The sequence below is a fragment of the Talpa europaea genome (genome assembly GCF_964194135.1).
Source record: "Talpa europaea genome assembly, chromosome: 7".
NCBI lineage: Eukaryota > Metazoa > Chordata > Mammalia > Eulipotyphla > Talpidae > Talpa > Talpa europaea.
Window position 1 is genome coordinate 89,624,926 of NC_140074.1, and position 72,089 is coordinate 89,697,014.

General features: G+C 50.2%; 1 protein-coding gene across 1 annotated transcript; it reads right to left on the reverse strand.

Annotated features, from left to right (window-relative positions):
* Positions 1-24,671: 24,671 nt before the first annotated feature.
* Positions 24,672-56,090, reverse strand: WSCD1 (WSC domain containing 1; the record flags this gene model as incomplete). The annotated part of the gene is made up of 8 exons (XM_084238629.1): positions 24,672-25,024; positions 27,271-27,471; positions 29,989-30,153; positions 30,930-31,089; positions 44,856-44,977; positions 48,761-48,945; positions 49,371-49,485; positions 55,664-56,090. 8 exons carry the CDS (start codon positions 56,088-56,090, stop codon positions 24,672-24,674), a joined length of 1,728 nt encoding a protein of 575 aa, XP_084094755.1.
* Positions 56,091-72,089: the final 15,999 nt, after the last annotated feature.

A 72,089-nucleotide genomic window follows, 5' to 3' on the forward strand; every position in this document is an offset into this window, starting at 1 on the left:
TGAGATCCATCATTGAATGAAATCATAAATGCAAAAGCACCAACCACTGTAGATAGTCAGTAAATCTCAGATGACTCTAGGAGGTACAGGACTTAGCATGTGGTGGGGACGTGGTAATTATCTGAGGAAGAAACTGCATGAATGACGCAGCCACAGCTTGTCCTAGTGAAGTGACAGGACTCCTTGTGGTTTTATTCAGTGCTTTGGGTCCTAATTATTCGGTTGTTTATGGTCTCTTGCTTCAGATTGCCTGTCTGAGCTTAGATGCTGCCGTGGTTCTTTGTTTCTGCCTTGACCCTGCCTCTTCCCTTCAACCTACCCATGTCTGCCCTAGCCCACTGCCCCACCCACCCCTTGAGTGATTCCAGGACCCCAAAGTGGACACAGGCTCCTCAGAGCCCAAAGCCACCTAGCCTACATTTGGGGAGATCTACCTTTCAATAGCATCCTGGAGAGCACTCCTCAATTCTAACAATCTAGTCCTCCCTGATTCTGGGCACGTGTGGGGTTATGCTTCCTGGGTTGCTTTGGTTGGATGAAGCTGTATGACTAGTTCCAACCAACCAATGAGTTTGAATGGAGGTAGTATGTTTCAGTTTGGGGCTAGAACAATTAAATGCTGATATAAGAACCTCAAGAGGTATCTTTCATACACGTAATGCTCTAGAAAGTGACTACTCCTCCATTTAAGTCTCACAGAAAGAGGATTTGGAGTACTGTGGGTAGGTGAGCTTGATGGGCAGGATGCACGGGGGAGGCCTGCACTTGGGTGACCCTAAACCATTGAGACTGGCAGGCTGTTAGTAGCTGCAGCAGTGCCTGACCTGTCCAGAATGACATCGCATGGAAAGGAGAGAAGACTCAGAAGTGTCCAGGACTTAGTGTAACATCAACCATGTTAGGGATTGGGAATGAGGCTTGATTCTTGGAGAACACCCCAAGTCTGCTGGCCTCCAGACCCTGGGAGGTATGTGAAGGGTTCACTTCCCATGGAGTTAGCCTCATGGAATCTCAGGTGGGTGGGTAGAGAGGGAATGTTACAAAACTTGCACTAAGGATGGATTCCAAGCCCCAAATATTGTGAACTTGACTTTGACTGTTCAGGTTTCAAAAGTAATTGCTCCAAAGGCAAAGGGGTAACTTGTATTCAGTCATGAAACAGAACATTAGTGGAGACCCTGGAGAGATCCTAGCGAGAGTATTTTAGTCTTCCTCCAAAGTTAATGCCTCCATTTTGATAAATGTACCCGAATTATGTAAGGTGTTATTCATATTAGGAAACCTGGGTGAAGGGAATTCTCAGTACTATCTTTGCACTTCTGTAAATCTAAAATTATATCAAAACAAAAAGTTTTAAAAATAATCTCTCACTACTTAATTGGTATGGGGTTTTCTTTTGGGTGATGAAGATATTTTAGAAATAATTAGAAATGTGGTTGTACAACATTGTGAAATATACTAAATGACAATGAATTGTACTCTTTAATTTTCTGTTATATAAATTTTACCTCAATTTTAAAATATAAGTCACAGAGAGAGCAACAATAATAGAGCAGTAATTAGCACCACAGGTATTTGGGGTCTAGATGAGCCTCAGACTTAAAGTCTGCTCCAAATTTCCCACTTTTCCATCACCTACTTTGCTCTGTTCTTCTGAGTGCCACCTCTTTCTATACCTATTCCTAATCCATCATCCAGAAGCCTTCCCAAGCCATTCCTCCTGCATCCTCTACCCTCCTTATCAATCCTACCTACATGTCTGTTGGTTTGTGTCACAGAGGGTGAAAAATAGTAACAGCAATAATAATAACCCCAGTCATGACGCTAAGCTTTTTCTATAGGTCAGCTGATCTTTGTGAACAATGTTCTATGTTCAATTCTATTATTATCTCTGCTTATAGCTATAGAAACAGAGCCCCTTTGGGTTACCCAGATGACAAGTGTTAGAGCTGGGATTTGAACCCCTGTCATCTCACTCCAGAGCTGTCAAGTTAAATACTGTAGGGAGAGTCCATAGAGACCGTCCATGGGGATAGGGATCCTCCTCCTTTAACAGCACAGGTAGGGTTGACCAAAGATAGTTTCTTTCATTTGTTACTACATGAATTCATCAAGCATCTCTTGAATGCCTACTATGTTGTAGGCACTGGGGTTCCAGAAAGAATATGACCTTGAACCTGAGCTTGTGGAGCTTATACTCAGTGAGGGAGATGGCTATGGAAAACTAGCACTCAGCATGTAATGTAAGTCTTGACACGTGCAATGAAGGAAGGAGTCTGGAGCCACAGTGAGTGACTGAGGGGACCCAATTCAGGTTGGGAGATCCTGGCAGCCTTCAGTGAGGAAGGGGCATGGGAGTTATCCAGATGCCTATTGGGCTATGGGGAAGGATCACAAGAGAGAACAGCCTATGGGAAGGACCTGAGATGGGCACAGACTTGGCTTTTTTTGAGGACTTGGAAGAGTGGTATGACTGGAAAGAGCAAGACATGATAAATGGAAAGAGGCAGATGGGCCAGCTCCTCTGAGCCTGTGGGGCTGAGTGCTCCAGACATGGAGAATATTCTCCAGGAGCAGCTTCTGGCCTGAGACAAGGGTTGGAAAGGTGAGGCCAGAGGAAATTGGGACATGGTCAAGGGCAACTCAGAACACCTGAGTTCATTCTCCTGGAAGATCTGACTCCTTGCACCATCACCACCTAGAGGGATTCAGGATGGGATCCAGAACAGAGACCCCTACAATAGAGGTCTCAGCAGAAGAACATGGCAACACTTCTCCCTAGGGGAGAAAGAGGAGTTAGTGTAGGAAACAGAGGCAGCCCTTGATGTCAGGTAGGTAGAGGACCAGTCTGAATCCAAAGTCTGAATCCAAAGGCAGTAGAGGTGATTGGTGTTCTCGGCATTGAGGAAGCCTGGCATGAGAGAGGATGAGGGTGGAGAAAAGGCAGTTAGATTTGCTGATATTGGACCACAAGATGGAGGAAATAACTTAGTGCCATGGTGGGGTGGGACCGAGATGAACTAGACTGGAGGAGGAGGAGGAAATAGGATGAAAGGAAACAGAGGCCATGAGGCAGAGCACTCTTCAGCATGAGATGGTGGTGACTGGAGAAAATATCCTCCTGGGATGGGGGAATCTGAGTGTGGGGGGCAGTTGAGAGGCAGCAGACAGGCGAGAGGGCTGGGAGTGGGGTGAGGATCAACATGGGGAGGAGCTGGTGGAGCAGGCATGAGTACAGGGCATGCAAAATGCCAAGGGAGGGGCTAGGTATATCGTGGGCATTGGGGGAATGTGGATTCTACCAGAGGGTCAATGGCTTTTGGGTCAAGTAGGGCATCTTCGAGTAATATCACCAGGCTCTGACTGGGAGCTGGATGTATTAGCAGGGGGAGTGTGAGGCTTGCTTAGTCAGCAGGTTGGCATGTTTGAGGACTGTCCCCATATTGCTCTGCCATTGAGGTGCTGTCCAGAGGAGGCATATGTGGTGATTCTGGAGAGCGTGGGGTAGGCGCTTGTAACATCATCAGCCGAAGGGAGGCTGACTTTGGGAATTTCTACTCCCTAGGGAGCAGCAGGGTCAAACAGATCGTAGACCTCTTTGAAAGGCCAAGGATGGGAGGCTCAGCATAAAAAGAAATGAAGAGGATTAGCAAAACTATGTTCACTAAACTAGTCTCTCCCTGTGCTGACTTCTTCCTGTGAGTCATCCCAGGCAATCCTCATAACGTTTCTGCCAGCGAGGCAGGAAAGAGGAGTCTTTCTGAGATCAAATGGCAGAACTGGGATGCCAACTGGGATGTCAGAAAGCAGAGCTCATGCTGGCTCCCCCTGCAAAGAGCCAGGCTGCCTCCAGTTTACGGAAGGCTCCAGCTAACAGCTAACAGAGCACGTGAGCAACTTGGTCACTCGGGAGGATGGGGCGTTTAAATGAAGGCGAGCTCTCTGATCAGGATAGGGCCTACCTCCTCCTCATTTGGGCAGAAAGGTAAATTAGCTCATTTCACTCTGCTGGTCACTCTACTGGCTCATAAAGACCAATCAGCCTGGGAGAACTGAGGCAACACAGCTCTTTGTCTTTAAATCAGGAGGCAAACCTTAGAACATGTTGGAACCAGCCATGCCCGCCAGAGGATGGTCTCTGTCTCTCCTGGCCCAAGTGGCTCACTGATCTAGGAAAACAATGGAGACAACGGACTTCAAGGCCGAGTCAGCAAAGAGGAGTCAGTCCCCTTCCGAGGGATGGATGGCATTAAACAATGAGAGCCTCATCTTCTAATCACATTACCTCACCCCAGGGGGTGTTTCCCAGCCCATTATCACATGGCGTGGTTGGCTGGATCTCCATTTGTCACTGCAAACATCAGGCATATGGTAATGGTCCCGTAAAACATGCCCTGTTGGGTCTTAATGTCTATTTAATGACACCTGCTATGAAGGCTCCCATAACTGAACTCATAATGGGAGATGAGGGGATATTAGAGTTTGGAGAAGGAGCATTCTCTGAATGACAGGCTGCCTCTCCCCGGGAGGCCGACGCCATGCTAGGGTGGGTGGCGGTGGCTGGTATGAAATCTAAGGGTTTAATAGCAGGAAGATGTTATGAGATGCATTGGCCCAAAGCCCTCTTTGTTGTAATGGGAAGGGGAGGAGGCTGAGGCCCTAAGGGAGGAGCATAGAAATAGTTCCAGTGGGAAAACATGGAATATCAAGTTTGATTTATATTTCTCTTACTGATCATTGATCTATGTTCCAAATGAATCCCAACCCTCCATTTCCTATTTCAGGAAAACTGAAGCTGGGAGTAGGGAATACCAAGGGAGGGGAATTTATTTCTTACCTTCCCAAGATTTGGCAACCTCCCACCTTCTTCCCTCCTTCTCTTGTTCTTTCTGCATCACTTACCTTCAGGTAGGGAGTGGCAGAATCACTCCTAGGGAAAAGAAGGTTTTAGAAAGGAAAGTAGAGATTTACTTCCCTCCCAAGACTTTATCTTGAAAATGATGGCAGAACACCTAGATCCTCATTCATTCACCATAGACTAGATTATATGCCAAGATGCTATCTATGACAGTATTTCCCAAAGATGGCTATGACAGTAGTTTCCATCCCACTTGCTCTGTCTAATATGACCCCAACAAGAGGTGGACTCCAATCTGACTCTCCTTGAATTTTATGTTGGCCTATGACGACTCATTTCAACCAATAGGATATTATTAGACATGGCACTGCATGACTTGTGGGCCATATGCAATTCTATCTGGTCTCTTGGGACCCTTGTTCTGAGGGAAACCAGCACCTCAGGAAGTCTTTTGTCTACAGGCATTCCAGCTGGGACTATAGTCATTTGAAGAGTCAGCTGAGCTGGAAGGTCCAAGATGGCTCCCACATGTGGCTGGCAGTTCATGCTGACTGTCAGCAGGAAGCTCAGATGGTGCTCTCAACTGAAGCATCTAAATGTAGCATTGTTTAATTCTTTCTACATGCCGGGCACTTTACTTGTCTTCAGTTAGGAATATGTCCACCTATGTGGAATAGAAACTCCCAAAAAAGTAACTTAAGCAACAACTATTCCTCTTATGACAAGTCTGGGGTGTAGTTGACACAGGTACTTGAGGATGTCATTTGGAAGCAAGTTCCTTCTCGCTTTCTTCTCCGTTATCCTGAGAATGTGATTTTATCAAGATCTCAATGTGGTTGGATGATCCATATATGTGGTTCTGGTAAGAAGGTGAAGGAAAGGTGCCTCTCTTGAAACTTTGCCCTTTTATTAAGGAAGCCTTACTAGACTTCCATCTAGTTCTCATGACTATAACTCATGACCACCATAGCTGCAAGGGATTCCTGAAAGATAAGTCTGGTCTACAGGCATTACCACCACAACAAAGTCAGCATTCTCTCAATAAAAAAGAGGACATCGTGGATATTGGGTAGGTAGCTAGTTGTGTCTGCTTATGTGTTAACTTACTTAATTTTCCCAATAGTCCTATAATATAGTCATTACTGTTATTATAATTTTATGGATGAGGGGATTGAGGGGTTGGGAGGTTTAGTAATGTTTTTTCTTAGATAATATAGTTCATGGAGGAGCTGGGAATGGCATGTTTAAGTTTTATGTCTCCTGTGAGACCATAAGTGACTAAGGGCAGGGCCATATATTTATTCATTTTTTGTTCTGCTGTAGCCCATCAACAGGTTTTGCATTAATTTGTTTGATGGCTGCTTGGGTGTTTCATTGGCAGCCTTATAAAATCTGCACCAATTTCATAGCTGGCTTCCCTCCTCCGTCTCACAATAATGGAGAGACCAGAAAAAGTCTCAATGTTGACATGCCATTCCTCTTGGCCAAAGTCAGGGGGTATTTGGTATGAGGACTAAGTTCTGCAGACTCCAACCCAGCCGTGCTTGGTTGAGCACACCAGGACTTAACAAGGTCTGAATTGTTTCAAGGAGTGTTTTTAACAATTTGTAAATGTATTTCACCAAATCCCATTGCTGTATATAATTGAGGTAGCTGATAAAAAGTAATCATGATCCTGTGAATCATTTCTGTCTGTTTACAAGTACTTTCATTCCCCATTTTTCATAAGGATGCACAAAGCACACTTTAAAGGAAAATGTATTGACATATGGCTCATGTGATATGTGAAAAAGAAAAAGGCAAACTCATAATTACTATAGATTTTATTTTTTAAGTACTCACAGATAATTGCTTTTAACTATAAGCAAGTCCATTTACAAAAATTATTATTTTATTTCCACTTGGTTTGCTTTAGGATAAGAAATATGGCACCTTGGGAGGTAATTATTTGCTCATATGAGGAAATGTGAATGTATCTCATTTAAGAAATGGAATGTACCTCATTCTATTTATAGCCACGCCTTACTTGCACCATTTGCCCTTGCTAAGACTTAGCAAAAGCCTTCATTTTTTGAATACATGAATGATTAAATGAACAAAGTAATAAACTTTCTGGAAGAGATACTGAAAAACCCTAACAGAAAGTCTTTCCTGTTTAAAATGATGATTGAGTTTATCTAGCCTGGGTAGCAGTTGGATTTAAGGACTGAGAGCAGAGAACTTGACTGAGCAAGCTGGTATCAGTCAGCTAGTGCTATAGTAATGCTACATAACAAAACACCCCAAAACTCAGTGGCATAAACAATAAGTGTTTATTCTCATAATCATGGATTTGCAGGTTGATTACAGCTTGGCTGGCCTTGGCTAGTTGAGCAGAGCAGCTCTGCGGTAGGCTCCAGGTTAGCTGGGCATGGCTCCAGGCTCCAGGTAGACCCAGGTCTATTGCACATGTTTCTTCTGGGGCCCTGTCTACAGTGGCAGCATCTACCTGTCATATCATCTTCCCAGGTGAATCATTAGAGTGCAAAAAAAGGAAACTCAATTACATAAGAACACTTCTACTCTCTGATTGTATGATATCCATTAGCATCTTATCCACCAAACCAGTCAACCCAAAAGTCAGGAGCAGAGAAGTTCTTGAGACTATGGGAAGGGTGTACCAGTAAAATTCATTCCAAAGGGGTGAAGAGTTGGGATCATGTGTTCAGTCTATCACAAAGGAAGCCATACAAGTAAAGAAAGGATAACATATAAATGAGATGATAGGCGGAGAAAATAAACAGTAGTTGGGGGCAGAATAGAATGTGACAGAAGAGCGAAGGGGGAGACTCTGTGATGAGTCCAGGATTCTGAGCTGGAATTTTAGTCCCATGAAAGTGTGAGAAGCACCACAGCAGACTCTGGGCATTTCCCAGGATGCATCCTAAGGCTCATCAAAGAAGCTCCAATGTAAAATATTACATTAGAAATCATTATAAAAAAGCATTCATATAAAATTTTCTGACAGTTATTAGTTCTGCTAATGAGAGTAGAGACCGAAAGGACAGAGTGGAGGTGTAGATGGTGAGCAGTGGAGACCGGCGCCAGCTGTGGAACTCCTCCATGCCAGCCAGCCTGCTCCTCACCTCCCACTACCTACCCTCTGCTCCCTGGGCCATACTTTCTGACATTGCTCTTACCAGGTCATCGATGATGTTCCCAGTGCCAAATCCAATGGATACTTGCCAGCTCTCCTCTTATTTTAAATTCTCTTTAGAGTGTGGCACTGTCAATCACTTCTTTCCTGAAATTCCCCATTCCCTTGGATTCTGCTTTGTGATTCTCATTTGCATTTCCCCAAACATTTCTTCTCTGTGTCTTTTCCTGGCTCATTCAAATTTTCAAGGAGGAAAATGTTGGCGACAGAGAAGCTCTTGGCAGTAAAAGGTACAAAAAATCTTTGCCTTGGAAGCAACCAGAGCCTCATGCTAACAATACCTGCTGCGATATAGAATTCAGTGGATGGTGAGTTCATCTGGAGCCTATTGCTTCATTTGAATAGTGACCCCCCCACTCCTCCCTCCACCTCCAGTAATAAATGCAGACATAGCTCAAGCCAATATTGGACACAGCACACATTCCTACCTCCCCCTGAACTGTTTGGGGGTAGTCTTTGCCCCAAAATCAACTGGGTATCCCACATAGCCCTAATGCAGGGTCTAGCAAGTAGTAGGTGTGCTCTACTGTGGAATTGTCACTAATAATTGCATATGCAGAGGCCAAGGAACACAGCCTTGAGTTAGTAAGTCAAAAACATGATTCTTCCACTGTACAACTTTCAACCTATTTTTCCATTCTCTCACCACCCTTCACCTGTCAGCACTTTACTCAAAGTGCTCCCATAATTGGCCTGAGTGGGCCTACCTCTGGGCCTGTGTGCCTCAAAATGACCATATACCTCCCCACCTTCTCTCACCCCTGCATCATTCATGGTGCCACCTCTTCCACACAGCCTTTGCTGATTCCCCAGCAGGAAGCAACCCTCTAAATTGCTGCAGTCTTCGCTCTGCATCCCTTCTGGAGCACTCACTGCTATCTACCTTGCCATGGGTTCACTTCTGTCTGCTGCTAATATGCTTCCTTAACTGACTGCCTTTTCCCTGCAGTGGGGAGTCAGTTTCAGGATTTGCACTACCCCAGTGTTTACCTAATGATTTGAATAGAGTAGGTTCTCGATAAATAGTTGAGTGATAAATAAATTGAGGTGATAATGGCAACCTGGGAAGAAATTGGGTATGTTCTAAAAAACTCCTCTCTCAAGCTTGTACTTTTGGAAGGGAGACCTACGTCAGTTTTCATTGAATTCATCTCCTCTTGGTGGAATTGTTTTGTGGACTCTTTCATTGGGCCGATTACATTTATGGAGATGGATTAGGACAGGCGAGCACCCACTTACATGGATTACTATGTGCTAACTATGTAATTAGCGGTCTAAGTCTAGGAGGGAGTTTGTTGGATATTTTCAGCAGGAAAAAAACACATTATGATCCATAAAAAACAATGAGCAATGATAATTTCATTTTTATTGGTCATTTGAAAACATTCCCTGATAATTCTCCCCATGCTTAATAGGCATATGCTTGCTTCCTTCAAAATATACCCATAAACTTGTCGCAAAAAACTCTCTTCCATAATCGTTCAACCTCCCTCCCCTTGTGAAACCTAAAAGAAAGAATTTCAAAGCAGGAAGTGAAGAGTTCAGCGAGGGCATTAAAACAGATGATACAAGTTATCCTGAATCAGGAGGTCTCTCCTGAGAACCCAGCCTGGACCAGGCCCAGAACCAAGTACTTCATTGTCCTCCAGCCAAGGGTGTTCCCACACCTGACAGGTTTAGTCTCTGTTTTGCATTTGAATTAGAATAGTAGCCAATTCCTCTTCCTTTCCATAGAAAATACAGAGGGGACTCAGATCCCGGACTCCCAGGGTCAAGTCAAAGGTAGACACACAGTAGGTGATAAGGAATGTTCACTCTGAGAGTGAATGGCCCGAGGTGGGCTGGCTAGCTGGAGGATGGATGAATGGGTGGATGGATTCAGTTGAATTGAATGGAGCTTCCTACACGCCCGCTCCTGTGGTTCCGGCAGAGACTGCATCCAATTGCTGGTGGTTCGAGCTCTTCTGGAAAGAGGGCCAGATTCTTGAGCATCCGGCTTAGTGATTATAGCCTCCAGACACAACTCTCAAGGTTTTCAGATGGAAAAACGCTTTTGTGGATTTCCAAAACACCTTAGGAAATTATTTCAATCTTCTTAAATGAAGAGTAAATCCTCTGTATGAAATGTATAGGGTTTTTTTCCCCTTCTTGCTCCTTTTGGCCATACAATTCTGTTTTCTGGACCCTGACTGACCCTTGGCCCCAATGTCTACTTTTCTGTCATGTGTAAGGCCAGCAAATCATCAAGGATGAAAATGGAGATTGAAGAGCCAATTTGCGGCCTCTTGAAAGGAAGAATCCATCCAGCTCACCAGCCTTCAGGACATGCTGGTTTCTCTCCAGAAACAAGATCCACCAAGTTACTTGTGCCTTGATGTGCTAGGAAACCTGGCTAACCCTCTGAGAATGTGTGTGTGTGTTTGTGTGTGTGTGCACCTGTGCATATATTTCTGGATTCCCATGTGTCCATGTCTCCAGAATTCTCCTTGTGTGGAGCAAGGAGAAAGAAAGGGGACAGGGAACATTCCAGGGCTTGCCCATCCCCTTCCTTCTGAGCACCTGCTGGGTGGATGCCAGCAGGCTGGTGGGTTAGACAAGTTATCCTGAATCAGGAGGTTATCCTGAATCAGTCTGTGTCTGCTCCTGGCTGAGTCTTGGGTGAATGTGGCCTTTCCCTGAGCTGAGCATGTCTGCCATGTGTTTACCCAGCACCCACGTCTTCTCTGAGGCTAAGACACGGGTTAATCAGCCCACATTCCTGCACCAGTGACTTCTGTTCTGCCAGCACCTGTGGTTCCTACAAGCAAAGTCACAGTCACTACTTGGCATCCACGATGCCATGACCTGCTCTCCATCTGCCCTTCCTCTCCTTTCGTCATCCTTCTTGCTCTCCAAACATGTCCTGCCTGTACAGCTCTCTGTCACTTTGGATCAGCCTTTGAAGCAGTGTTTGTCCCTGGAGGATCATGTGTGAGGAGCTGCGAATGAGCCAGAGCCACCCACCCGCCCTGGCCTGGGCACAGCCATAAGTTCTCGGCCTCCTGGTGACTGTCAGAGTATTGTTCTGGGCATTCTTCTCTGTGGTCGTTGGGGGTGTGTTTGGAATCACACCCACTGGTGTCCAAAATGGGTGTGTTGATGTGATTTCCCTGAGTGGGAAGAGGGCAGCCATGGGGTAATGGAAGAGAACTCTCACTGTGGTTGTTTGTGTTTTAGGAAATGTCTGGCTTCAGGCAGTGGAGTGGGTGATTTTTCTGTATTTGTGTGACTTTCCCCCTCACTATTAATTTGCTCATTCATGTGTTTATTTTATTATTCACCCAGTGAACATGTGATGAACACCCAATGAAGCCAGTGGGTCAGAGTGATTAGCTCTGGAACACTGGGTTCAAATCTCAGCTCTGCTATTTGCACACAATGTCGCTGAACCATTTCCTTGTCTGTAAAAAGGAGGAAAGATAGCATCTGCCTCATGAGATTGTTCTCAGGGATTCAATAAAAGCATGTTTTAAACCCTCCATAATTGTTACTATTATTGTTGAAACTGTCTTTGCTCTGTGGCATTGAGCAAAGTATCCAGCGGGGTGCTGGAGACACAGAGATAAATCACACAGCCCTGCCCTGCACAAGCCCACAGTGCAGCTGCAAAGGCAGCTACGAGATGCACCATTGACTGGGAGAAGCAGAGTAAGGGCAGTGGGACCGCAGGAATTCTAGAAGGACACCCATTAATTCTGCCTGAGGAAGCAGAGAAGGCTCCTTCGAGGAAGTGGGCCTATTCAAGTGGGGCCTTGAAGGGTAATGAAGACTGTAACAGTCAGAGAGGGGAAGAGAGACCTAGGGAGATGGATGAGCATGAACCCTTGCTCATGGGCAAGGGACAGCTCTTCATCCCGAGTGTGTGAGCATAAATTGAAGATGACAGCCACGAAGAGGAGAATTTTGTGGCAGATCACAGAGGATTTTGAATGCCAAGTCAAACGGGGCCTTTGGGTTTTATTCTATTGGCCATGGGGAATGATTCCAGCATCTTAAGCAAGGGAGCAACGGGATTTGATCATTGCCAACGGTAAAACTTGCCATTATAAAAATAAATACATTTACTCGAGACTGAGAAAATTGGCAGGAAATAAGCAACCAGATTTTCAATTCTTTGCCTGTGTGGATTTGCTTCCTGCCATAAGCAAAGGGGCCAAGAAGGATGATGACACAGAGGCCGTGGGACGCCTCTTATCCAGAACAGGCAGCCAACCTACACTAACCAGGAACCATGCGACAGGGACCATGAAGAAGGCAGACAGCACCACACCTGCCTCCTTCTGGTATCTGCAGCCCCAGTGGGCTCCCAGAGGTCCAGAGAAGTTGTAGATGAGAAACTGAGGCATGGGCAGAAGAACCAGGAGTCTGGATTTTTGCTCCATCATTTAACAGCGTGACCCCAGGGCCAGACTGCTTGACATTTCTCATGCTGTTTCCTTCTCTGGAATAATGGTAACTATTTCATAGGGCAGTGGGGACGTCTCAGTGGGAGAATATATGGGACATTTTGGGCATAATCCTGGGCTTGTACTAAGTGTTCATCAATGGTAATTATTAGGAAGAGCTTCGGCGTCTTTGAAAACACCCAGCATACAATCTTCTTACCTCCCACTACCCTTCTCCCTTAGTCCCTCTTGCCAGTTGCTCTCTGCCCAGACTGCCATCCACCCCAGATGGGCTGCAGAGAAGCAGGAATGAAAAGCACACACCCTGTCTTGGAGGGTTTATAGTCAGAGAAAACCAAAGTGTATCATGCATTTTTTATCACTGCTCTCCTAAGAGGGTAAAATACGCATCATACATCTCTTTTTTCCAGGACCTTTGAAATTTTTGCTATAAATGGCAAAACACATCAATGAATTTCTCCATGAATATTTATTGAACAGTACTTTTAATACAAAGCTGTTTGAAAAGCGAAACTCCAAGGAAAATACATTTTGTGCAGCCACTGATCTTAAAATATTTACTATGAATATGCTCATCCTAGAAATATTACACCCTGCTTTTTATTATTTGTTCTGGAAGAAATCTCAGGGATTTGGCCTAGATCATTTTTATAAGCTGAACAGTATTGGCAAGATGATCTTCTGGAATACATTCAGCTTGCTTTCTTTCCAGTTCTTTGATGGCTGCTTGCTGGCAGCTGTTCCACAGATGTCTCTGGGAGTCACAAACAGGTAGTGATGGGGGACTAAAGACACACCAGGAACAGAGGAGCTTTTGGAAACATAATTAGAGAACGAGGAACATTGGAGTTAGGAGGACCTTAGTGGTCATCTTATCCAATGCTCTCACCTACCTTTAAAGACTGGATGTCATTCCTCCAACCACCCATTGGATTGGCAAAAATTGAAAAAGAGTGGTAACTGCCTAGCTCCACAAAGATGTAGGGAAAATGAGCATTTTGTACATTACTTGTGGGATGATGAATTGCTGTAGACGTTAGCAAGCTGGCCATCGATACTGGCTAAAATGAAAAGTACACATACCTTTGGAGCAGAACATGTTGCAATTCTGCTGTCCTGTAGAATGAAGGTGGTTGTGTGCACTGCATATTTGGTGTCATGTTTGCTGCAACTTGATTTGTAGTGATCCCAACTAGAAATAGCCTGGGTAGCCATCAAAGGGGATATGTGTGAACATATTGTTCCCTTATTCTCTAGACTGGTAGGTATCTGAGTATTTTTGATTGCTTATTTAATGATACCATGCACTTCCAAAATATGGGTATTTATTTGCATGTATGAATATCTTAAGTGTAGGATAAACAAACACAAAATAGAAGTTTTAAAGAGATGAGATAAAAATAGAGATAAAACCTTGACTATTTTTTCTCATGTACAAGTGAGGTGTCTGCACTCCATTTTGAACAGCAGTACTAGAGAATATTATGCTACCTTCTTAAGAAAAGGGATATAGCAGGGGCAGGACAGAAAGTGGAAAATAAAAAGACAAAAATTCTGTGTGTTGTGTGATGACATTTTTGCAAAAACAAATGATGGCTCCCCAAATAGATAAATAGGTAGATTAGCTATAGAGATAGATACAGGCATGTGGGTGTACAGATGCACACACACTTTTCTCTAGAGAGTGGTGTGAATGGATCATTAGCCTGTTTCCATTGGGTCTAAATCAGAGGGACAGGAAAGGGAGAAAAGGAGAGGAATGGGTGAAAGTAAAATAGAAAAAGACTAACAAAATGGGCAAATATTCATGATATAATGCTAAATGAAAAAGAAGAAAGCAAAAGTCTATGTATTGCATTTGCTCATGTACAGAACAAGTGGCTTAGCCTATGAAAAGGGACTAGAAAACAGCTCAGACAAATGAAGCTACTGATTTGATTAGGTGCACAGTGTTTATCTTGGGTTTTGGTTGTCAGTTGAACATTAATATTAACAGCTACCAACTCAGTCTCCTTCTGAGCACTCTTGGGGCCTGCAAAACTAGGATTGGGATCAACCCTGGCCAGGGTTCTGAGGGGCACGAGACCACAGCAGGCCTAGGACGCCTCCTCGATCAGAACCCAGTGCTGTCAGAGATGATCTCACTGCCCTTGGTACTGGGCCATTTAAAGGGAAAATTGAATTATAATCCTAACATCCTTTGTACATCTGGAAATTTGTCATAGTAATTAAATGCTAATAAGGCGAGGGAGATTAAATGGACAGTTTCCTTAAAGATTACACTCTACCACCCAAGGTCAGGTAGAAATTATAAGTAATGTAGTGGTGTAGTCAGATCACTCCGGCTGAATAAATGTCAGGACGAAAGCAAGGAGTCGTTCAGTTTTCTATATTTGAACATCTCATTAGAGGCTGTGTCATTCAAAGACATATTGGGTGGGAGAAAGGTGACATTTAAGGTCTCACAGGAAAAGCCAAGCCCTTTATTATCTGATGGAGGTTAATTCGGCTATGGAACAAGGGAAGCCTGGGCGGAATGGGGAATAATGCGTTATGCTCAGAGCTGGATTTAATGGGGAGCCCATGGAGAGAGTCATCCCAACAGGAGGTCTGGCCAGGGTTTCCCTGCCTTGGTGGCGTCAGGCTGAATGTGGGGACCAGACCAGTTCTCATTTGAGCAAAGAAGAGATGACCACAGTTGAAAGGGAGGAAAACGAAGGAAACAAGTCCCAACTCCTAAAAAGATAAAGACAGGAGCCAGCAAGCCTTTGGGTCTGGAAAACATCACTGAGGAAGCTGAAGGCTGTGATGTGACTCCATGCAGGGGAGAGGGCTGTTGGGAACAGACACAGGGTGGATGGCGAGGGACTCATTCAACTCTAGATGCTCTGTAAAAGCCCTTTCCAAGATATGGGCTGGATCTAATGATTTGTTTCTAACAAATGCAGTAAATGAAGGTGATTGGATTTACCTCTAAGATAGGTTACAGAGCACAGTGACTCCTATCTTGCTCATGCTTCTCCAGCTCTTTGAACTTTCTCTCCCTGATGAGACAAGCTAATCTGAGATACCCACATAGCAAGGAGCCGCGGGCAGCCTCTGACTGACGAGAAGCAAGAAACCAGGTCCTCAGTCCAAGAGCCCACAAGGAACTAAATCCTGCCCATGATGATGTGAATGAACTAGGAAGTGAGTCCACTCCCAGTGAACCTTCTTATGAAACTACTTAATTGCTGCCTCATCAGAGTCCATGAGCTGGAAGACTCAGTTAAACTGTGCCTGCATTCCTGATACACAGAAACTCCCAGTTAATGAACGTTTTGTTTATTTATTTTTTTAGTACAGGTTTTTTTTTTTTTCTTTTTTTAAGATTTATTTATTTATTTCTTTGTTTGTACATACAAGCACTGGGTACAGTCAAAAGCGCGGGAGGGTGAGAGAATTCACCAGGGCAGGGAGCAGAGCAGGCAGAAGGACCGAAGTACACTGCTGAGGGGAGCAGCGGGCGGCAGGAGAGGTCTGTGCGCCGTGTGGGACCCTCACCCCGTGGCCAGGGAGCAGCCGGGGATTGAACCGGCGCTGCAGAGGCTGCGGGCAGCTTCGCAACCCAGCGCTCAACCGCTGCGCCACCGGGGAGGCCCTAATGAACGTTTTAAATTGTGAATTTAATTTATGCCCAAGTTTGGGGTGACTTGCTGTGCAGTGATAGAAAACGAATACAGTGAGCTTTAGGCTCTATGATGCTATCAGGGTAGGGTTGGTGGTCCAGGCTGTCTAGTTAGTAGACCCTCCTTACTCCATCTCTGCATTTTTCACCCTTACTCTATCTCAAGGAGAGGGAGGCTTCACTTGCCCTTAACCTGAGGAGGGGGGCTGAGAGAGAATTATTGTCCTCTCCTGCCTGGCCACAGTACAAAGGAGGCCCAGGGGAGGAAATCTTCCATCCTTCCTCTCCTTACACAACAGTATGTCTGTTGCCTGTAGGTCACCTGAGGTCATTGAGGATTTGGGCTGCATAAGGGAAGGTGAAGGAGGCACTAACTCCATTCTCCTCACTCTGAATCAAACCTATGCAATAACATAGTGATGTCTGAAAAGAGAAGAACTGAACAAACTCTGAAAAACAGAAGTGTGGGTGTTTCCCACCAAGAGTTGGAACTTGAGATCAGGAGGTGGCCTGATCCCAAAAGTTTAATGATAACAGAACTCCAAAAGAGACATGAAACTCAATATATGGAAAAACTCAATATAAGGAACCAGCATTAATAAAGCAATCAGTAAAGAATGTTTACATACCTATATTTATGGGGGTGTATCAAACATGAAACAAGTTAAGGTTATTATAGAATAAGGAATAAAAGGCAGAAGAAATGTACACATTTGTGAAGAAATGTACACAGTGAAAAGCAAATAATTCTTGACAGTCAAAGTGAAGAATTTGAGGCTGCCTGGTGGCCTAGGGCTTAAGTCTCAGAGTTATTACCACAATGGCCTGAAGTTGATCCCTGACCAAGGAGCTACCCACATATGGTGCAGCATATGTGGGTATGCTGTCTCGCCTGCTGCTCCCCTCAGCAGTGTATTTCAGTAGACCCAACTGTTCTGCTCCCCACTGTCTCTAGTGAATTTTCTCACCCCCACCCCTCTGGCCTACACCCCAGTTCTTCTATGCATAAACAAATATATAAATCTTTTTTTTTAAGTGAAGATATGGTGATGGTGCACAGGTGAATCGGTAATGGGAATTTTGCGGGCACTACACCTGCGAGGAGAAAGCATGCAGTGTACAAAAAGGAAGAATGATGTAAAATATATATACTAAAATAAAAAAAAAAGTGAAGCATTTGCCCAGAACCCAGAACAATGGGAGTGAGACATTAAAATATGGAAAAAGTACTGACATGTCGAAACTAGACTTTTGAGTTCCAACATCAATATGAAGGAATGCCAGGATGAGGAATTACAGAAGAAAAGAGGTGGCAACATTCAAATCAATGATACTTTATAATATCCTAAAATTAAAGAATCCAAATAGTGAAAGGCAAGGCTGAATGGGATAAATTAAAGAGTAGAGATGTGGCCAATATGAATTGGCAATGTTCCTAATGATGCTGTTAATGTCAACACAGTGGATTGGGGACATTAGCCCTAAACTCATTATTATGACATGGATATAACCTGATGCCACTGGATGATTCTTCAAAACATCCACTGTATTCAGTGGACTCTATAAACCATAAAGAATGTACAGATTTCTGGACTTGTTCTTTACTGGCGTTATGATAGTCAGACCCCAAGTGGTCCCTGAAGCCTCCCCACCTCCTGGGTTCATGCCTTTGTGTAATGAACTTACTCTTGAATGCCTTACTCTTGAATGTGGATAGGGCCTGTGACTTTCTTCTAAGCAGTAGAATAAAAGTGAAAGGATGGCCTTCCTGTGATAATGATAAGACTGTCTCACTCGTCAACCAGCCTGAAGAAACCAATGGCAGCACTGTGAATGGCCTAGGAGAGGCTGACAAGAAACTGTGGATGAACTGGAGAACTGGGGACATCAGTCCTATAATCACAAGCAACGTGATTCTGCTGACAATATGAGTGAGTGTAGACGTGGACACTTACCCAGTCGAGCTTCCAGATGAGAACAGGGCCTGGCTGCCAAACTCATTGCAGCCTAGAGAGATCCTGAAGCAGCAGAACCAGTGGAGCAGGGCCCAGACCCCCGAGCTACAGAAGCAGTGGGATGTACGTGTGTGTTATTTTTGACTGCTTGATTTGTGCAATTAGTTATGTAGCAATAGAAAGCTCACCCAGGTGATTCTGGTGAGGTATAATCTCACCTTTGGACATGTCTCATGATATGCTTTTGATGGCTGAAGCCTGGGTAGGGAGGGATGCATCTGTGCCTAGCATCCCTGCTCTGCTCTTCCAGGCTTCCTCCCTGACTTCCAAGGGGGAACTGGACTACTGTCATCTGGATGTGGAAGCTCTGACTGTGGGGGCAGAGTTATCCATGTGAGTTAAGCTGAACTCATCACTGGCAATGTTCAGGATGGCCGGCAGGGCACCCGAGGGGCAGTTGTGCGTGTGCAGGTGTGAGCTCTCAGCTGCATGCACACATACTCACAGACATGTGCATACTTCTGGACTCAGGCCCACCAAAGATGCTTGGCTGTAATATTTTAGAGAAACGGGGCCTTTCTGCTGCCTGGGATGCTTGTGACTTATGAGGAAAACTCTGGGCTTCTATCTTATAGCAAGTTATGATCCATCTCTCTAACTCATCATGCCTTTGCAAAGGCCTGCTCCCTCTGAGCAGGTTTTCAAGTATTGGGGATGTTTGATAAATGGCCCTTGACATTGAACTCAGGTGCCCACCAAAAAGCATTCTGGCAAAGAATTAGCAGTGAAATTTATGGGGTCACTTCCAAATGAACTGAATGTGCACACTTGCCTCATTTCCAGCAATTCCTTGAAGAGTTATAGGGATGCAGTGCGGGGCAATCAGGTGGTTTAGTGGAAAGATCCCACGTGCTGACCCTAGCGTCGCCACTCATTCTCCCAGCATGACCTCATTGGGAACCCATCCCCATTCCTACTCTCATTTTTCTCCTCTGTAAAATAAAGGGACTGAAATTTTGGCAACTCAGTCTCACTAGATTTCTCTTCCCCCCAAATGAAAATGATAGTGACTACCTCCCTGCAGCACATATGGGGTGATGTCTATGGAACCCTGTGACCTGTAAGAACACTGTTTACTGCCATTAATCCCCAATGGCCCCACCCCGAGCTGTGGATCTGTTGCTGCTGATGCCGGAAACGGAAAAGAACGTTTCAAGAACTGAAGACACTTTCGAAAGTTAACTCGTTTAGCTCATGCTCACCTGACAACATCGACTGCACTTTTTTCTACTTTTTGTTGAGATCAAGATCCTTCATGATATGCAAGTAATTATGCTTGTTATTTAGGGTGGATCTGCTCCTCATTCCCATGGCAAGAATCCCAATTTCTGCAATGTTTTTGCACAGAAGTTCTCAGCGAGGGGCCCCAGATCTATCTGCCATAGCAAAAGCAAGCACTATGTACAAGTGTGCTCACCTCAGTTTCCGGGGATCCTTGGCTTTCTCCACACAGGCCATCATCCTGGTGCACTGCAAACTGGTCAGACAACCAAGGAGAGTTTGGAGACGGGGCCCGCATAAAACCCTTTGTGTCCCTCCACTTTCTAGCACACAGTAGGTTAAAGGGGGAAGCTCAGAGGAGGGGAACTCACAGTGGCATCGCCCCAGCTCACCTTCAATGGTGGGAATTCTGCTTCACCCCAAACTCGCATGTGCCACTTGGCAGAAGCAAAGCTGTGCGATTAACCACACCTGCGCCCTTGCAAGGCAGCTCACTGACTGTCAGCTGTTAGCCACACATGTCCCTTGAAGGGGGTCTCATTCCTGTCTGAGTAGCTTACAAAGCATTCCTCCCAGCGCCACATCCTAGTCTCCGTGAAACGGGTTGTGATAAACAGAATCTGGCCATACTTGTAGTCATTACACAAATGACTGGCATCCCAGGCCTCTCATTTGTCAAGCGGAAAGAAAAAAAACAAAGTGGTTGTGAAGGATTAAATGGGACAATTGACAGTCCAGTCTGGGCAATCAAGAGGAATTATTTTCTGAGGATATATGTATGACCTCACTATGTACTAACTTAAAAATGCTACTGGTTCTGGCAGACTGAACACAATGTCCTATTAAGCATTTCACACCCAGCCCCATTCCTATAAAAATCAACTTCCCGATCCTACCAGCTTATATTGGTCTGAATTTTGATTTTTATCTATATTAGACAGAGGCAGAGAATGTCAGAGCCCCAGGGCCTTTCAACCCCAGCTCTTTATACACTGCTCTGGGCTATAAGTAACAAAAACTCAACTCAACCCTCTTTGGGCAATAAAGGGAATTTATTGGCTCATGTAACAAAAGTGTCCAGAGGTAGAGCCAGTCGCAGGCAAAGCTTTGCCCTGGACCAAAGTCACAAGGACCTGGTATCTTCCTTTCTTTTCACACTCCCTTCAGTAGGGTTGGCTTCATGCTGAGAGTGGCCCCCCTGCATGTCCAAGACGGCCACCACCAGGACCCAGGACAACCTACTTCCACTTTGACATGCAGCAGGCGGAATAAAGACATTCCCAGAAAGACTGTTGAAATTGCCTCCGGCTGCACTGCCTTGGCTCGCATCGCCACATCTGACTGGAGATGGAACGTGCTGTTGACTTAATCCAGATCGTGTGTTCACTCCTGGAAGTGTTAGAATCAGCTCTGCCACATCATGAAACCCCCAAACAGAAATCAAGGTCTGCTGGGAAAGGAAATGGGGGATTGCGCATTGGGGACACAATCAACAATATCTCTACCCCATCCCTCCTGGTGTGGATGAAAAGCTGAGACCAGAGAGAGCAAAGGCTTTGTTCAAGGTCGTAGTAGACCAGAGCTGGGACCATCATGAAGCCCTTCATCTGTAGCCCCTATTCTACTTCTACCTTGCTCAGGTGAACTCTTCCCATATTGAGTGGTAATGAGTGGGGGTTCAGAATAATTTCTCCCTAAATAGGAAGGGACCACTTTGGAGGCATCACATTCTAAGCGCCTCCAAGGAGTTCCAATCAAAAGAAAACAAGCCTATGCCCCATGAATTCTTGCAGCATAAGGCTCAAGTTCGGCTCTTCCATCTCCCCTTTTGGGCCCCCAAGAACCAAATGACTCCTGTCACTTTTAAGGGAAAAATGCATTCTGGTGTGCAAACATTATTGCATATTCATGCACTCAAAATCTAATTTTAGCTGCAAGAGACTTCGTAAGATGTTCACATCATTAAGCGGCTTTCTTCCCAGGGTTTGGAAGCCTGTCTATTCTTCTCTCTCATTTACACATCACTGAGATTATCATAGTGTGTTTTAGTTTCTTTAAATTATATATTTTGGTTTTTCCAAATTGATCCATAACGGGAGATGAAATCCATGAAAATTACATGTTCAAACACAGGTTTGTGTAACTCTGCAGCCTTGCTAGCAAAGTTGGAGTCTGTAGACAGTCAGGGTTTTACTGTTCTGTTTTGATTGGTTCCTGATGCATTGGCCATGCTTCTCCCCATCCACAGATTTACTCCCTGGATGCTTGGAACAGTATCGCCTTTAAGGAGAAGCTGACAGCTATAGATGAGACCTAGCTTGAGGAGGGACAAATGAGCTCTCCCCAAAGGACAGACAGACTCCCTCCTGTGCTTCTGAGATCTCCCACAGAGACAGGAGTCACCTGGGTGATGTCAGCCCCATGGCCTTTGCATCTCCTTGTTGGGTACCAGGTGTCTGACTGTATGGACTAACTTGATGTGCAAGTTAGGCAAATGGACCCTGTCATGCTACTCACCAGCATGCCTGGCTAAGCTGCACAGGGAGCTGCAAGGCCAAGCTGCAAGGTGGCACCCCACCTGGGAGGAGAGGAGGTCTCCAGGTAACCGGCAGCAGGGAATGGCCCCACCCATCTACCAGGAGGAGCCAGCTGGTGTGTTGCTTTCCTGGTAGGAGGAGCCCAGGGGATGGTGCCCCAGCTTCAGTCCCAGTCAATTCTCCAGGCACGCCTCCGCTCTCCCCAGCCTATATGCTTCTGTGCCTTCTCCCCAAGGGTTGTCTGGGTGGTCAGAAGAGTGAGGACCAGAAATAGGGAGCCAGAATCCGGGAGGCCAGCCTCCCTATACCCCATCACTCGGTGCCATCAGCTCCTTTGAGACTACAGGTCTGCTCTGGGATGCCGGCATCCCCTGCACCCCCTTCCATGCGGCGTGGAAGCACCTCCTGGGTCTCAACTGCAGCTGCAGCTCAGGAGATATGGCCTCATCAGGGCATTGACCCCGGAGCCTTGCTGCACCAATAAATGTTGACAAAGAACCTGGAGTATCTGGCTTGGAGCTGAGCCAAGCGATGCCATGGGAGCTGAGCCAAGCGATGCCATGGGAGCTGAGCCAAGCAATGTCCGAGACAGCGTTGATGGTAGTTTGGGCTTGGGGGAAACTTAGGAAGGACGTGGAGGTCTCCAGGGCCACAGATGCTCAAGTCCATTCATTGTGAGAATCGAAGGCTGAGGAGGCATCTCTCTGGGGTAGGACATCCCCGCCGGCCTTCAAGCCCTGTCTGCCCTCACAGGGGTGGCGCTCAGCTCCCCATTGCTGGCCAGGGAGCAAGGGTCAGGGAACCCCTTGCTGAGTTTTCCCAACTCTCACCTTGTTTTCTCCTTTTGAAGCAGCTTGGCAGGAGCCAGGGACCCAGCAGGGTCACCCAGACCTACAGCAACTGCAGAAGGGCCCAGAGGCGTCCAAGTCCTGCCCCACCACCTTCCTCCCCCTTGAAGGGTCATGGGACAACTGAGTGCTTGGCCGCCCTCCCTACATCTTGGTCACCCTGGGCTGTGCTCCCAGAGCCACCTCCACGTCCAGATCCGAGCCCCTGGTCTTGTTTCACTCTGAGCCTAAGACAGGTAGTGAAGGTAGATCTAAGAAGGTCATTGGGACCAGCATCTCTGCAACCTCCCAGGCTGATGAATCACTAAGTGACCGTATGGACGGGGACAGCATTCCCTTGTGTGTCCTGGCCCACCCATGCCCCTGCTCCCGCTGCAGACTCAGAGACACACGCCCCATTTACCTGTTCTGCAACACCACCTCAGGGCTTCCCAAGCTCTGAGCTTTTGCACATGTTGTTCTCTCTACCTCAATTGTCATCACCTCCCCCTCCACCTCGCACCAGAATCCTCCCTGGCTTTGCTGTAATTCCTGTAACTTCTCAATTTCCCCTGGCCCAGGGGCGACCCCTGTGAACTCACCCAGCACTGGGGCAACCCCTAGACTGTGAGCTGGGGGTGGGAGAGTGGGGAGTGGGGGGTCTTCCCTATCTGTCTTGTCCTCACAGCCTGCACACAGCAGGCAGGACATCTGTGAGGGCCCTTCTCCTTTAGCTGAGGAAATGGGTGAAGAGTAGTGAAGATGTCAGTCTCGCGGAAATAGAGCAGGGTATGGTAAAGACGCTGGTGACAGGAAGTGACAAGAAAACACAGAGTCAGGGCATCGGGCAAAAGCCCAGGCCACAGTCTCTCTTTTAAAGGTCACATTAATGGGCCATGCAGTCCCCCGTCCTCATGACCCCAGAGCAGAACCCATGGAGAACAGGGACCTGTTGAGATGGGTGGCGTAAGGAGCCACAGCAACCCCCAAGCCCCCTTCCTCCTGGGACCTCCACACCGTCCCCAGGCCCAGCCCACGCCTGCTGGCATATGTACCCCTCACATCTCAGGCATCCCTGGTGGCCTACCCCATCGCTGTCCTCTGTCCCACACACCCTGGTTTGGGGCATGTTGTGAAGCCCCAGCTTTCCTGGGGACAGAAGAAGCCAGGCAAGGAAGCCCCACTCCAAGGAGCGCTCGTGTTAGAAGGGGTGACAGGGGGTTCACAGAACTGTGGCAGGTCCTGGGGTTGGTGTGTTTAAGTGGGGGCACATTACCTCAGTGCCGCTGATCTATCAGCAAAGAAGTGGGCCAGGGCTGCAGTTAGTGGTGCCTGGTGGTCACACCACACACATTTATGAGGTGTCAGACACTCGGCTGGGCTACAGGGCCCAGCAGCAGCGGTCCATGGTCCCACCACATGCTGACGTCCTCGCCCCTCACAGCACCAACGCCCGCCCAGCCCATCCTCTGTAGTCAAGGACCTGATGAGCAATTGGCAGTGGGCTGCAGGCAGGAGAGGAGGCCCCCGCGAGCCCGGGGTGCACGTGTGCCTGTGTGTGCCAGCCGCAGTGGCGCCCACCCGGCATCTGCGTGCCTGCTTCCACGTGAAATGCCTTTGCCAGCCTGGGAGCGCCTGGTACACCCTGCGCAGTGACTCAGGTGTGTCGATACGGGCACTGTGAGTGTGGAGTCTCTGTGAGAGCTCGCAGTTGTCTGTCCTACAACACTGTGTCCACCTGGGTGGACTGACGGCTCGTGTCCGGGTCTCCCTGAAAGTGAGGGAAGCAGCTTCCCAGCAGCCTCCCTGTTGTCCAGCCCAGGTGTGGCCTCCAGCTCGGCCTGAGTGTGGGCGCAGCCTGGTGGGGTGCCCTGCTCTCAGTGGGAGGGCAGAGGGCCAGGCCTATCATCTGGGCACATACTCCCTAGGCAGCCCGGCCCAGTTGTGGTCACGCAGGGCCTTGTCTACTGTCCGGATGTAGCCGTTGATCAAGTCCTTCATCTCTGGGGTAAAGGGCTCGGGGTCGTGCGGGTGCCGGCCACGCCGCCGGAAGCTGCCCTCCTTGTTGTTCTCCACACACAGCAGCCGCTCCTCGCTCACCGACACGTTAAGGAAGGCGGCCATCTCCCGCAGCGTGGGCACCAGGCTGCGCCGCAGCTCCTCATAGTGCACCACCAGCAGCCGCTTCCCGTACTTGAGCCAGTCCAGCACGTGTGAGGACCACCAGGACGCGTAGCTGTTGACGAAGTCCGGCCACTCTGGAGTGGGGAGAGCAGCACAGTGTTAGGGCCTGCTGGTGCAAGAAAGGGGAGTCCCGGGAGCTTCCACGACCCACTCACAGGGCCAGCTGTCCGATCCCAGGGGCAGAGGGACCTTCCTGGTGACCCAGTGCAAACAAAGGGTTCATATCTGGTTGTGCTCCCAGCCGGGAAACGTGGCCTGCCCTCCCCCAGCGGTTTCTTTGGAAACCTGGTGAGTCAAGACAAACATGCACCAGGAATGGGTCATCTCTTTTGTGCACAATATCTCCTTCACCTTTGGGGTAGCACCTAGATGGACAGGGCTGGGTGGGCCAACAAGCCTCAGGTCTACATGATTCAATGGTGTCAAAGACCAAGGAAACCAAGGCAGAAGTCTCTGTCCAGGTGTCCTGGCCACTGTGCACACTGAGGGTGGGTGCTGGCTAAGCAGTGTGGGGGGCAGATCCTGGTGATGCTGGGCAGCCCAAGTCTCCTGCACTGGCTCCTATAAAGCTCAGTGAATGTGGTGCGGCCGATGCTCATGGTGTCTGGTGTTTCTGATGGCCAGTGAGTCACGGCTGGCAGTGTGGTGGGTGATGAAGCTGAGGACACAGGCAACTGCAAATGTTTGCAGGCTTCTCTACTCTATGAGACTTGTGGCAAATTTAGTAACTGGGGGCAGGCTGCACATATCAAGAGTAATCCCATCAAAAATGACTCCCATGATTGGACTATAGAGATATCTCAAATGTGCAGGGAGGGTTCACTTTCTGAAATCAACACAACTACCCTAGGAGACAGGGACCACCCAGGAACCTTGTTCTTAAGATGAGAAACCGAGGCTCAGAAGACAAGGCGTGCAGACTGCCCAGGGTCGCTGGGCAAGAAGGGAAGGGCCAGAGCTCAGCCTGCCTGAGTCCTGTAGGGATGTCAGCGAAGGGTGCAGGTGTGTCTCTAGGGTCTAGTCTAGAGGGTGATGGGGACAGGAAAGATCCTCATCATCCTTAGCAGACCCAGAGACATGCAGGGAGAGAAGCACAAGTCTTTATGGTCTCTGGTCCCAAGTGGCATCATGCCATCCACCCTGCTGGACAGTTTTCTGAGTTAATTTTATATCATTCATTATCCAGACTTATAGCTCTTCAATTCATTGTCCAAAGCCTAAACCGGGTGCCTTACGGGCAGAGACTGTGACCCCTTTAACCTGGACCTACTATGTGCTTGGCACATAGTGGGACTCCAGTAAGTACATGTCACCAGACTGACTCCATAAATAGAGCTGCAGTGGGGAACAAGCCAATGTGACCCAGAATAGAAATTCAGGCATTATAGATGAAAAATATTCACATGTTGAGGTCTTAACCCACAATGTGTTGTATTTGGAGATGTAGTCCTAGGGGGTAGAGGTGGATGAGGTTATGAGGTTAGGAGGTTGAGGTCCTTATAATGGGGGAAGGGCCCTTGAAAGAAGAGACACAAAGCTCACTTCTGCTCTCTCCATGCACCTGCCCCCAGGAAAGGCCAGATGAGGACAATGTGAGATGGCAGCAGTCTGCAAGCCAGAAGAGTGCCCACCAGAACCAAACTGGCTGGCACCTTAATCTCGACTATCCAGTCCAGAGATATGAGAAATATGTTTCTGTTGTTATTTCACAGGTTGGCATTTTGTTATTGCTGCCCCAGCTGACTAGTGCATTGGGTTTGAGTCCTGGCTCGGCTACCCACCACCTCGGCAGCCGGGACAAGTCACACAGTCAAGCTCTTGGGTTCATCAGGAAAGCAGGGCTGCTGTGGTTCCCTACTGGATGCTGTTAAGAGTCAGTGAGAGGCAGCTTAGGGTGTGCCTGATGAGCTCTGACACGGACTGATCTCATCGGGTGATCTCATGTGTGATCTCATTGATCCCGGCTCCCTTGAGGTTTATAAAGGAGTCTGGTCCTGGAGGCAGAGGAGGTGCAAAACTAGGGCTTTCTGCATTCAGAGCCAGTGATCTTCCTCTAGCCCCTCCTAGGTAGGAGCAGGGGTAGGAAAGAGGGGCAGATCACCTCACCCTAAATGGGGGTAGAAAGGATTTGTGGCAACATGCTGGGAATCCCACCTAAACCCCCATGGCTTGAGGACCTGTGCAGTGGGAGGGGATGAGGAAGAGGCAGAGTGGAGCCCAGCAGTAAGGCCCTGGGAAGGTGGGGCAGCACCACGAGGGGGCGCTGGTCCTACATCCTAATGGATGTCCTGCCCACAGGAACGGGGCCCCTTGTGTTCACCTTTACTCTTCCAGTTGCGGTCAGCTGCGTAGCCCAGGTGTCCGGCACACTTTCTGTTGAACTCGGCCACCAGGGATCTGTAGGGGTTCCGGATCAGCAGGATGGCGGAGTCAAACATCTCAATCTCCTTCCTGCCACTCTCATGGGTCTTCACACAGATGGTGCGGCGGCTCCGCCAGTGGTCCTTCTCGCCCTTAAACCCTGGGGAGGAGACAGGGGTCTTGAGGCAGCAGACAGGGCTGAATGTGGATGTGTATCTCTGGGTGAAAATGGGACTGGGGGCGTAAGACAGGCCCAAGGATGGCACAGCATGGGGTGCCAGGAAGGCCTAGGGAGGGCGATGGGTGTGGCCATCACATGACTCACTCCTACCCCAGAGAAAGAGCAGGAGGTATCCAGGACGGCTGGTGTCTCCATGAGAAAGGAGGAGAGTCACCACCTCCAGACTCCAAAAATCAGGAGGTAAAGGGTCTTGCCAGGCCCAGTCTCTGGACACTCCATATACAAGTGTGTGGGTGTTTTCACAGTGATTTCACACAAGCATTGCAAATAACCCTGTAAGTTAACCATGTTGATTGCCGGATGGGGAAACTGAAGCTTAGAGTGGGTATGGGACTTATTTAAGATCACACAGCAACACAGCAACCAAGCCAGGACTTTCTCATGACTTTTTGCATGCCTATGAGGCTCTGGCTTCTACCCACCTCCCTGCAGTGAGGGAGGGATCCCCACCTCCAGCACAACTGTAAATAAGCAGCTATAGCCCTACCCTCTAACTTATGCCATAGTCCTAACAGCCCCCGGGTCTTGCATCTATGGAAACCCACCCATCCACACAGTCACACACTTCTCAACAGAGATCATTGTATGCTCATTCTGTGTTGGGCTTTATATTGGGAAAGAAGGGGTGAGACAGACAGACCCCCATTTTAAACTTATACTCTAGTAGTGGACTGCCCTAATATAATACAGAACTAAGAGATTTATGGGAACAAAGAAGAAGGGGACCAAGCATGAGCACAGAGTGGGATGTCAGAAAAAGACGTCACCTGAACCTAGTCTCTGTCCACTCCCCATGTTGCCAACGCCGTCCAGCTCTGGGGACACATTGCCTACAAGCTCACAAGTTTATCATGCGCTCTTGGAAGCAAAAATGATTCCCACCACCCACCCCCATTCACGATGGCTGGGAATGATTTATATCTACAGCAAGCTGCGGGGGGATTCTTTGATGCCTGGAAAATGCAAGTCTCTTTTGAATCTGGAAGTCTGGGTTTACCCACTGAAACTCAACGTGTTTCAAACTCTTCTCTGCCATGGGCCAAAAGTCTGCTTTGATTAATTTTGTCACACAGCTGGGAATTCCAGGAGAGGAAGAGTCAAGCCACGGCTGAGTCAACTTGAGATCTGGTCTTTGACAAGCCGGAGGCCCAGGGTACCTTTCATACTATCCCAGGCAAGTTCAATAGCAGCCACTTTTCTGTGTAACCTGGGCCATATTTGCCCATGGCAGGTTTGGCATTTCAGCATGGCGGCTGCCTTGTGGATTTTGCACATGTGTGTCACTGATCTGAGGCCAGTGGCTACATCTAACCAGCCCTAGAAGGCTCCAAGCTGCCCGGGGTGAGGCAGTGTCACCCCTTATACCCATCTCGACATATATAGTTGCCTGAAAATGGCCTTTAAGAGGGACAAGGTTGGTAACCACAGCCTGGCCTCAGTGGGTACAAGGCTGGAGTGGACAGGACCACTTCACCTGGAGGTGCCCATGGCACTCTGGCCTCCCAGGGACCATGGACTGGGTTATGCGGGCAAGCCTGGCTTTTTTCCAACTGGGCCAAGGTTGCTGTGGGTGATTCCAGAACCCACTGCCAAGCTCAGAAAGTCCCTAATTCCCCTAAGACATTATTGATAGTATCATCTTCTTCTAAAAGAGACTTTAGTTAAGAAATCCAGAGAAAATGCTATAATACTTGACAAGGGAGAAACGCATTTTGCCAAATTTAGATTCCCACTTGACTTGTCTGAGGTTCTTCATTCTTAAACATCACCCAGACTCGAGTCATTTAAGTTCATTTACTTGGCATAATGAAGCTTCTTATTTCTACAAGGGAAAGATTAGAAATCATAAAATTCTTGAAGAGTTTTGGACCTATTTAAAAAAAATAACATTTTTATAAGATTAAGGCAGTCTCACCTAATTATTATGGTCTCAAGAAATTCAAGTAAAGTTTGTGGAGAGGGATTCCAAACTGCTAGGCTCTCTCTTTAAAGCAGGCAATATTGGGCCTCCCTGGTGGCACAGGGGTTAAAGTCTCAGTGCTATCAAGCTGTCACCAGTCACTGCAACATGAGTTGGATCCCCAGCCAAGGAGCTAACCCACATGCTGCAGCAGACCTCTATCTAGCCCGCTGCTCCCCTCAGCAGTGTATTTCAGTAGATCTGCCTGTTCTGCTCCCCACTCCGTCTCTGGTGAATCCTCTCACCCCCCACACCTCTGGTCTATACCCCAGCTCTTGTATGCATAAAGAAATAAATCTTTTTTAAAAAGGCACTATTTCATGAATGGTGTGCTTGGGGTTGGTGGCATTGGCACCAACAGGTACTTGTTAGAAATGTCCGTTCCCAGGCCAGTCCCTTTGACAAGCCCTCTCGGTGATTCCTGGTGCACACCTTGAGGTGCACTGCTCCAGGCTGGCAGCCCCAGCCTCACTCACCTTTGTTGTAGAGCGTCCCATCAAAATAGTAGCTCCCGGTATAGAAGCCAGTGGCGTGCTCAATGAGGTGGCGTGCCCAGGTGTTCCCGGCTCCAGGGAAGCTTGACAATGCCACAAACACTTTGGATTTGGTGGGCAGAAACCTCCTGTCTATGCACCGAGTATCTGAAAGTTCAGAATTCGTCTCAGGATTACTCATTCTGACTTTGATTCCCGGACCACCACTGGAATCCCCTCCATGGGAACTGCTGATCCCAGATGCCCACTTAATAGATGGGGAAACTGAGGCCCAAAGAAGGAAAGGGATTTGCCACCTGTCACTTGGCGCAGTTCTATGGCTGAAGCCCTGCTGCCGAGGAGGCTTCCCACACCAGCCTGAGAGTGGGGTTGGGATTGACATTTCGCTGACCCTAGGCCCCACTTTGTCTCCATGGCCTCAGTGGAACCCCAACTTCCAGCACAGCACAGAGAACTCCAGATTCTGCAGGGGAGGGGACTGGAGGCTGGAGCTGGGCTGACCCAAGCCACGACAAGTCTCCAGGGCTGGGCTAATGCCAGCCACGTAACCTCTTCATGCCGCATCTTGTCTCTCCAGGGCTGCTGCAAGGGGTGCTGCTGGGCAGGGTCATGGCAGCGCTAGATAAAGGTGGCAATGTTCCTCTGCTTCTGCTATTCCCGTCACTGCTTCCTAGGATCAGCTGGGGCAGATGCTCATACAAAGAAGAGGGTGGGGCCTGGGCATAGTCTAGGAGCCTTACTGGTCCCCAAGTCCTGGACTGGCTTAGGGCTTCCGCGCCTCTCAAGTCCACCACCTTGCCAAAATAGCCCTCTGGACCCTGCCTCTCTGCTCTCTCCCTCTTCTTCCAACCAGATCGAACCCCATACCTGGCAGTGGAGGCAGGGGGAGGACCGTACACCCCACCACCACTAGGTGAGCTCACCTTGCACGGGCGTCTGGTAGACCTCACAGTACTCCGCCAGCCTCTGAGCTTCCGGCTCCTGGCTGCACAGCGAGCCGTCCACGGCATCTTGCAGGTTGAACTGGGGGGTGGGGTAAGCACAGTAGCACTCCCAGCCCCTGAGGACAGCCAAGGGGAACTCCTGCCAGGGAGGGAGAGGAAAAGAAGTATCTCAGGCAGGTGCGAGGGCCATGCCTCCCACAGCCCAGGTACCAGATGCAAACTTGGACTCAAGAGGGTGACGTCATCCTCCCATCTCTGGGCTCTGTGCCCAAACTCAGGGAACACCAGGGGACATGGCATCCCAGGGGTTGGTGACAAGTCGACAGTCAGTCACGGCAGTGTGAGCAGTGCTCTGACAGGGTGAGCCAAGCAGAGAAGGGAGGAAGCAGGGCCTAGGTTTTGCAGGGACATCAGGAGGGGGTCAGAGTGCCAGGAGGAACAGGCACTGTAGGCCGGGGATGTGCATCAGCAAACGTGCTCGTGGATCCGAGGGGGACAGAGCAGTCCACATGAGGCAGCTGGGGGTCAATGTGTTACATCTTTATCCAGCAGACCGAGGAGTCCTAACTGAGGCCTGGGGCCCCTGGCCAGCCATCTCCCTGCAAAGAGATCCAGCCAAACCCTTGTGCCAAACGTCTCACGGCAGGTTGGGGTGAGGGGCCAGAGACAGACCTCTCTGATATGGGAGGGGTGAGTAAGAGCAGACTCGGGTCCCAAAAGTGCTCCGTCTGACAGGGACTTCCTGTCCAGGTGGGGTGAGGGAAACACTCATAGCTCGGCAGTCTCTCATGTGATTTCTCATTCCCCTCAGGGGAGGCCCCACCTTACTCTGGAGAGGTCTGGGTCACCAGAGGGCCTGCATGCTACTCTGGGTTCTCCGGCTGGGTAAGCCTGGGCAAGACACTGAGCCACTCTGAGCTGACCACTGAACAAAGGTAATAAAATCCTCCTTGCATGTTTGGTCTGAGGACTGGATAGGACATGGCCAAATGGTCCAGCCCTGGGCCTGGCACACAGTAGGTGCTTTCACAGAAGAGCGGGCCTTCCCAACTTCCTTACCCATGGACACCAAACATCAGTACAGGATGCTCAACGAGCCCTCCACCTACCTTACCCACACATGCTTCTTGAGCACCTACTATGTACAGGCATTAGACAAGACATTTAGCCCCACCTCACCTCTGTCCCTCCCTGCATCTGCCAAACAGGAGATGCAAGGAGCTTAGAGAGAGGAGGAGTCGTCTCCTCTGGAGAGTGTTGAGGGAGGGAGGTAGGTTCAGAGAACTTCTCATAGCTCAGAGAAATGTGCCCAAACCTCTACATTTTCTGCCCATAGCAAAATCTCATAAATAAGCAAATAAACAAAAGACAATAAATAGAGCTGCTTGATCATGGTTTGGCCAAGCCAAGGTTCTGAGCACTCAGAACAGAGGTTAGATCAGGGCCCAGCGGCCCAGCCATGGAGGGGATGCAGACCTGTGGGGGTGCCACGGAGGGAGCAGAGGGACAGTGCTGAAAACTGCTGGGATAGGGCTCCCTGGCAGCACAGGCTGGGCCCCTCCAACCCAGCAGCCCCTTGGAGCCCCTTCCATTTCCTGTGTCCTCCTTCAAGGCTTAGAGGCCTCTTTACCTCTGCCAGGAATTTCTCCAGGGCCCATGCCCACTGCCCTCCCAGGGCTGAGCTCACACGGGACAGGATGAGGATGCTTTCATGATGTTCATACTGCACACCCCTATAAACACCTACCCACCCCCCTACACACTCCTACATACATCCCTATACACCCCCCCACTCCTAACACATCCCCCACATCCTTACACAAGGCCCTACACACACTCCCACATGGACCCCATGCCCCTATACATCCCCCCCACACTCCTACATACATCCCTACATACCCCTACATATACCCAGACATACCTAACACATCCCTGTACACACACCCCAATATGCACACACACACATACCCCTCCACACACACCATCCCACTGCATTCTTGGCTTCAACATCTCAGAACTCCCTTCTGAATTGAAACTCTCTTAAACAGTCTATGGAACCATAAGCAAGTCACCTCCCCTTCTGGAACCTCAGTGCCTCCCTCTGTAACATGGACACGCCCTATGAGTCGGCCTGCCTAGAGGAGTCAGGGTATCTCGTTCGAGTTCTCTTGCTGGCCTCCCCCAGTCTACCCTGAGGGGCGGTGAGGCTAGAACATCTGGCCCCTCTGCCTTTCCTGGGAGAGGCCTGACTTGAGAATCTCTCCAAGGAGAGATTTGGGGAGGCAGCTGCTCTGGGAGTCCCTGGGTTTCATGTCCAGAGAGACTGGGAGGAAGCACCATGTAGGAGAGGAAGCACCATGTAGGAGAAAAAGCACCAGCTTGATTATCCAGAAGATCTGGACTCAAATCCCAGTGCAGATCCTTGATATTGGTGAGAACTCGCCAAGTAACTGCCCGCTCTGAGCCTCGACTTCCTTATGTGGGACACGGGGGCAAAACCCACCTCACGGAGCATCAGAACAAAGGGAGAAAGAGAATGCAAGAAAAGGCCCAGCCTGGTGCCTGAACACAGCAGGGACTCCTCTCTTTTCTCACCTCTTAAGACCTTTAATTGCAACAGAGGCTGACATGCAGAGTTTGTACCTGAGACATTATTTCCTAAACTTCCTCACCTTGGCTATTCTCACAGGCCCCAGAAGCTCAGGGTCAAGCAAAGGGCTGAAGCCCTTCCCCCTAATTAGTGCTTGTGACGCCTTAGTCTTGATCAGTCACAGAAAGAAAAGAACTGCTCTGAAGACCCAGTGGCCACAATGAGGCCCTGGCCTTGGAAGCACCCACACCCACAGCTGCCTGTCAGAGCTGCAGTGACATCCAGCACTGGCCACTACCCGCCCTCCACCAGGTGCAGAGCCCAGGCCACTGGACGTGGGAGTGAGGGGATGGGGGGGGGCAACCAGCTCATCAACATCCAGCCACCCAGGGTCCCCATGTCGTTTCTCAATAGCAAGCAAAATCTGCGTCCTGACCCTTGATCAGGACACTGCCAGCTTTCTGGAAGCAAGTTCTCCTGCTGACGTGAGTTAGTGAAAAGACATCACAAGAATTGCAACCTCCGGCCTCTACCAAGGCCATCCATTCTCTGCCAAAGGCCCTCATCCTAGATCCACACCTATATCACAGCAGGCAGTGGAGATAAGCAGACTGCATCCACAGCGGGAGCACCAGGCCAAAGCCATCTGTTGGTGTCCACACCACTGTGATGGACTGAGCCGTGTCCCCTCAGATCCATATGCCCCAACCCTCATACCTCAGAATGTGTCTGTATGTGGACACAGGGTCTTCAAAGAAGTAAGTTAAAATGGGGCCACTAGGGTGGGCTCTAATCTAACATGACTGGTGTCCTTATAAGAAGATACTAGGACACAGAGACACACAGAGCAAGGAAGGGCCACCATGGAGAAGGTCGGTGTCTGCAAAGACACGGAGAGGCCTCAGAAGAAGCCAACCTTTCTGACACCTTGCTCTCCAGATCTGTGAGAAAATGAATCTCTGCTGTTTAAGACCCCCCCGTCTGTGGTACTTTGTTATGTATAGGTCATATATACCTGTGCAGCCTGGGTAAACTAATACATCAACTTTCTTACTGGTTTTTGGCCACTGTAGTCACATTTCTACCTCAGGACCTTTGCACATGTTGCTCCCCCTGCTTGGAATGCTCTTCCCTCAGACACCCTCACTCACTTTCCTCAAGTTATCTCCTCCATGAGGCCTGCCCATTTCAGGTTACAACATCACTCTCACCTTCACCAATACACTCTATTCCCTTACTGCGCTTTCTAATTTTGTTTGACTGAGGTAATACTCATTGCCATGAAATGTTCAGACCCTAGTACTACACTCAGTGGGTTGAGATGAATGTGGAAGAGAACACACAACATTTCTCTCACATCAGAAATTAGTCCTTTCCCCGGCTTCCCTCTTGCTCTCCAAACAAAAGATATTGTAATTTCTCTTACCACAGATTAGTTTATTATTCTAGAATGACCTATAAAGAGAATCATTCAGCATATATTTTTTGTCCTGGATCTCCTTCATTCAAGAAAATATTTGTTAGGGCTTCCCCGGTGGCGCAGCGGTTGAGCGCTGGGTTGCGAAGCTGCCCGCGGCCTCTGCCGCACCGGTTCGATCCCCAGCTGCTCCCTGGCCACCGGAGGAGGGTCCCGCATGGCGCGCAGACCTCTCCTGCCGCCCGCTGCTCCCCTCAGCAGTGTACTTCGGTCCTTCTGCCTGCTCTGCTCCCTGCTCTGGCTCTGGTGAATTCTCTCACCCTCCCGCGCTTCTGACTGTACCCAGTGCTTGTATAAAAAAACAAACAAACAAACAAATAAATAAATAAAACATGCCTCTATTAAAAAAAAAAAAGAAAATATTTGTTAAATCCATCCCTGTTGTTTCACATGTACATAGGCTGTTCCTTTCTATGGCTGCATAGTAGTTCATGAGTGAATTGGCAGATTTACTGTCTTTATGGATATCGGGGCTATTTCGGCTTTTTAGCTATGACAAACAAGCAAAGCTGCTGTGAAATTCTTGTACAAATAGATAAATATTTTCACTTCTTGTGGACAAATACCTAAGGTTCCCACTTCATTTTACTCCACTGCACTTACCACCATTCAGCATACTATCTATTTTAATTATTTACCTGGTTTATTGTCTGCCTCTTTCCATGAGAATTTATAAGCAGAGATCTGGGGTGCTTTACTGCATTCCCAGTACCTAAAACAGTATCTAGAATGTGTTGGATGCTTAAGGAATATTTGATGGAAGAACCAGTGAACAAATGAATGACTGAATAAACATTCTTTCCAGATTCCAATTCCCCCAAAAGTCAATGGAATGACTTGGGTATGAGTCATCTGTGGGTCACATGAGTCATCTGGGCATCTACATCTAAGCAACCCTACCTGACATCAGGAACCCCAGGGAGTCAGCTCTCCTGGGAATCCTGTTGAGAGGAAAAAATTTCACCAATGTGATAATTCTGCTAAGGGCAGCTGGCTCCGCATGCCTCCTGCTGTGACAGTGCCACAGACTTTGATGGCTCACAATCCTGTATCCCAGGGCTGGGGATGGGCTGCCCCCCCCAAGTGACAATGCGAACCTTTCTGCTGCCTTGAGTGGATTAAACTGTCAAGTTTCCGGGTGTTTGCAGAGCAACAGGAGAGCTGCAGACAGTAATGTGGTTTTATTTACAACGTAACCGCTTCAGCGACATCACTGGCTTCTGAAAACACAGAACAATTTTCAGCCCCTTGGGGATTTCTAGGACATGATTTCCATAAAGATTAAATATTGATGAATCTTATCTCTCTGCCAACTTACTCGTTTCCCCCCCACCCCCATTCCAAGCTAGAGAGAGAGAGAGAGAGAGAGAGAAAGAGAGAGAGAAAAGAGCGGAGAAAGCAAGTCAGAATAAACAAGTGAGAACACAGCTTCAGGACTATTGCAATCGCTGATAAGGGCTTAAAAACAGAGCGGCTCAGCCTGTGTCCAGAGCAGGATGGAAACACGTCCTCATCCTAACACTTCGCTGGTGGCAGCTCAGATCTGGGGTGGGTGCGCACTCATCCTAGAGCCAAGTGATGGATCAGCAAAGGCTGGGCTTTCTGGTGAATGGGGATCCACAAGCAAAAGCTTAGTGGTGACAAGTGGGCAGGGAGTGGACATTCTAATGGACAAGGAGTGAGACCTTAGGAAAGACCTGTCTGAAAAACCAGCCTATCTTGGGTACATCACCTCTATCTTTGTTCCACCTCAAGCAACTTTCTCGGGATCTCCAGGATTACCCAGAATTACAGAGACTTCATAGATGAGAACTTCATTGTTGGGAAGGGAAACTGAGGCTTGGAGGCAGGATGTAAGCACCCCACGGTCCCAGGCCATCATGGGGAGTGGGAACAGAAGTCGGCTTTCTGGACTTCCGCTGCGGGATGAGCCACATGCCACACTCTACTCTTTGGAACCTAACTCACGAATGCAATGGATTTTCCATGAAATCCGACAACCTGCATGGAGGTTAGCTGTGACCAGTCTCTTGCCTCCAGGGCAGTTCCCTTCACTCTGGAGACAGATCTGTACATTCAAGACACAAAAAGGAAGGAAGGTACTCTCTGAGGTGGCTGTGGGGGTGGGGGATGCAGGAAATGACTTTGTTTGGGGGCAGATGTCAGATGGAATGAAAACCCATTTGCTGAGACTGTAGCTGAGAGCGTGTGCCTGTGCTCTCATGCCCCTGGAGTCTGAGCGCAGAACGGGGGCTGTGTGGCTTGGAGAGGCAGCTCCAGGGAGCTGGAACCAGGAATCCCTAGCTTTGAATCCTATTTGTGTGATTGCCAACAAGCTTCGGGGCATCTTTGAATCTTGGTTTTATCATCTAATAAAAGGGGTCCGGCTAAATTATTAAGGGCTCTGGAGCTAGGCAGGTGTGTGTTTACATTTATGTGGATTGAGTCTTGATTTCCCCTTTAGTAAGAGGATTTGTGGGTGGAATGAAATACTGGTGAGGTGCCTTTTGAAGAGCACGCATGAGGCATCTTGCTTGGTTTGAGCCAGAGAGGCTAAGTGCATACACATAACGGGGGCCCTTTGGGCCTTCCCTCGGTGCCTGCTTTACTCCACAGACACACTGACTCACCAGCCCCCTTCCACGTGCCCAGCCTCAAAGGTGCTGCCTCTAGATTGTTTGAGGCAAATGTCAGCCTGTCTCCAGGGTCCTTATAAATGCCCCCCAAGGTAATGGCTCTCTGCAGTCCAGAGGCCCCAGATAGCAGACCCTCTTACCCCACTCTATCAATACCTCCTCCATCAAAGCCAAACATCCAAGGGAAAGAAGAGTCTGAGAAATGCCACATGGCTCAGAACCACCAAGCCCTGGGACCCCAAGGTGCCTTGGTTTCTGCCCACATAGGAGTGGGCCAAGCTTTATCTTAGACAGATTCCCAAACATCCCACCCCCCACTCACAGCAAAGGAACCAGGGGGAGCGGCATAATAATGACCATCATAACCATCATCTGGAATGTTGGATACTCAGGGAGTCACGCAAATCATAAAACCCTTTCATGTCCAGAGTCATTGAATCCCCCTCACAGTCCGGTGAGCCATGATGCCTCCCCTGATCCCACACGAGAAAGCAACACAGCAGGGACATCTGTCCACATCACTTGGACCCTAAAATCGTCTCTCAACCATCTCCAGAATGATGGGACTAGGAGACTCTCTTCCAGAAATGTACCAAAAGTCTCAAACATGCACCTATTAAATGCACATATTCTTTGTGCTGGCTAGTCCCCATATGACAACATAGCCCAAGGAAATAATTATGAGCACTTTCAAGGGTTTACCTGCAAGAATATTCGTGGCAGTATTGTTTAAAATAGCAAAGAAAAAAACCAGCCTAAATGTCTAGCCATAGAGGATGGATAGCTTGGCAAAAGATAAGTTCAAGTCATTTTAAATGAGAACGGGGCATAAATGGAAAGAAAGCTTTAATCTTTTAATATTTTAAAAAAATTCATGTATTGTGTGCAGATTTATATTATATTATATTATATTATATTATATTATATTATATTATATTATATTATATTATTATATTGCATATAATAGACCAAAGGGATACAAAATGTCAGTTGTTTTCACTGAAGTGCTTAAGTTACAGGTGAATTTTAATTTTATTTTTGTATTTCTAAATTTTCTAAAATAGATATACATTGTCTTTGTAACCCCCTCCCTTCAAAAAACATATGTTCCTTAAAGACACACACACAGTATGCTCTTGGCAGGCTTGACACAGAATTTTTATAAGAGACTCAAAGTTGCTGTATCAGTCACCCACTAGAATAACTGTACAGCATTCTGGCAAAGGGAAAAATTCTCACTATCTAGATAGTAAGTCACAAAACCAGACTCTTGTCAGTGTGATCTGTGGCAAAGATGTGAACTTGCATGCACTGTGATGGCAAAGAGTTCACCAGGATGAACTGCAGCTGCTGGAATCCAAGTGGATTTAGCCAGGGGAGACACCTAGCAGAGAAAGCCAATGGCCCCCACACAAACAAACGCCTTCCCGTTGCACAAGGGGCTCGGTTAGCATCACGGTTCAATGGCCAAAGAAAAAGCCTTGCAGGAGGGTAAAGGGCAAGAAGAAACGGGAATACCTCTTCATGCTCTCAGTAGGACTGCTAGCAGCTCCAAGGATTACAAGACAGAGGAACTGGAGAAGCGTCAGTTAGTAACCCATTTGCATATGGTGCGAGAGAGATTTCGCCAGGAGCCTCTCGGCCAGGAAGCACACTCCCACTTAGGGTCTATCACTGTGCATGGATGTCAGGCTTCAGAGTTAATTACCCCACACCAAACTGGGAGCAACGCAAATACCTCAGCTCCCCCTCTGTTCATTCTCACCTTCCCTCCAAATGAAGGAGGTGATAGCATCTTGAGAGCTGAGAATGAGCAGTTTTTCTTCCATCTCCAATACCATTGCAGAAAATTAGACAGATCATTTTACTGTGTTTAAAAACACATTACATTGGTCAAGTCCCACTTGCTGGCAGACAGTCAGTTCATTAAGATGCTGATATTGCCCCAAATGTTCTTTTTCTGTCAAACTATATTTCTGAATTTCCCCAAATCTATTGTCACTAACTAGCAAAAACAGTAGAGAGATTTTTATCTGGGGCCACAAATAAATGTCAGAGTGTGCTCAAAACTGGGGCACCACAAGTTAGGTTCCCCCTCCTTCCCTGCTTCCAAGCCTCACCTCTCAAGTCTGCAGCTCCTGCCTCACCACCCAGGCAGCCCTAATTAGGCCGCACCCACCCCCCCACCCTAGGTTTAGCTCTGCCCCATTTAACACACTGTTGTGATGCTGTCTCGTCATAAAGATCTTAGAAAACATCAATGACTGTATCATAGGCCACTGCAAGTCCCTGGCATAAGTAACCTGCCCATGTCACAGGACACTCGGGCTTGTGTTTCAGCCAAACTGCAGCCCTGCAGCCTCAGTGCCACGGCCTTTCCAGAGTGGACACGTGTGGCATCTCAGAGAGGAAAGTACAACCATCCCCCGATTCATCTCTTACCCACGCTCAACGCTCAGGAGGCAGAGACAGAAACCACCCTGCACAGGTCCCTGAACTCCATGGCCTGGGTCAGCTGAAGTTCCATTTGATCTGGTGTCTGAGGTGGACATCAGCTCTAGAGGCAGAATTCACTTCATTCTCACCAAAGAGCAGGAAAAGTTCACCAGCATCCAGACCTGTGGGGCGTGTGAGCCAGGCCTGGGCATTGCCAAGTCAACACACTGAAGCGAGCCCTTAGGGCACGGGTTCTCAGTGGGCCTGCTTCTATCCTGGAGGGGGCAGCTGGCCTGTTCTGCAACCATCTAGGTCTTCACACATCTGGGTATTAGGGACAGGCTAAGGATGCTGCTAAATATCCCACAGTGCACAGACAGGTCCTAAAGCAAAGAATCATCCCACCCGAAATGCAGTCGTTGCCAGGTGGAGAAATCTTTCTCTCCAGGGAAGTCAGAATTCCAAGGAGGTCCCCAGCAGGAACTGCAGAGCTGACAGCTGATGAGTCCAAGCCACACCGATATCCCCAGGGCAAGAGAGGGAGAGGGCACAGATAGCCTGGGGCACAGAGGTGCACTGTTGGGTGAAACGGGGGTTCCACTTGGATGCATGACATCTGGGGCATCATCTTTGCCCTACCTGGATTCCCTAACTCCACAGTCAAGTCACAGGTCAACTTCTGTTACAGCTTTGCCAAGGCATCTCTGAGGGCAACTGACCCCGAGAGGGATCCACAGAGAACACCCCACCCCCATGCAGAGCATCCTACCACAGCTTTGAAGTGCCAGATCACCTCCCTGCCACACCATCAATGGCTCCTTCGTACCCACTGAGAAAGATCTGGACTTAGAGGTAGGCATTTGTAGAGCTGATGGGAAAACAGTTTTATCAGTTTTCTCACAATATCTCTGACTGTTTTTCACCGTGACCTTCCAGCACAGGTGACCTAATAGATAACATGTGGCCTAGAGATGTAGTCCCCATGTGCGGAGAGCAGTACCTGGTGGCGTACATAAGACACAAACCTATGAAGCTGTCCACAGCCACTGAAGCACGAGTTCGATCCCCAGTCAGGGAGCTACCCACATGACACAGCAGACCTCTCCTGTCTCACCCGCTGCTCCCCTCAGCAGTGTACTTCAGTCAGTCTGCCTGTTCTGTTCCCCACTCTATTTCTGGTGAATCCTCTTACCCCCCCATACCTCTGGCCTGTACATATTATTTTAAAAAAAATAATATGTAACCTTTATGTATAGTTTGCATGTATGATAAACTAGGTTTAACCTTGGCCCTGTGACAGCTTTGATTATAAATCATATAAAAGCTAATAGGGATCCTCTGGAGGGTGCCATTTGTAGCGCACAGGATCGCTGCTGCAGCCGGGACCCGGGGCGCTGCCATTGCTGGACGCTACTGCTGTTGCTCCCTGTGACTGTAATAAAGAGTTGTTCCTGCTTCCCGAGTATGGGCTTCATGACCTGTTTTCTCATCTGCCGCCATCAAGAACCAGGCAAGCTTGTAGCTAAGGCCCGAGAGCATTCAGGGCCATGTGCAATGTGACCCCTTCCTAAGTGTCATATCATGCCATGCAGCCCTCCCCTGGGCAAGCTGAGCTGCTTTCCTACCACCCGGTGCCTGCTCAGCAGTTACCGCTTTCTGTAATGAATATGCTCCTCACCCCACACCTGCCAGCCGACAGTGCCCCATGCCCTCCAGCACCGATGTGCCCAAATGGCTATAATGCTTCTCCTTCTAAACCTCCCTCCAAGCCTCCTTCATCCCCATCAAGCTGACTGCTCTGTCATGAGTCAGAGTCACCTGGGCCCCAGGGCTCAGTTGTGAACTGGACCTCATGAGTGGGGGCTGGGTGTCCCCCACAGCTGGCCCCTGCTGGCCACCGCCCCCCTCAATGTTGGTGTAGGTGTCTGGCCACATCCCACGACATATGTCTTGCTAAGACCCGCTTTCAACTTTAAAGCTGGAAATGATGACTCTGCTCCTCACAGCTGCAAAATTCTGGGAATCTAAACAATGGATTGGAGGAAACACCCACCCACCCAGCCCCATCCGACAATACAAGGGAGGCCGGATGAGAGACAATCTTTGCACACAGATGCTTGAGAGTGTTGAGGGCAGGGCTGTTTCTGGTGGCCCTGGGTGCCTTTTCAATGTCATCCTGACCTGGGCAACTCACAACAGCACAAGCCAGAGCTAAGCAGGCAGCGTCTCCTGAAACATGTGGCAAGAGGAGGCATATGGGTGTTAGGTGCAAAATGGCATGAGATACCAGGTAGTTTTTGGCACATGTTCCAGTGTGAAAGTGTAGTGACCCGTATTTGGGCCCCTTTATATGAAGAAGGTTGAAGACAGACACTGAAGACTTTCACATGTTTAAATTATCAGCCTATAACCACAAGGCTTAATTCTCTGGGCCCTGACCAGCTGCCCCAGAGGAGCTCCCTCCAGAATACCAGGGCATCTACCAAGGATGCTGGGTAGGATGTTGAGCCACCCTCCCCAAAAGAGGAGTCACAGGGTGCCTTGTTTTCATCCCACGCTTCACATCTCCTGCGGGTGTGTAACTTTCAGGTCACCTTGCCAAGGGCAAGTTGGCAACATTTACCCAAATGTGAAAGACACACAGCTTCTGACCTAGGAATTTCATCTTGCAAATCCGCCAACACAAAGTGACCCCCTGGAAGGATGATCATCCAAATGGTGTTGTTTGTAAAAGCAGAAGACTGGAAACAACCTAAATGCTTAACAGCAGGAACTGGTTAAATAAATTATAGGACAACGGAATGCAGTTCCTATGCCGATATGGAACAATCTGTCCAGGCAGGGCAGTCTGTGCACTCATCACTCTCTGTGGCGTCTGCAAAGAAGCAACTGCTTGAATATTCACAGAATTCACCGAACATTCACAGAATCTGACAGTGGACAGGGAAGTTGGAGCTATCCATTGCCCCCAAAGAAGGATACCGGGTAGGAGATACAGGGAGGAAAGAAAGACTTGCCCCTCTCCATTTGGAGTCTTTTTATTATGTTCCATGTGTGCATATTATCTCTTTAAAAAGAATTAAGCTGAGGACACACTGCCCACCTGGCCTGCCTCCTCCCTGCCCCACTCACCCCCCCCCCCCATGCCACAGCAACCAGCAGGATAAAAAGCACACGGTGTGGTGTCAGGAGTTAGTTGTTAAAGCCAGTCACTCTGTCAGTGCTCTCACTTCTGGGAAGCTTCAGCATCAGAACATGGCCCCCTATGAAGCACTGGGAGGATCAAAGCAGATTGCTAGAGCAAAGACCCTTTGCAGAGTGCCCAGCACTGGGGGGTGGCAGCCTGCCTGCAGCCTGTGCTGGGGGCCTCTGCAGGGGACTGCTCTGAACTGCATGGAAGAAGCCCCGAGTCACTTGTTTCCATGCCTGAGCAAGCAGGGCAGACAGCTGAGTGGTGTCCTGCTGTTCCCACAATGGGGAAAGAGAGGGGTCCTCAGGCCAGATGCCTGTGAATCACAAACTGTCTTCCTGACAGGCTACACTGTGTCTTGTGAGCCCTGACACCCAACACGTGGTTGGTAGTGGCTTCAGAAATGCTGGTGATGCAAGAGAGTTGCTTCAAAGGTTGTGCTTGCACAAGAGGAAAGCACTCAGGAAAGGCTTTGTTCTCCACCTGCCTTTCCAGGGAGGCAGTGGGAGGGCAACGCTAGGGTAGGCGTGCGGCCCAGCACATCTGCTTTCACTGAAGCCAACCTATTGTGCCCTTCAAACCACCAGCAGGCTATGGAGCTGGAGTGAATTCAAATCCTGGCTCCCCACACACTGGCTGTGTCACCTCAAGCAGGATGCTCAAACCCTGCTTCAGATTCCTCACCTGCACAGTGCAGGTGATCACACTTATCCTGTTGGGTTATTCTGGGGATTAAGTGAGTTAACATGTGTAAAATGCTTGAAACAATACCCAACATAAAAGAAAAAGACCGATAAATGTTAGCTGCTGTTGAGAACGAGTGTCGCTGTCATCGTCACCATCATCACTCTCTCTTCCAGCCTCATGCACTAAACTGCCAAGTACCACAGTCCCACCAAAGCTACTGGCCCCCAGCACATGTGGAGCAGCCCCAAGCCCCAGCACCTAGGGCCAGCTCGACAGCCAGAGTGTGCAGCCCAGCCTGGAGACCACCGGACTCCGGCCCAGGATCTCAATACTCTGCACAGATAGCTGGGTCTTGCCAGCATCACTTAACACTCCCGAGTCTGCCTTTGGGGACCTGACCAACTTTTTCCAGAATGAAACAGGACACATGGACAGTGGCCCTTGGCGCCCAACACAGTTACACTCCACCCTCGGCCCAGGCTGATCCAAAGGAGAAGTCAGATGCATGGCCCAAGAGTCACAGCAAATCACAGAAAATCCACCAGCTCTCCCCAGATCCTGAGTCAGCATCTTCATGCTTCCAAACCAAGTCAGGTGAACATCTGACACTTGTTTCAAGAGCTCACATCGGGAACAGCATCATCTTCTCAGCTTTACAACCTCTGCTGACAATTCCCTACCTGGCCTCGGATGACTGGCCTTAGCAACTGGCTCCCTGTCGGCACCCACGGTGCAGTCTGCAGCATGGCCTGGGGCCCTCCAGGCCTCTCTCAGCCCCCACCTGGCTCCCAGAATGGACATCTGCAGCCTAGCATGGCCCCCACCCCTCTGGGAGACCGCTGCACTTGTGGGCTGTTAAGAGAGGGTTGTGACACTGTAGTGGCCTTACCTTCTGGGAACAAAACCTGGAGCACACCTCCACTGTCACGTTGGCCTGTATCAGGGCATCGGGGAAGGTGTGCGTGGTGTTCTCTGGCAGCCTGAAGCACCCGCGGTATGTGACGGTCCTCCCTGCAGGGAAGGAAATGGGTTTCTGGTGAGAAATGGTGCCTAGGGCTGTTGGTGCTGGTCACAAAGGAAAATAATGGCTTCAGGTGCTAAAACAGGTGTAAATATACTCCAGAAGGGCTGATTTCAAATTAGAGAAGGCAAACTGCCTGGATGAGGTGCGATGGAGTCAGGTTCCTGAGGGTAAGCAGGCACCAGAGCCTTGGTCCCTGAGGGGACTGTCAGAGTTTCTGCTTGGCTGAAGCTCACTTTGGGGAAACTGTCCAGTCACCTAGCCATACAGCTTTCCTTCAACAAACCTGGAAGGGGTGTCCATGATGTGCCAGATTCTGCACTAGGTGACTCCATTCTGGAAAATTCTATATCCTCTCAGCTCATGCATTAAAAGTAGATTTGCAAGTCTGAAATCCTACCGTGTTCCTTCACTGTGCCATGGAGTTACACTGCTGCTTTGCTTTCTCTCTGATCTTAGACTCCCACCCAAATTCTAGGAATACTCAAGCCCATGTTACGAAGGAACCCTCCTGCCAAGTTTTCTCCAGACCTTCTGGTGGAAAAGTCCAGTTCCCTAATTGGATTCCTTGGTGCTGAACAAGCCTTCTGGAATGTTCTAGCACCAACTGCTAGTATTTCTTCCAAATGCATCAGAGTTTCTTAGATCGCATCCCAACTCACATTCCGTGCTCCCTTTAACTCCGGGGTTCAGCGTGTCCCCAGCTCTCCCTGCCTGCCACAGCCTTGCCCAGCAGCAGGAACCCTCTTGGCAGACAGACCGTGTCCTGGTGGCCTGAGCCAAGCCCTATGCAGCCTGTGACTCCCTCTGTAGCCTGGGCTTGTGGTAGATTCAACTGCTTCCTCCCCCACATGGCACCTGCTCCTAGTGTTGCTTTGAGGAGCATTGTGCACCCACATGCCAGCCCCTGATGGGGCTGCATTTCCAAACAACTACAGTTTTGCCCTGCCTCTTGATATGCTGGATGGGGTCATGGTCCTCAGCCAGCTGCACTGGGGTGGACTGACCCTGGGGACACAGGCTCCCGGGGACGTGGCAAGGGAGGACAGGCAGGACACAGGAAGAGCTGGGTGACTAGCATCCTGGCAAGGGACCTGAAGGGAGGTACAAACCAGGGTTCCTTGGGGGAGGCTGCATCTGGGTCACCTCCATGCTATCTGCACACAGCCTTGATCCTGACACACAGCAGGCACCCAGTAAGTGCAGAGTGAATAAACAAACTGTACAGGATAGTTGAAGATATAGACTGCAATAGGTTAGCAACAGGGAGCTGCTAGAGGTGGCAGCATCAGCCGGAGGGGGCTGTGTCAATGTGACCGATTTCTAGTGCCAGCTATTCCCCATGCTTATCCCTCAGTCACTAGGTGAGAGCCCAAGGACTACTCAGGGCAGGACACCTCCAAAGTGAAGCCACAGATGAACTGTTCAGGACTGACCACTGATCCCAATGCAGGGGCATGTGCACTGGGCTTGTTCCTCTGTGTGCTCCCTGCTGGGGAGACACTGGGATTTAAGATGTGTGGTTACCTGGTCACCTCTTGACAGAGATGCTGTTAACTTATCCCCTGGAAAAAGAAGTGGCAGGAAAAGGTCAAGCATGGGCCTTCACAGTCTGCCTGGTGGGGGGAGGGGGTTATCACTGCCTTTTCGACATTAACCATGCCATCCATGCCATCAGACCCAGTTGGCTTGAGATCTGAGCCTGGCTTGAGTGGCTGAGCCATCTGTCCCTTGACCAATGGGCAAACTGAAGCAAAACAACAGTCTCCTAGAGCCAATGGCTGAGCAGGCAGGAGGGCTGGCAGGGAAGAGCCATTTATAGACTTCATCCAGGTAGGAGGCAAGCAAGGGGAGTGGGGATTACGCTGTTTGAACTCAGGAAATCCAAGATCCAAGAAGTTAGCACGGAGCAGTCTGTAAGGCCACTTGGATGACCAGGTGACAGGGCAGGACTATCTGTGTACCACAGCACAGAGGAGGTACCAATGAATATCTGTTAAGTTAATGGTCTCATTATTGAATCCACAAGCTAAAGAGCATGTTGGCAGGGTCTCTAACCCCCTCCCTCTTCCCCCACCCAAATCCCCTGGTTCCCATCCTCTCTGAAAACAAGAAGCGTATGAGCAGCCCTAGTTAGCTGGGTTTGTCATTTGGAGCCACACACAGTGGTCAGGGTTGGCCTTTGCATTCACCTGTAGTTTCTCATTGGCTTCCATACTGCTTGGCGAAATGTGCCCATTACTCAAAGAGCTCTCCCAGAAACCCTTCTGTGGCCTTAGCCTCTGATCTGACACCTCTTCTCTGAGTTCTGCTCTAGTCTTAAATGAATGCATCAGCTCTCCTGGAGCCCTGAGGTAGGACCTTGGCTTGAAGGGGCTGTGCCTGAGTCAGGAGCCTGGGTGCCCAGGCTGTACCCTCATAGTGCACTGTCCTACCTTTGCAGTGGTAGGGGCAGGCCTCCCAGGCTCTGACTTCTCAGCCTGCCGGCCCCCCCCCACCCCAGTCATGCAAGCGTGGCCTCCAACATGTGCAAATGTGCACAACTGTATTACTTTATAAAAGACTTTTTAATAATCAGATTAGCAGATGTAGGATTCATCATCTTGCAGTGAGGATAAGCCTGAGTTTCAAATGAAAGTAGTTGGCCCCCCCTGGTGCTCATCTCTATTTGATAGTATTTTTGGTTGAAATTCTTGGGGGCTCAATCTCGCTCTCTGAGGCAGCAGCTTACTCTCCCCCATGGTTGCTTATTTCCTCCTGAGTTCTATAATTTTGAATTGCAAGCTCATCTTCAGGGAGAACCTGTTTATGGGAACTTTTTACACTTGGGTTGATGGCACAGCTCTCATGAGATCTTGATCTGCCTCTGCCATTACCTCCAGATGGCCCAGAGCCAGCTTATATGTTGGGGCTTTCAGGACCAGGCAGCCATGTAAATTTGAACCTCAGAACTCATATAAATGCAAACCTGCCATTATAAATTCTTAGGTCACAAATCCTTAGGAAGATTTTTTTTTTTCACTTGAAACTCAGGTCAAAGCAGACAAGCTTTCTTTTCATCTCCCTGACCTGGTAGGTGGTATTTTCTTTTTTAATCTAAAATGTCATTGATTTATACTGCAGTGAAATTGAATGCCACTTTAGGTAGAGGTTTCAATGCAATTCCCCGAAAGACCCAAAGCCTCCTTTTCTGTCCTACTTGGACAGTGAAACCTAAGGCCTGTGGTCACCAGGACCAGCAACTTCCCTTCATGGAGACCTGAAGCTGTGCAGCATCTGTCCACGCTGTCACTGTGGTTCTGAGAGCCGGGTCTTCCTTATTGTCTTGCTAGTTCAGCTATACGTTTAAAACATCGCTTATTCCATTTTACCAAGCATTTCTAGGTGTTTCATAGCCAGGAAATGTTCTGATTATTTGGTATGCCCCATTACAGGAAATGTAGGTCTGTCTCTGCACTTTACCAAATAGACTGGAGTCCAGAGAGGGGAAGCAAGGTGCCTGAGGTCACGCAGCACATCGCAGACATACCTAGGCCTAGGCCTCAGGCCTCCTGATCAGTTTTTTTTCTCCTGCAGGAGACTAGGAAGAGATGCCTCAGCCATGAACTCAAGCACCTCTGGCAGGCCCTAACCCTGCCACAAGCTTGTCCAGTGAAGGAGACAAGGAAAAGAAGACACAGGTTCTCTTCCATGCAGTTTGGGCGAGAAGCCGTGGGGAGAGGGCAGTTGGGGAGCAGGGAACAGACAGCTCCTGGAGAGGCTGGCACACTCACGCTGCCTGGAGCCTGGCTGCAGCTCCTCCACGCGGTACACAGAGAGCCGGGTCACTCCCCCACACAAGGAGCCCTTCTCCCCTTTGCACTCCTGGTTACACTCCTGTGGCCCGACGCTCATCACCGGGAGTCGGTTCCCGCAGTAGCACTCAGCACCAGCCTCCAAGCCAGCATAGAGGTAGGACCTGCGGGGAGAGCGGGGTCTGGGGTGAGTCCCCACCTTGGCCCAGAGTTAGGGCTGGGGTCCTACTAGTCCTGAGGTCTGGATCAAGGCAGGGCAGGTGGTTCTGGGCTAGGATGAGGGTCAGGATTGAAGCTGAGGTCAGTTGTGGGCAGAGGTGGGGGCCACAGCCATCAACACATAGCTGGCTTGGCGGGGTCAGGGCTAAGTCAGACTTAAGGGTCATCTGGCTACACTTAGGAAACAGTTTTTCCTCAGCGATGAACTAATTTAACCAGCCCCACCGGTCTCAGGTCGTCCTGCGCTTTATACCCGAAGGTGCCATCCAGGGTAAAGATTACAGCCAACTGGCCGTCAAGCACCATCCATCCTGGGACTGCCTCTTGCCTTTATTTCCAGGGGAGTTGGCAGTCGGGGGCCCATACTTACCGCTCAGCACAGGCATCCAGGCAGTGGGAGACGGTCATCTTTCTCAGGTCATAGAAAACAGTGGCCCTCAGAGTCCTCTCCTGGCCATCGTCACTGAAGCATCCGAGGTAGGTGCCTGCAGGGCGGGAAGCACAGTGGAGACTCAGAGGCACAGACAGAGAGGGAGGGACTCTAAGCGTGGGCCCACTCTGAGAAAAGGTCAAGGCCCCTATCAGAGGGCCCTGGGGCAGAGGCTACAGCCAAACCTTCCCTGCACCATTTCTGGATGCTTCACCTGCTCCCTTTCTGCCCTTTTCTTAGGTAGAGGCCCGCAGGCAGATGCACTGGCAGTAGACTGGCAACTGCCCGAATACATGTTCTCCCACCACCCCCAAATCCCCAAGTCTGGTTGGCTGAATGGCCTCCCCTGCACCCCTCTCCTTTCCATTACACCCCTTCCCAGGCTTGAAGAGGCCTCTGCCTCCACAGATGTCCTGACTGTCACCTCCTTGAGACCCAAGGCAAGAAATTAGTTAAGGAAAGACTGACTGCAGCCAATGTAAAGATGATCCTGGACACAGACAGACCTATTTCAAGGAAAAATCTGCCATCCTAGAAGGGAGTAAGGGGTGTGTAAGCAGCATCTGTTGGAGTGTCACAGATGTCCTGTGTGGGAGGCAACAGGACAAGGGACTGCTGAGCTCTCACCTGTTGGGACCTCTCTGGCATATACCTGGAAGTGGACCCCGAGGACTCTAGGAAGCAGCAACAGTGCTGACTAACCATGAGCATGGCTGTGGGCATCTGTGACAGCCTTGCCCTGCCACTCCAAGGCAGGGCGGTGTCTCCCAGGGATGCACCTAGGAGTCTGAAGAACAATGCAAGCACAAAGCAAATATGTACGGGGAGTAAATGTCATGTGCACCAGATATTTGTGCACCAGATTTTGGGGGAATAGCATTGTGAGTTTGCAAACATGGCATCACAGGGTCCCAAGCCATGATGCACGCCCACCATAACTGTGCTGTCATCTGGGTGGGGCATCAGGACAAAGTGCTGCACACGTCTCCAAAAACCACATCCGCGGCATCCTGCCTCTGGACTTTAGGTTGGCTCCGAGAAGGAATACACCAAGGCCTCTCAACAGTCTGAGGCCCCACATGCCTTGGGGTGAGGAGTAACATCCAGGTCTGCCCTTGTCTAAATCACTTCAACATTCTGCTCCATGGTTTTCACATGTGTGAAATGGATAAATGCCCACCAGCCTCACCCTGCCCATGCTGATTTCTCCACCCACATTTGGACCTGTCCCTGCTCCCTCCCTCACATCCATCTTCTGCTTCCTATGTGTCCTTGACAGTTTATATCCCTGACCACACCAAGCCCCTACAACCTCTCCTTTCTCTAGGTTCTTTTGATTTTGTATCTAGAAAACTTGCCATCACCCAAATCCTTGTCATTAACTTGTTAAAAGCCTTTATGCCTGTGTGCTATGTGCCCTGTCTCTGCAACACAACTTGAGGCCCTCTGAAGGCAGGGCCACCCCTTCACAAAGCTGTGACCCCCAGGGACTCACTGGGGTCACACACAATGTCGACATCAATACCTACTTGGCAATGGTGGTGATAGCTGTTAAACCCATACTGCTGTCTTCTTAGGGTCCTGAGGGGGAGCAGAGAGCCCAGATGCTGGGAGGGGTACAGCCCCACAGACCACACCAGGGTGCATTCTCAAGGCCCTCATTTAAGAAGGGAAAGCAGGGGGAGGAGACCAAGATGGCGGGAGCCAGGCCAGGTAGGGTCAAAGGACCTGGGGCTCTCAGGCTGGAGAACACCAGGGCTGCAGCGGGCCACCTTGTTGAATGTCTGCCTAAAGGTCTCCCCCTTCCAGGCAACGAACTGCTCAAGGTCACCTTCATGTTGGGGGTACCTATCAGCACACCCCTGACTGGACCCTGTTGTCCATCGGTGGGCACGTGCCACCCCCTCTACTGAGGACCCCTGCCCGGACCACCGGGCTGTGAGCTTCCTTCTCTCTGAGTGGAAGGCTTAGGGCTGCGGACACCGGCTGGAGCGCTGCTGCAAGGCTTCCCCAGGTCCGCGAGAATAAATTGTTCTCCGTCTGCCTACTTAGTAAATGAAAACTAATATTTGAGAATTTTCTGATGTGTTGCTCAACAAAGAAGAAATTCTATTACAGTTTTCAATTAAACATCTAAAACACAAGCTCAGGGATTGTTAAACATTTATCAGTGTTGATGGGAAATTAACCGCAAGGCTCTAAAATTGCCTGGCTCAGGACCCTCGGAGGCTGAGACCGGCAGGTGTCATGTCTACGGAGCAGCCTTCGGGAAGCAGCTGACTTAGATTCAAGTCCAGGCTCCACCACCACGTGGTCGTGGGACCTGTGGATGCAGCCTCACCTCCCCAAGCCTCAATTTCCCCATCTGCAAGGTGAAATTCAGAGGGCTGTCCTGGGGAGAATTCTAGGAGCTCACACGCATAAAGTGTCCTATGCAAGTCAATAGTTGAGTGTTCAGTGGTGACAGCTTTTATGGTTAATGCATCATTATTACTAATAAACATATTTAGATTACCATACTTGCCCGAGACACAAATTCTTCATCATTAAAATAGCGATGGCAGCACTTACATCACAAGGCCGCTGGAAGATGGAATGAAGGGAAACAACAGATGTGCCTCCATGCAGGACAATGCTTGGCACATGATAGATGTCTCTGTAAGTAACAGCTATTATTATTCTGATGCCACAGCTAACCTGGGACCTCGTGTGACGATGGATCAGTAAATATTAGCTGGATAATTAACACATTAATAAAAGAGAGAAGGGAAAGGTCTCCAACAGTCAGCCTCTGGGTCTTTGGAAAACAAGGAGTGGCCAGTTACCAGCAGGCCGCTTGATGGAACTGACCAGCCAAAGGGAAGCACAGGCCTGGCTGGCCCCCACTCAGTTGGTGTAGCCAGGGCCGGAGATGCAGATGGCGCCCCCTCCGCTTGCAAGAAGGAGGTGAGCCCTTTATCCCCTAGATAACGAATGGCTTTTCTAACTCCCTGACAGAGGCGAGAATGTGCAGAAAAGAAAGGACTTCTGAGGGAGACACTGGGATGCTTTCTGAGGCGGATTTATTACTTTCAGCTGAAATGGAGGCCATGCATTATTGTCTGTGACTCCGCATCTGTTCATTTGCACATCAAAATGGACATGCCGTGAGGCTATTAGCGATGGCTTTGGAGATATTGGAATGTCTTTGGAAATTACTATCAATAAAAAACAAACTGGCTATGGAGAAGTTACTATTTTTCCCCTAGTAAACTTACTGACATTTTATTCCATTATGGATGTTGTCCAAGGTATAATGAAATGCTCGGTGATTGATGGAGCCTCCTGCAGTTTCCACGGTTGCAGGATCCCCTTTCAGGAGGATGGCGGGCTGCCCGGGCCCGCAAAGAGACACCCTCTTTGTCTGCAGCCCTAGCAGCTGTCCCAGGGGTTGGCCTGCCAGCTACTCTCCTCCAGTGAGGCCCACCTGGATGGAAAGGGCCCAGGGAGCCCCAGAGGTGAGGGGACTCATGGATTCTCAGGCCAGTGTCCCGCTTCCCTCTGTCCTCTGAGGAGCTCCAGCCGTGTGACACCAGAGCTCGTCCCAGACTGGAAGATTTTCCTTAAATACTTGGGGAGATTCAAAACAGTTAATAATGCATGGGGACACCCAGGACGCCACCATTCAACACTGGATCCTGAAGCTCTGGCTGTGCAGGACATTAACTCTTCACTTGCTGGGTGATGAGGAGTTTGGGCGGGTCCACGATGCAGGGCAGCCAGAGTGTAGAGGACTCAGGGCAGTTGCCTCACCAACGTTTTAAACAACTGATACCCATGCTGGAGCACGATGGTTGACGTGTTTCCCACTCACATCTTACTAGAGTTTTCAGCTCTCAGCGGTATGCTCTCCACCATTTCTTGCAGTCACCAGAGAGGACTTAAAGTGAAATGCTGGGAGCCACTGGGTCTCCTGCACATTACTCACGGGTATTACACCGAGCCTTGTCCTGAAGTCGGGTTCCAGAGAACGAGGTGCTGGTGTCTAAGGACCCAAAGCCTGGAGCAAGAGATTGCGCCAAGCCTGTCTTACTAAGGAATGAACATCAGGGGTGTAATGGTCCTGCCCCCAGACTGAGTTCCTTATACACACGTGACTGACACATAGATCCTCGATTCCACACACAGAGAGAGAAATAAAGGAAGGAATCACAACTAACTTGTGCAAGATCACAAGAGCCAACAGCTAGAGCTATTAAGATGGGAACCCGGGTGTGTTTCCCACACTTATGCTCCTTCCGTGGATTCCTCTCAAGAAATCCATGCTGACTTTTGTCAGTCATTTATACTTCAGTCTACTGGAGTTGCACCAACATCATCTGCACAGAAAACCACCTTGTGGGGCCTCCCTGGTGGCACAGGGGTTAAAGTCTCAGCCCTATCAAGCTATCAAGTGGCCCTATCAGCCCCTACGGCAGGAGTTCGATCCCCAGGCAAGGGAGCTACCCACATGGTGCAGCAGATCTCTCCTGTCTCACCTGCTGCTCCCCTCAGCAGTGTATTTCAGTAGATCCGCCTGTTCGGCTCCCCAATCTGTCTCTGGTGAATCCTCTCATCCTCCCCGCCTGCACCTCTGCCCTACGCCCAGGTTCTTGTATGCATAAATAAATAAAAATAAATCTTTAAAAGAAAACCACTTTGTGGGTGTGTTGGAGAGTTTACAGAAATCATACCCATGTGAACTGAGCAGCAGAATCAGCTCCTCATTTCCCTCCTACTTCTGACGTGGAAGCCTTGCTGAGGAACCCCACAGCAAGGGTGTGGACCTTGATTTCATGGAGACAAAAGTGGACAGTCTTCCAGCCCATTTTACCAGGCCTTTTGTGGCAGGGGCAGCTTGGGCTCCTTTCTCTGCCTGGAACCTTCTCGTCTTCCTAGGCCTGACACTCCTATCCCTCTTTGACCCAAGCCTGCAGAAGCTCTTACTTCTTCTCTGTCCATATCCTGCCACCGAGTGTGCCAACCACACTTCTGACAGCAAAAGAGCAGTTTCACTGTGAGTTAAGGTACAGGACCACACAAGATGGTAACAGGGATGCTGAGACAGTGACTGAGCTCACCCACCACCTCACAACAGCACGGCACTCTGGGGGCTTGTCTGCTCAGGCTCAGTACTGGGCCCTGCACAGATCTGTAAGACCCAGTAGAAAGCCCAGACCCAGCAATGTGGCTATGGCAGCTCTGGTCAGTACCCCATCATGCCCCCAGGGCCTTGCTTTTTGCAACATGAACCTCAAGATGTGTGTTCTACCCTTACTCTGAATCCAGCTCCCTTTATTGGCTGCCTTCTCTTTCCTTCTCAGGCTCCCACTCCCTACCAGTGTTCCTGGTATCTTCTTTTCAGCCTTGATTTCAGGGTTTGCTTCCAAAGAAGCAAAAACAAGAAATGGCCTGGGGAATTTAATTTCTCCATGCCTCAATTTCTTCACCTGTAAAACCAGGCTACAATAATAATAGTATTGTAAACAGTATATTCACAGTGTGCATAGTAAACTGTATGAGTTAGCTATTCTTGTGTAATAGTAATAGCTACCAGTTACTGGGCACTAAATAATACACTGGGCCCTCTAGTTTGGGGATTCTCAGCTCACACATGATTCAGGGTCACCTGGGGAGACTGCTGCTAGCAGATTGCTGGCCCCTACCCCAAAGTTCAGGATCTGGTTCCAGTCTGAAAGAACCTGAGGCTCTGCATCTATGACTGGCCCCATGTGCTGATGCTGCAGGTTGGGACCCCACTTCTAGAAGCCTTGCTCTACATCATCACATTTAATCTTCACTGCTACCCCGGGTTGGTATTTCTATCTCCCTTTCAGAGTGACCAAGAGAGGTAAAGTGACAAGTCCTAGGTCACCCAGTAAGTTTGTGGCTTGCTGTGTCCTGAGCTAAGATTCCAGGTGAGAACCCTTTGTGAACCCAAAGCCGAAGCTCCAGGAAAGCTGCTCACACACCTCGGCTTGAGCCCCGTCGGGTTCCAGCTGGTAGTGAGCAAAATTCCAAAGGACTTTACATCCCAGCCCTTGCCAGTCTCCTGCAGAGCGGGAGGGATGCGCCAGAGGAGGGACACGCTGGGACGCCCTGGGTCTGCAGAGCCCGCTTCTCAGGTGATGGGGCAGACTAGAGAAAGGGGACACCAATCCCAAGACTGCGAGTCGGGCTCCTGGGAGCAGCTGCCAAACATGCTGAACACCTACCTCGGCTGCTGGCGGCTGTCCTGGGGGCCTCTGGGCCCAGGGCGGGCGGTCCCTGGGGATCACCGGTGAAGTGGTGGAACCAGTGGCGCCGCAGCTGACGCAGCTCCGAGTTGCGGCTCCGGAGCCAGCGGGGTCCAGACCGGGTCCGGGTCAGGGGGCTCCGCAGCATGTCCACGCCAAGCAGGAGCTCTGGGCTAACATGGGGGTTGTGCAGGGCTCTGCTGTCCAGAAGGCCCACCCCCAGCGCCATGGCGGCCACAGGTAAGGCCTGCAGGGGGCCGGGTGCCCGTGGGCCCTGCGGGAGGGCCACTCGGGCCCGCTGCAGCAGCAGCAGGCTGCCTGTCATCAAGTAGGCGGCCGTGAGGAAGAAGAGTAGGAACTGTGTTCTGCGGAGAAACTTCTGGAGTCGGAAGAAAGGTTTGGCCATGCCCCTGGGCAGCAGGGCTCCTGGCTGGAGCCCGGGGACGGCTCCTAGCACCCAGGCGGGAAGGAGGCCAGAGCCTCCAGAGGCATCATCTCCGCATCCTGGCTCCCGCTCTGGCCCGAGCTCTCCTGGGGTTACTGTTCCTGCCCCGGCAGATGCTCGGCTGGCACCATCACTGATCACTCACACAGCTGTAGCTTCTGTCCCGGCAGCACACGGTTCACCATTCCTGAAATATACTGACTCTCATCTTCTGGATCAGAAATCTGCAGAGCAGAGAAAGAACACTTAGATGCAAGAGGAGGGGCTGCCACACCCGCCACTCCAGGGTCAAGAGCCCCACTCTCCTGGACTCTGTATCAAAGGGGCAGCTGTGTTCAGTACCACTCCACAGAAAACTGGGTTCAAATCCCAGCTCTGTCACTAGTTGCGTGACATCCATTGAGTCACTTAACCTGGCATGGGCCTCAGATGCTTCATCTATAAAATACCCAAAATGACAACAATAGGTATGGGCTAAATGCTCTAAGCAATCTCTCATCTAATCCTCACACCAATCCAGTGAGGGAGACGCTGTAACATCCCCATTTTACAGATGAGCAAACCATGGCACAAGGAGGCAATGGCATGATCCCATGTCACACAGCTAACAGAGGAGCTGAGGTTTGAAACTGCCGGGATTCTGAGGCTGTGTTATGAACTACTACATGGACCAGCCTATAAGGAGAACGCAGCATAATTGAGTGCTTCCAGCTCAGGGCATGAGTATACAGCAGGTGCTTAATACATGCGCACAACCTGCTAGCTGTGTTTTAGAAATTGCTTCAGTTGAGACTGGCAGGCTCTAACACAGGAGAGGGTCCTGCAGAGGGATGGGCTGGCGGACAGGGCCTCAGGGAGCAGGCGAGCACCAGAGCCACATACCTGCACAGAGGTCATGCAACTGGTGTGGGCAGGCAGGAGGGCTCTCTGTTCCCTCAATCCTGCTCCCCCACTCCCAGGACTCATCTCTCCTGCTGGGCTTGGTTCTCATTGGCGGTGCCTCTGAAGTGTATTGTGAAGGATTGGCAGAGGTTTCTGCAGCTGTCGGGCGCAGGGCTGCTGTGTGAGTACTGCCCTTAGCACAAGGACAGGCTTGTCCCAGGAAGAAAGTCTCCTAGAAGCGTGACTAAGCCACTGCCCATAGCTAATGTGCCCTGGGACCCCCGCCAGGCTGCACAGCCCCTCAATGGCTGCTCTGTGCACAGGGCCAGCCGGCTGGCCGGGTGTGAGAGGAAAGACAATGTTTGGGCTCTGGTGGCATGGCACTCTAGGGACAGAGATCCAAAGGGGCCCAGACCAGCCTGACCCTCTGATTCAAGACTAAGGGCTGCCAGGTTCTGAGGTTACCAGGGAGGTCAAGGTTCTGGGAATATGGGTCAGCAGGTGCTTGAGCCTGGGGTGGGGATGGCAGGCTGGTTAATCAGCGACGGAAGGTGGAATTAAACTGAGTCGGGAAGCTATTTCAGATGAGTCTCCAGAGCTTTTATCTTCGCTCTAAGCTGGTGCGTGCCAAGCCCACCCCAGCCAGCATCGCCAGATTTGAAAAACCACAGTGAAAATCCTAAGAAATCCTGACTGATCTCCCTGCTTCCAGCTTTGGCCCCTCCAATCCATCCACTACGAGGCTGCCAGGGTGATCTTCCTAACACGCAAATCTGATCATGGTGCTCTCCTGCTTAAAACCCCTTTCAATAGCACCCCGTGGCTTTTGGGATAAGCTCCAAGCTCCTTAGCACGACATGCTAGGCCCCTTCAAGATCCAGCCCATCCAACCTCAGTCTTGCCAGGCTTCCCCAGCACACACGCACGCATCTATCTGCTTTGGTGCCTTTGCCCCACAGCCTTTTACATCTTTTCCTTCCCCTGTCTGGTGAATCCCTGCCTATCTGCAAGGCTCAGCCCAGGTGTTACCTCCTCCAAGAAGCTTTCCCTGACTACCACCCCCACACACTGATATAGAGTCCTCTGACTTCCCACAGCCCATGTTGACCCTTGTCCCAGTACTTGGTGCAAGGATGATTTGTTCATCTACTTATCAATCATCCTCACAGGACTGTGACTGACTTAGCAATCATGCCCGATTAATTTTCCTAGTTGCAGCCCCCAGCCCGACGCCTCTGGGTGTATGCTCAGCCATCTTTGCTTCTGAATACGTTCTATGAATAAGAGGGCAAATTGATGGGTGAATCCTGGCATCAGAAACCTTCTCCTATGGGTCTTAGGGCAAAGAAATCTCAAGTTCTATTTATCCAGACTTGTAGGAGCTTAGTCCAAAACTTGGAAGTAGAGCAATGCATGAGCACAAAGGATGTAGTTTAACCAAGTTGAGGTCTTTCAGACACATGGAAATTGACAAGGTCTCCTGAAGCTTAGATGCTACCCTTTCTGAGTTGTACTTAATGTGAAGGGGAATGATTCCAGATCTGCCCACAAAGGGCTTCTGTTTTCACAATTGGGATTCTATCTGTGAAAAATCCTCTACTACTAAAATTAAAGGGGATCAGGAAGGACTTCTGCTATGGAGAGAAAGGTTCTGATGAGACAGAGCAGAAAGGTGAGCAATGGATTGAAGAATTTTGAAGGCAAGATGTGTGTGAATCCCACACATTTTATACATGGGATTTGGAAAAAAGTTGCAAGTAGGGATGGATGCGGTGCAGGGGGGTGGGGATCATCCGGGCTAAGCAACCAGGATTTGGTTTCTCACACCCAGGTTCCCCAAGACCTCCAAATTCTTCTCTGGAGCACCTCCTACCAAGGGGCCTCCCCAGGTCCCAGGAGGTGAGCACTGGGTGTGGAAGCAGGTGACAGCCCTTACTTCCAGGCCAGACTGCCAGGACCCAGGCCTCTGTAAGACAGGCTGCCACGCCAAACATTTAACATCGCAAAGCTGATTCCCAGCCCAGAACACCTGTCATAGGCTGGATGATGGGTGGGGATGGAGGGGCCTGCTGGCCAAATTGTGCATATATTTTGTCAATTGTCCCCCAACTTTCCACCATGCTCACCTCTCGAGGCTGGCAGCCACTCCTGGGCACAGATTGTACCTGACTTACAGCCTTACCTCCAGATCCCAGGCGCAGTCCATGGGGCAGTGACAGTAAATGTTTGTGTGACTGAATCTGACAGAGGCTGAGAGGTGGGCTGGTCTCACAGTCAAACCATGAGGTCAGTTGGACAGAACTGGCCATCACCTAGGGGACATCGAGCCATTGCCTGTTTGCACAGGGCCTGGCATTCCTTCAGCTGTCCCCACCGGCAGCCTCAGTCAGGAGGCCCTGCAATATAGCAAGTCCACCTTGAGCAAATCACTGCACAGGGGCAGAGTCTCAGGGTCCTTGCCTGTTAAATGGGAAGCAATCGGCATTGCTGTGGGAATGAATCAGAGACTTAAACCTCTGTTACCTGCAGACTGTGGCAAGCAGTGGTCATGGATGCAAAAGAGGCAAACAAGGAAATGCTAGAGGAGAGGCCTGCAGCAGCTGTGCCAAAGGGGAAGTCTCTCAAGCGGCTCCCTCACCTTCTCTTAGCCCCCACTCTCTAGGGAGGGCCTCACCTCCTTTCTAGTTTGAAGCTGATGGATGCTGAAATGGCTGCTAACAACTGCTTTAATTTGCAATGGCCCCGTTCATTAAGTACTTGCTGCATTAATGGGCTAGGTTGGGTTGTGTGCTTTACCAGTACCATCTCATTTACTCCACCCCATCCCAGAGGAGCAAGGTCTCTGAGGCTCGGCTGGTCAGAAAACTAGGGTCAGCATGCAGACCCAGGCCCGCTGCTCCAGAGCTCCCCTGGGGCCCACAAAGCTGCCTGTACCTCTCTTCCCGTACTAGTGCCAGTTCCATGGAGGGCAAGACTTATCCCTGAGAGGAGCTTGGTGCGCCTGTGTCAGCACCTACCTGAAACATGCCGGGCGGGAGCTCCCAGAATGTTGCTACACAGGAGTGCCCAGGAGCCAGAGTTCCCCTCGCTGCCATGGGGTAAGTTCTGGCCTCCTTGGTAAATACGGGTCACTTTCCCCAAGACTTGATGCCCACATGGCACCTCCCATTTTGGACAATGCAAAGTGCTTGTGGGGAGCAGGGGGATGATGAGGGCTCTATCCTTCCTGAGGTTTGGATTTTGTCATTAGGGCTGCCAGGGCTGAGCATGGAGCCTCAAGCTGGACAAAGGTGAACACCCGCCAAAGGTGTCCATGGCCAGCAGCCTTCTAGAGGCCAAAGCATCACTCCAGAACAGAGGAGTGCTTGGAGAGGGAAACCCTGAGCTCCCTCCCAGGAAGGAGAGGAAAAGGAGGACAGAGGGGCTACTAGGGCCTCAGGGAGGAATCAGGAGCCCAGCACAGGTGGGAACTTAGAAAACCTGAGCCTCAGTCTGTGACTCTGTTGCCATCTGGCCCCCCAGGCAGCAGCTGCTGATCCTGAACAGGGGGAGGGCTGGAGAGATGGCACTTACCTCTCAGCTAGGCTGGGGGGCCAAGGGACTGAGCATGTGAGTGTGGCAGCAGCAGGAGAGGGAAGGGGAGAGGATGTCCTTGGGGCCTTAGGGTTGGAGAAAGAGTTCAAAGTGGCCCAGGCCTGACCAGTGGCCACTGGGATTCAGTCATCTGGTTCTGCTTCCCCACCAGCCCCACCCAGTTTAGAGATGACAGGCAATGACAGATAAGGCGGAAATGACTGCAAACACCCCCGAAGCATCTCAGCTACTTGGTCATCACAGCCAGAGCTGTTACTCTTTTGGGATTCAAAGCTGTGCATTCTCAGTGGGGTAAGAACCCTGAAAACAAAGGAACAGGGGCCCAGCAGGTGGCTCTCAGACTAGAATGGGCACTCTTGATGCCAGCAGCGTAGAGCTCCAGTCTCAGTGACTGGCAGCTGGTGGTTCTCGGCCTGGGACCTCAATGATGAAGCAGCAAGGGATCTAATTCTGAATATCCCTTCCCTGTCTTTTCCTGCCCCTCCAACCCCCGCCTCTCCCCCATCAGGCTCAGCACCTGTCACCTGTCCTCTGGAACCTATCCCCTCCCTCCCAGCATGTTTAGCGAGGGATCTCACTGCCACCAAGAATGAATGATGTTGCAGCCTGCAATGGCTCTCCAGAACTCAGTAGCCAAATTCAAGTGCCTCAGACTAGCTTTCAAAAGCCCTTGTTAGTACATCTCCCCACACCTTCCTTTCACTATTCCTTCTAGAATGCTAAGTCTCAAATGGAGTGTTCCCAGGCCAGCATCAGATGCTTCATGTCCCCACACATGCTTTTCCACCATTTGCAGGGATGCCTATGCCCCATCTTGTGGCACAGGCATGAAATGCTTGGAGGCCATCAAGGCTCAGCTTAAGCCACCTCTTCCATGAAGTCCTCCCAGCGCCGGGAGCAGAGTGACTCTGTAGCACTAGGCGAGGAGGTTAGCTGCACTGTGACTTGTGTCTGGGTGATCCTGATGAGTCAGGGCTCCCTGCTACCCTGCCCCCTAGGAAAGCTGTGCTCACTGGTCACCCTCCAATGCCATGATGCCCTCATATCAGAAACCCAGATCACAAGAGTCTGAAAGAGAGCAAAGGTCCCACTAAACACTGGGCCCCTGGGTGGGACAAGGTCTGGAAAATAGAAATTAGGTAGGGTCCCTACCTTTGAACTTCAGAACTTCAGAGAAAAATTTCCAAATTAGAAACATGGCTAAAATGCTATAAAATATAATAACAAATTCAAAACTTCATTCAATGCAAATGAGTGGGGTGGGGAAATCCATCAAATCCACTGCTGAAATTCAGATAAATAAGAATAAATTTTTATGTACCACACACTATCATGTGTGCTGAATGAATGAGCAGATGAACAAACGAATGAGTGGTTTTCTCATAAACTAATGGGGACAAGATCATTACCATCCCATTATACAGATGCAGAATGTGTTTCAGGGGAGGGGCTATTAATTTGAAGGAAGACAGCTATTGTTAGACCAAACTCCAGCTTTCTGATTCCAAGTTTGTGATGTGAGCTATCAGATCACATGGCCTTCATTTTCAGCACCTTGGGTAGAGGTTGTTCCAGGCACCCAGCTAGATGCTGGGCTGCAAAGAAAGAGAGGACACCATCCCAGGGCCTGGTGTTACCCTCTTGACTGTTCATCTGGAGTCCAACCTACTCTTTAAGCGGCCAGTCATGACTCTCGCGGGCATCCTCTGGCCACCTCTTTTATATAGAACCTTATTTTGTTCATTTGTTCACATGTTTCTGCTACTCAGTGGTAGATCCTTGAGGGTTGTCCAAATCCCTCTGAGTGATTTGAATAAATCTGGGCAAGTCTGGCTCTCTGCACACTGTGCCTGCAGTCACTGGGGTGGGGGTTTCATGCCATGGGTGGGGGCGCAAGACCCCTTAGGTATTCCTGTTTCAGAATCCTCCTGGCTCGCTCATGCCAAGCCACCAGAAAGGGCTCACATCCTCAAGGGTTTCCAGCAGCAGAAAGAGAAGCAAGGTGGCGGGGAGAGGCTGTCACAATTACCCATAGGCACTGCATTTTATAGCTTACAAATTTAATCCAGCCTATTCTTCCATCTATTTCTCACATCTATACTGGGAGGCAGAGTTCCTCCCTAACCACATTCTCCAAAAGCTGCATATTTCCGATAATTTTGTAGATGAAATGTCAACATGGCGATTATTAAAGCCACAGTGAGGAGAGATTAGAAGAAGCAGTGTGGAAACAGGCCCGTGAGGCCTGGGGAGAAGGAAGTTAAAGGCCATGTTCATGCACTCACGCCCCACAGGAACAGGGCCTGTTTCCAGCCCAGCCTTGCCCTGCTGGTGGGTGTGATCACCTTACAGAAGAAAAAAGTCTAGACACTAAGCTGCCCCAAAGTCCTTGGCCATGACCTCAGCACAGCCCAGAAGGAGAGTAGGGAGAGCTGATCTTATCAAAGCTGAACTGGGTCTGGGCCAAATGGGAATGCAAGCTGGGAGTATCTACAAAAAGAAACATCCCTTCCCAAGAGGCTCTGCTCAGATTCTATTCTATGGGGCCCTGAGGCTCTCTGCTGCCTCTTCAGGCTGACTCTACATGAACCAGTTTGGACTCACTCCCCAGTGCTCAGTCTGCAGTGACCTGGCAGGAGACTCAGGCTTCAGCTGTGGACCAACTAGTGGACACAATATACTTCTGCCTGGTTAGGCAGACAGGAAGGAAGGGACAGGAGTCTGGTCTTCTGCCTAATTCAGGTTTTTCTTCATTTTCAGCTAGATACGCTGCAGGTCAGAGGACAGCACCCTACAGGGCTCTAACAGCCTCTAAAAAGAGGCATTCTTCCAGAGGAGCTGTGGAAATGGTGCTGATGTGAGGCCAGGGGGATACAGCCACAGGTGGGGGCCAGAGGGCGTCTCCTGGGAAAGATGGAGCTGCCAGGCTCTGCCCACCAGTCCCACTGCTGGCCAAGCTTCCTTTGTAGAACAACACACCTGCTCACAGACCAACACAGCTGCTCCTCTGCAGAGCCCCGGGGCTCCGGGGGCCCAGGGGGCACCTTTTACAAGCCACGTCTGAGGGCCAAGCTAATGTTTGGGATTGGGGAAGAGGGCCCCCCTTGCCGCCCTCCAGAATTTGTAGCCATCAGGTAGGGGCTGCTGCAGACAGGGTGGGGAAACCAGCTTTCCCCTGCGCTAAGCACTTCACTCCCCACCAGTCCTCTCACATCTAGCTTGGTCACCTCGCAATTCAGAGGTTTGAAAAGAAAAGTCCTCCATCTCCTGATCCCAGCCGTGGTTTCCCAACTTGGGACAACCCAGCGCTCCAATAAAAGACATTACGCTGTTCCCGTGACAAGAGGATGAAGGCATCTAATATAGGAAAAGTACAGTGCCGTCCCAAGTCTGTCCATCTTGGGAGCAGCCGGTCACCAGCGACTGTGGGCAGCAGCTGGATCCCAGGATACATCGCGTTCCCCCTACTCAACAGAGGACAGAGGTCCCCCTCTCCAGCCCTGCCTCCCCTTGGGCAAGTTAACATCTAGCAGGTGCTGAGGCTCAGGGGGGGAGGAAAAACAAAACCCAAAAAACAAACAAACAAACAAAAAAAAAAAACAAGGCAAAGAGAGAGGCTACCCAGAGGCAGGGAGCCCCCAAGGCTTCTCAGTATAAAAGAAAAACGCAATTAGCAGCCTCCAGTCCTGAGTCTCCATCCACGTCCACATCTAGAAAATGCAAAGCTCGATTTGGGGTAATTTCCCGGAAAAATAAATACATTTCGTTTTTGCCTCTGTTCAAGTTCACTCAGAGACCGAGAAAACCCTTCGCTGACCGGAAGCCTGGCTTCGTAGCGGAACGAGAGGGAGCTGCTTCTGGGTAAACGTCTCCTCCTAAGAGAGGCAGTGCGCACCCCAAAATCCTTTCCTCGCCCTCTCCCCCGGGTCGCCACCGCGGCTCCCTCCCGGGAAAAGGACGGTCTCCTCGGATTCTAGAAGGGGGACGCGGCTTCTGAAACTGCCTTCCGCACCCCCGCGCCATCCCGATCATTTTGAAGCGCTCCCCTCCACGCGCACACGCTCGCGCTCCCCTTCCGCGGCAAATCCGCCCCAGTCCCACGAAAAGCGCCCCCCGTAAGCCCTCCCCGAAGCCGGAGTAAGTGCAGCCCCACCGCGCACCTGGCCGCATCTACACAAACTTGTTCGCCCGCGGCGAGGGAAATCCTGCGCGCGCCCGCGCGGGGGTCCTGCCTAGGGGACCCGGAGACAGGACTCACCGGCGATCGCGGCCGGCTGGGGCGCCCGCACCAGCAGCCACGCGCGCGCTCCCCGGGGCGCAGAGCCCGCAGCCCCGCAGTGCCCGGAGCCAGGCGCCCTCCGCGCCCGCACGCCCCCGGGTGACCCGCGGCCAGCGTCCCGACGCGCCCCGGGCACCCGGCGCTGCCGCCTGGCTCCCTGGGGCCGCGGACGTCCGGGCTGAGCCACGGCGGCGGAGCGAGCGAACGGGGAGCCGGGCGGCGGGCGCCGAGCGGGCGGCGGGCGGGCGGCGGGCGAGCGGGCACCCAGCTCTGCACATGCTCACTGGCGCGGCCCGGGGACAGCGGCCGGCCGCCGCCGGGTCCTAGCGGCGCCGGTGCGCGCCGCCCTGCTCCTGCCCGCAGCCCCGGGAGGGGTCGCGGCTGGAGGACAGGGGCCCACACCCAGTCCTGGCGCTGGAGATAAGCGCGCCGGGCCCTGCCGCACGCGCCACTGCCGAGCAGACATGCCGACACCCACTCTACACACATACACACACGCACACACTCTCACACACACACAAACCCACCCTCACCCCAATGCACATTCTAGGCAAAGGCATTGGCACTCACCACTGACAGGCATATGCACAAACACACTGGGCACTGCCACATCAGGCACAGACACACAGGGACAGGAGCACACACTCTGACATCAACACTTGGAACCACTGCTTCACAAACACGCTGACACCCATACTCTCTCCCCCTCACCCATGGCTCTGTTCCACTCAGAAACAACCTGGGACACTGTGACATGCACACACGGGGCCACACAATTTGCAGCACAACACCGTCAGATACACTGGATCACTGTCCCATGCAAAGTAGGCAGTGACACCTAGCTCCTTGTGCGTGTGTGTGTGCGCGTACACACACACACACACACACACACACACACTGAGACAGTCATACATGGACTCACTACTCCATGGACAAATACACTGACACCATTTTCCATGCCTCCATACTCAGGACTCCACCACCAGCAACTACACTGCCCCACACCTATACAGGGTGACAGACACACACCTTGATTTAGTCACCCACAGAAGATGTGCCGCACACTAGAATCCAGTACAGACAGACACACTTGCCTATAGAGTCACTCTGTCTGTTGACTCAGGTGCGCGCGCACACACACAGGCAGACAGGCTCTAATACAGACGCACAGGTATGCACACTGCTATCCACAGGATCCTTCTTATATAGGGCTACATCCAACCCTAAGGATTTTCCCTCCACACCCAGCTCCAGCTCCTCAGCAGCCCCCAAGACACAGAGTCACTCCTGCCCAGCCAGCTGCTCATGTTGGCCCTGTCCTCACCCAGGACTGGCTGCTAAGATGCTCCAGGAGACTGAGGACCAGCAGAGGCTGCAGGAGCAGGTGGTGGCGGTGGTGGCGTGCCTCTAACCCTGTCTTCCTGAAAGGGAGTTTTATGCCTTCGACTCCCACTAGGGGCAGAGCTGATTGGCAAGGCTCAGAGGAGCTGGTTTTCAACAGGTGCAAGGCTAGCAGGGTGGGCATGGAAAAGATTAATCTAGGGATCAATCGGAATTCCACTTTTTGTAGGTTCACAGGAGAGAGGACTTGATTAAAGTTCAGACAGCTGGTCAAAGCAGATGTCAGAATTAGGACAGTCTCTTGGGAGGAAGGTTGGGAGCTAGGAAGCCCTTGGGGGAAATGGATGAGAGACACTTCCTCTGGTTCCTGGACATTGCTAACTTGCAGAAAAGCCCCTATAGACATCCCTTACAGAATGTGGATATTTGCATTGCTATTATTATCAGAAATAACCCAGCGTACATGTTTACAGTTCATTTTGATGTTTAAAGCCCTTTCCAGGACCAGCTATATAATTTACGGGGCCCAATGCAAAATGAAAATATGGGTCCCTTATTTAAGAATTATTAAGAATATCAGGCCTTCCTGGTGGCCCAAGGGGTTAAGCACCGCACTATGAAGCAATCCGCAACCTCTGCAGCATGAGTTCGATCCCCAGCCAGCCAGGGAGCTACCCACATAGCTTGGCAGACCTCTCCTGTGTCATCTGCTGCTCCCCTCAGCAGTGTATTTCAGTCAGTCTGCCTGCTCTGTTCCCCACTCTGTCTCTGGTGAATCCTCTCACCCTCAGCATCTCTAGCCTGTACCCCAGCTCTTGTATGCATAAATAAATAAATCATTAAAAAAGAATTATTAAGAATATCAAGAGATGAGACAGCAGAATATTAAACCAACTGTGGCCCCCTGCAGAGGTCTCATCCTTGTGAAGCCAGTCCTGCCCTTCTCATGCCCATTGTCACACAACTCACAGTAAGGCTCAGGGTGCCTTCATGGGCCCGCTTCACAGATGGAGCTCCTGACATCCAAAGGTGGGTGAAGGTCAAGGTTCACAGCAAGTAGAGCCCAGGGGCACTTAAGCCCAGCTCCTCTGGGAGACCAGGCACTGCCCTGCACTGGCCCCTGGGAAGAGAGGCTGCCTTGAGCAGCAGCCACTTGGAACAGAGGACCCAACAGAAGTCCAAGTGGCAGCCCCCAGGGCAAGAGGTGATACAAAGAAAGAGGAGAAAAGGCTGCCAGTATCAGTGCCATTGTTGTGCCCAAGGCCACACCACACCTGTTTGCAAGGTCCACGGGTGTGCCATGACCTCTGTGTGGGAGACAGGGAGGGCATCTGCTCAACCAGGGGAGAGATGTTGAGAAGGGAGGTACATAAAGAAAGCTGGAAATAGTTGAGAAGGGCTTGGGGCCTGCAGCTTGGGCCACCTATAGGGTGTCAGGACAACCAGGCATATGTGGGAGTTGACCCTCCCTTCTTGCAATGGTCACTATAGGAAGGGATGAGGAGGCCCCTGGACTAGGCTTGACAACAGTCACTCTCAACCCTAATCGGACTGTCTGCCTCCCATTTCTTCTCTCGACATTGCTGAGACTGTTTGATAGGCATTTGCATTTCATCTTTCTTCAGATCCCAGAAACAGTTTGGGAGCTATCTTAATCTCCAGGGCGTCTGTGGTGGTCCCACAATAGTGCGACACATGTCCACTTACTGCTGAGCTGTGCCCTCCTTCTACCTCCTCTGCAAGCCTGGGGCTTCAGTCCCATCTCTCTGTCTTCAGCTCTTGACTCCATCTGCTTCTCTCTTTGTGTTTCCCAATGATTGGATCACAGTAACTCACATTGCCCCCTGATCTCTTGTTCATCTGCTGGCTTATCCTTCTATCCATCTATTCATCTATCCATCCATCCTTCCACCTATCCATCGGTCTGTGTACCCATCCATCCATCCACCCTTTTGTATATTCACTGAACAAGGCACCCATGGTGTGGGAGGTTTTCATGTTAAATACTGGAAACTCTTTGAAGAGAAGAACCAGGCTTCTCAAGAGTTTTCAGTGTGGAGAGCTGGACAAGGAAATAGATCCAAAGTGATAATGTACCACAAAGGGGGGGTGTTCTGCTTTATCAGTTAGGATACATGCAGCTTCAAGACACCATTACTTGGTTGAAATTGTTGCTCGATGAACAGTAATAAGGAGAGTGTTGGCTTTGGGAACAACTAGCTGTGTGGGCCACCCATGTGCATGGTGCATTGGAAACCATAGCATCATTTGGAAGAATTCAGATAAGACTTCCTAAAGGAGGTGACATTTCAGCTGACTCTTGAAGATGTGGGCATCACCTGGGTCATAGGAAGAAAGGGCCATTCCAGACAAGAGAGGCCTCCCACCTGTCCAAAGGCAAAGGCCTGGAAGCACACCATATGTTAGGGGAGTAGCCAGGAACTTGGTAGAGCTAGTGCCAGGTCAGGGTGGCTGGAGAGGGAACTGAACAGTGAGTTCTCATTCAGATCATTGACACCCAGGAATGGCAACTCTGAGCCTCCACAGAATGCTTCTCAAAGGCTTCACCCTCTGGAAATGGTCATTCAAGAGGTGACAAGTCATCAATCCCACATTTCTACATCGTGTTGACAAAAGACAGCCTGAGTCATCATTGGCATCAGGATGACAAGCCCAGGCAGGGGGTCTATTCCCAGCACCACGGTCTGGTCTCTCATACTTGGGCAAGTCATAATCTTACCAAGCCTCAATGTCTTCACCTGCAAGAGAAAACGCACCCATTATTGGGTGCTTGTGAGAATCAAATGAGATGCCTGTGGCATGCACAGCACACTGTTTGCCACAGAACAAGCACCCTGTGCATCTTAGTAAATACCGTATGAAGAGCTTTCTCCCAAGGCTTTGCCGCAAGCCAGAGATGCCACCGGTGCAATGCTCCTGCTCCTCAGGCTCGTGGTGACTTCTCGTTCTCCAAATGCCTCTCCCTGGGGACACCTGCCCTGACAACCCAGCTGAAGCACCCACCTCGCTGTCCAGTCTCCAGGTTGTATAAAACATATCACTGTGTGTATTTATTGTTTATCGTCTGTCTTCTCCTGAACCCTAAGGGACCCCACAGCTAGAACTTCAGCTTCCACTAAGTAGAGGGACTTTCTGTCTCCTTTAGAACTATATCCTTTGTCTCTAGGTTAATTCTTGGCACATTGGCATGCCTGCTAAATATTTATTAAATAAATTATTGATTGATTTTTTTAAGTGCAATGTGCAATGTGTCTAGCATGACATGTTTTTAATGAACCCAAGTGGGTTCCCAGTGGTGGCTGTTTCTCCCCAAGAATTCAGACTGCTCCTCCTGATCAGCTCCCTGGCTGGTCCCTAGCTGTATCCAGACATCTTCCAAGTGTCAGGGGGATCTACTGGCCAATGGGGAGACCAGTGGCTGCTCCCTGCATTCTGTCCCCACGCAGAGACCCGTGGCATGTTGAGAAAGCCCCAGTCACACCCATACCTGGGGCACCTGCTTCTGAGTACCCTCTCTTTGTCCACATGGGCTTGGTGGCTGCTTTGCAAGTGCCTGCCCACAGGGTGACCTGGCCTGATGCCCCCAGAGTAGCTGTGTGGAGCACTGCACCATTAGGGGCAGCATCCTTCATTCAGGGATCAAGAGAACCTTTGGCAAGCTCTCAGAAGGAGGGGAATGCAGTTGCTCCCTCTGCCTTTGCATGTTTCTGTAGCGCTGTGAACTATTTGGGGCCCCTCGGTGCACTCAGACCTGAGACTGGGTTCAGCACTTTGTAGGGCTGCCTATTTACTTGCTCTCTCCTGTGAGTGCTGCAGCGACTTAAATATGCCTCTGTAAAGATGCCAGCGACACAGATGGTAATTGTACCTCCTGCTGAGCTGTGCCTGCAGACACCAAGAGGGGGTGGGGAGGGCAGGAGCTCTACCTGCCTGCCCAGGGAGAGGCCCTCTGAGGAGGGGTCTGCTCTGGGAGCAGGTAGACTTCCCAGGCACGGGTCAAAGACACCTCAAAGAGTTCAGAAATTCTGAGGCAATGGAGAGAGCATTGGGCTTAGAACCCAAAAGCTGGCCCCCCCACTTTTCTGGCAGACATGAATAGGCTGTGTGGCCTTGTGTACCCAGTGTTCTGGTTTGCCTTTCTGTCAAATGGGCAGGTTGTCTACTTGATATTGAAGGATATTTTTTTTTCATTAATGGAGAAAGGGGATAAAATGAGAGTGTTTCAGGGTCTGTTCTGCTTCTCTAATAGGAAAGATGACATCGCTTCTCCCGGATGTAGTTCTTTAATCTGCAAAATGAGAGAGCAAGGCACTAAGGCCCTCTGGGTTGCGGCTGAGCAGGCTACGCAGGCGTGCTACCAATCCCGAGGGACCCCTGTCCTCCGACTTGCTGGAGCAGCACCGAGTCGCTAGGCCCTCCAGAATGTCCTGGGCTCCGCAGCCTGAGTCTGCCCTAAATGGAGTGGGCTTTATATTGATTCTGCCTGGAGGGTGCTCACACACTGAACAAGCACCTCTCCTCTGCCCAGCAGGCTTCTGTCTCAATCCCTCCTTCCTGTGCCCCTACCCTGAAGGACCTCCCCTGGAAGCTCCTCCATGTGACTCCCTCCCCCACCCACATGCCCAGGTCACCCTCTCCTGTCTCCATCCTCCCCTCAAGCCTCATCCCAGCCCTCTCTTCACCTTCCGCATCTCTTCCACCACACTGACTAGGTCCCTTGAGGACTGGCCCCCACCCATACCACTCCCCTGAAGAAGCTCCCCTGGAGTAAGACACACCCCCCCCCAACAGCCAGGGGAGGGGCTGCTTCTCCACTCCCCTCAGCACAGCCCTGGAGGCTGCCATCCCCTTGACTCACCCCCTCTCTCTGCTCTCTGGCTCACTCTCACTCTCCTGCTCACCCCTTAAACAAAGACATTCACAGGAGTTCTGTCCTCAGGTCTCCCCTCTGCTTGTCCTTCTCTAAACCCCGCTTTTGCTCTGCGGAGCCCTCTACCCTCAGTCCCCACGCTCTGCTGGGCATCTCCTGTGGAGGTGTCTTCTGCTGGTGAGCCCCACTGGCTCCCTACCCCGACATCACCTCCCTCCCTCTCTTAGGTGTCTCCTGCCCCTTATCTCCTCCCTTGGTGAATGGTACCACCACCCACCCACCCACAGACAGAGCTAGAAATCTGGGGTCAGCCTCAGGAGTTCTGACTCTCTCACCCCACCCCACTGCACTGCTAACCTGCCTAGTGCGTATTCCTAAATCCTGTTTGAATGGCTCTCCTCTGCTCCTCCGTCCTGGCCATGTGCTTTCTGCTCCAGACCCCCTGCCCCGTTCCCCCCCCCCCAACCCTGCCCGAGCACCCGAACCCTGGTACTCTGACGTGATCTTTACTGGTCCGATGTTCCCAGACCCCATAGAGTGAGCTCAAGCTCCAGAGCCTGCGGCCCAAGCCCTTCATGGCCTTACCCTCCTCCTTCACCCCTCCTGGGGCTCCGAGTCAGCCTGGCTCATCTTATCTCTGGAGTTTGCCCACTCTGTTCCCTCTGCCTAGAACACCCCTCTCCTCACTATTTGTCATCAAAGGCTGGCATCTTCCAGGACCTGGGGCAAATTCTGCTTCCTGGAAGCCTTCCCAGCTTTCCTATCAGAATTTAATGTCCCCATCAGTGTTCCCACAGCCTCATTCTTGGGATAAAAGCCAGGATGAGGAAATAGGACCAACACAGGAGGAAAGGAGGGGTGTGTGTGTGTGTGTGTGTGTGTTTAATTTTTCGTAGCTTCACTGCCCCAGAAAGTATGTGTGTCACCCATCTGCCCCAGGTGAGCGTGGGAGGAGATGGTGCTATCACTTAGG